Below are 72,089 nucleotides of genomic sequence, written 5' to 3' on the forward strand. Positions count from 1 at the left end.
AATTTAAATCTGGGTAACAGGGCCTTTATTGCAGCATTTAAATATTTTCAGGCTTAGGCCTACGTGCCCAGGGTGAAAATAAAATCATATTGACTTGAAATAATTGAATTGTATTTTGAAAAGAAAAGAAACATGCGGGCTGGGGCTTCAGACTCTGAGGAACATGGTTCCTCTAGTCACTCATTCCATCATCCATTAAGGAACATATATTTCTGGAACACCTGTTTTGCAAAGCCAGGCACACATCATAACTGGGTGTTAAGGGTCCAGTAATAAGATGGCACACCCTGTCTTCACAGAGCCTGTGGTCTACTGGGGAAGATCTATTAGTCCAGGTATTACAATAAATAATAATAAAGATAATCCTAGAGGATAGATAGGGTGTTTATGGCAGCACAGAGTATAGAGATCTAATCTAGCCTAGAAGTCAGGAATGAAAGAAAAGAAAAGATTGTTTCTAGAAGAGGAACTGATAAATGTTCAGGCTCAGTGACGAGATACACAGACTGGAGGAACTGAAAGTCCTGGCAGACTCAAGTGGGTATAATGGAAGAGAGAGAATGACAAGCAATGAAGGGGGAGAGACAAGTGGGGTCCAAGCCGTAGTGGGTCCAAGCACTGAAGGGTTCTACAACATGACAACCGGAGAAGGGATGAACTAATAACCAGGACTGGCTGGAGGCATCAGGAAAGACCATGTAATGCTTGGCATGTTGGCAGCAGAAGCGTAGGTGTTAAGTCTTTACTTTCAGTAGCTAAAGAGTGGTCATGAGCCTCACGCATTTCTGCAGTACTGGTTAAAGCCACATTCACCATTGTATGCCCATAAACTCTTTCTCCGTTCCAACATGGAGACTGGCAGATAGTAGCTGCTCAGTAAAGTGTTAGGAAACAGAATCCAGGGGATATATTAGTACTTGTGTGACTGCTGTACCAAATTACCACAGACTTTGTGGCGTAAAACAACAGAAATTTATTCTGTCACAGTTCTGGAGGCCAGACCTCCAAGATCAGCCCAAAATGAAGGTGGTCGCAGGGATGACCTCCCTCCTGAAGCTCTAGCGGAGAATTTACTCCTTGCTTCTTTGAGCTTCTGGAGTCTGCTGGCATTCCAATGGAGTGATTGCTCACTCCACTCTCCATTTCTGTCTTCACTTTGCCATCTTCCCTGTTAGTCTTTCTCTTATAAGGACACTTATAGGACACTTATAAGGACACTTTCTCTTATAAGACCACTTAAAGAGCCTTTAGGGCCCACCCTCATTATCCAGGATAACCTTCCCATCTTAAGACTCTTAATTTAATCACACCACCAAAGACTTTGCCATATAACATAACGTTTAAATGTTCTAGGGATTAGGAACTGATATCCTTGGAGGGCCAGTTTGCAACTTACTACAGTACTTACTCACAGTCCTTAACATCTTTAGTGCCGACAAAAAAGATAAAATAGCCTTCCATGTCACAATTGTTCTAAGATTTAAGTCTTAAACTCCAATGGAAGCAACCATTCAACCTTCCTCTAAAGATGATGCTAGCACCCTGTGTCACTGTGCTGTGACACACCATGTAGGTGTTGGAAGGGTCCTTGGGAATAAGTTATCACAAAGATGCTTGGAGTAATTTAGTGCTTACTTGTAGTGAAGTGGATCATAAGAAATGTGAAAGAAAAGCCAATGCCATTTTGCACCTCCTACAGAGATTAAATCCAAAGGAGTTTTCTCTGTGCTCTCTCTGTGGAGGACCCTGTCTTAAAGCATTTCCTCACAGTTTGATTAGGGTGGGTTAAAACTTCCAATGTAGGGTTTTTCTTTGAACCCCACACTAAATGCTGGGAATGGTTCTTTTACTCAGAACAAACAAAAACCGACCAAGATAAATATCTTCTGTATTCCAGGCACTGTTCTAGGTTCTAGCTCACAATTATTAGATCTCTTGGAGGAAGTTCTACACTAGGAATAAATAAAATAAATTCTAGGTGTTTTATGGTCCTGCAGTGTATCATTCCTACCCCAGAACATGGTCGCAGGGAAACCCTGAAGTGTTTTGGGCACTTGACATATGCTATAATACCCAATTCTCACAACTCTGTATGATAATATTATCATCAACCTTTTAACAAATAATAAATCATGGCTCAAGGGTTCAATACATTTATGAAGTCATATAGCTAACTTGGAGTGGATCTGTGATTAGAATTCAGATGAGTCTGACCCCAATGCTCATGATTATTTTCTCATAACAACCTGACTACCCAGAAATAGAATTGGAGGTTGGATGCCCTTGTGTCCAATTTTGAGTTTGCCATTATGCCATGCACCACAAGATCAATTCCTGAAAGAGGCCGTTTCAGGATAAATAGGAGAATGCATCATTTTACCACTACATTGAAGAAGTTCATTTCCTTAAGATGTAGTAGAGTCCAAATCAGCAAATAAGTTTAACTAAACTAGATCACAAGGCCATAAATATCAAGAAAATGTCTTCATGGAATATTACTCACCTTTTGAGGCGGCTGTTGTGGAGAATGGCCATGACCTTAGACAAATATCCTTAAGGACATTGGTAAGGATGACCATCTTCCTGATTTCTTTTGTTTCAGATGAGCCATGAGAAATGTGTGCCATTCTTGCCTTTTCTAAGTTTAATAAAATGGCTCACTAATATTAGCAAGCTCTGAAAACATATTTTTCTGATTTACATGGCTTTAACATGAGTCAGAAGCACAACTACGAATAGTAAAATTGTCTTATTAAGTCAATGGTAGAGTAAATGTTCTGGACATGCCAAGGACATGGCTACTGCCTTCTCTTCAACAATCCTTGGCATCCTAAGGATGTCACACAATTTCTTCCCACAGCGAGGGACAGATTCATGCTGTTACTTTTTTTTTTTTTTTTTTCAGCAATCTTGGTTGAAAGCACCAACAGTGATACAACTTGGTTCATTTTGTCATTTTTTACTCCCTTGAATTACTACATAAATATTAATAGCTAAACACATTGCAAACAGGTGGAGCTCATTCTGTCTCTGGAGCGCTGCCACCGTTATGTGATATCTCAGATGGGTGACGAGATTTTCCATGTGGGGAGGGCGGTCTGTCATTCCATGCCAACCCCATTGGACACACCCTTGGCTTGGAGTTCTTTATTTCCTGTGATATCTCTATGACAGCCTTCTTGGTCTTTTAACAGTTCATTCAGTAGAGTGGGAAGGAGTAACACACTCCACTTAAGAACCACATTCACTTCACTGTATATCTGGTTACTTTTTTTCATACAGTGGCTGCTCCCGATAAGATCATGGAAGAAAGCCCCCCAAATTTAAAGGTACCTATCAGCTATGCATGAAATATTTGTTTACCACACATCCAAAAATTGGTGTATGCTTGATGACCTATTCAAACTAAGGGAGTCACAGATTTATTATGGTAGGTAATATTATGCCAACGTCCCCTTTTTTGTCCCCTGATTTGCAAATACAAAGCTTAAACTATACACCCATTCAAAGTAAAAGTATATTATCTTACAGTTATCAATATGTAAGTGGCATGATTGTTTTCAAAGGCCTTAGGCGTGTGGGCATAATATTCGTCTACCTTTTCGTGCTGAATTATTTTCTTCATGTATGTTTACCTCCAACGCCCAGATATATTTCAAAGTGAAATTCAGAAATCCGGCTGGACATAATGTTAGACGTGATGACTAGGTTATTCCTCCTGTGCCAGTAAAATTATTCATTTAAAATATATGTTTTTTTCACAGAAAGCAAGCACATTTAGACTCGTTCTGGAATATGTTGAATGCATGTGATTGCATGTGACGTGCTCTGACTAGAAAATGCATGAGGCTCGGTGTACTTGAATTCCTCAACTGGTTTACAACAAATCCACAAATCTTGTTACAAAATTTTAAAAATTAGATTCATATGTCCAAATGGCCCATCTTTAAAACCTATGCATTTAGAAGAGTTTCTGATTAACCCCTGCAGTTAGGCAAAATTTAAATTTCATAATTTCATGGAGGAGGTTTTAGTCCAAATCAAGAAGCAAAGTTGTATTTCTCTTGTCATCTCATTGGTTATTTATTACATGTTTAAAGAAAAGCAAACTATTGAGGTAAAAGCATAGCTTTCATTTCTCCAATGTAAACATCATTGACATTAATACTTTTGGTATCTGTTTAAAAATCTGCATTAAAATTAATTAGTAGTCCTGTCAGATCTGAAATGGTCAGTTTTTAGGATCTTTTTCCTTCTCTACTTTTAGCTTAGATTCGGCTCCATCCCCATTTTCTCTGCCCGTTGAGCGTTGTCTGGGGTACAGGAGTCCTCCTCAAGATGGCTTCCAATGTGCTTCTTAGGGAGAGAGAGGCCATAACGTCCATTCATGTACATGGGAATCTATGACAATCTACCGTATGAATCCATACACTTACATAATTCAAACCATGGTAGAAGGTGTCCAGAAAATGAAAACCAACAGATTATGTGAGGATGGGAACATGGCTTCCATTTTCATCCAGCTTTGTACATGCAGACTGTTTTATTACAGGGAAGAGGAGCTCAACGTGACCTAGGACTTCTGGTCCTCAGCGGAGGCTTTCGTTTAGAGGGGTGTCTGCCCCAGAGATCTGATAATATGCCAACAGATATTCAGATGTATTTTAATTTTTTATTATTCTCATAAATACTGTTAAACTTATCCACTCCTAAACATGAGTTGAGCAATCTCAAAGAACCCTGATCTCTTAGTCATAGCTGCCTTGTGTCCTCATGGGAACCCCTGTCAGTAGGTATAACAGAGTACTGGGCTGTTCATTGGAGAGCCTGGGTACCAGCCGGATTCTCCTGCTGGTTAGCTGGTGACTCCAAATAAGTCACATTCAGGACCTCATTTTCCTCATATGTGTTTTGAAGAAGACATTGGATGGAGTTTGATGGATCCAGATTCAAATTCCTGGCCTGTCACATACTATTGTGTAGACTGGGGCAAGGTGTCTATTTTCTTGCTGCCTCAGTCTTTCCATTTGTTGGAAAATCTGTACACTGTGGAATTATTTCAATAATTAGATGAGGTAAATCAGATAAGGGCTTATCATGAGACTTGACATATGATAAACATTGCAGTTGTTATCCAGAAAGGTCAATTTAGTGATAGTTCTTAAGAATTAAAGTTTTGTTTTCCTGACTTATAGTTACCCCATCATTTTCTTTTTTCATAAGCTCAAAAAAAAGTAAATATCACTCACTTGTAGTAAGTGATTTTCTGTCCTTTTCTTCTATACCTTGATTTTGCTTCTACCATGTGCAAACCTCAAAAGGACACTTGTTAAATAAAGAAGGAGCAGGGGCATGGATGTGTAAGGAGAGCACTGAGCGAGGGGGACCATGGTATAGGCCAAATGACTGGCCAAGACGTCTGGGGAAGTTCAACTTGAAAAAGCAGTGTGACTCAAAGCAAACAAAAGGTGGTCATGAAATATTTAAAAGAAGCCTTTATGAAAGTCTCTGCTCATGTTCCCATGATGCTCAGGGGTAGGCGTGTGACAAGGTGAGTGGGGGTTACATGAGAACAGAATTTGTCTCTCTATAAGTAACATCAACTTTAATGTCAGAACTCTCCCGAAAATGAAAACATCAGATTACTTAAGGGCGCACTGTTTTTCAGTGGTAAGAGATTTCGGACTTGACATAAACCCCACCAAAATAATTTGCTATTGAAGAAAAATTTTTTCCTATATTTAAACCAAAATCTGTCTTTATATATTTTCTTTTTCACTTCCAATTTTTCACATCTATGTTTTAAATTAATGATTCAGTCAACTGTTCTTTGTAATGCCATTAATGACTTTCTAATTCCTGAAGCTAATAAGCAAACATTCAGTTCTTAAATATGTTATATCTGGTTGTCAGTGCATACTCAATAAATGTTATTGTTATAACACCATCTTATTATTATTCTTATTCAAAAATCTGAGATTTTTGTCATAACTGACCTTGATTTTTCTTGAAACTTTCTCTGATTTCTATAAATTCATTTCTGAAATCAACATTTCAAATATCTTGAGTCTTTTTTTTTTTGGTTGCTCTTAGGTTCTTTTATTTCCTTGACATTGAAATATAGGTGGCCACAGCTCTTGATTCTTCTTTTCCCTAGGTTAACTTATTCCCTAGGTTAACTTTTTCCTAGGTTAACATCTCAATAAGGGTGCACAAAGGGAAGGAAACTTTAATGCCCTAGTTGTCCATTCTATGTACTGACTTAACTTTTCTCCTGTGCATTTGGAATAATGCCAGCTATGTACCATCCTTGGGAGAATTGAGAAAGTGGTAATTGAAATCATTTGCTTTAAGATTAAATTCCTTCAGGGGTGCCTGGATGGCTCAGTTGGTTAAGTTTCTGCCTTCAGCTCAGGTCATGATCCCAGGGTCCTGGGATTGAGCCCCACATTGGGCTCCCTGCTCTGTGCAGAGCCTGCTTCTCCCTCTCCCTCTCCCTGCTGCTCCCCCTGCTTGTGCTGTCTCTCTGTGTGTCAAATAAATAAATAAAACCTTAAAAAAAAAGGGTTTAATTCCTGCATGGAATTCATACTGAAAAAGGTAACTCTCCAAGATCTCTCTGGCCCAGACCACTCAAGACACATTCCCAACATCTTACTAGCCATTACCTGGTCAAACGGGAGCCCTTCAAACCTGGTATTTTCTTCTAAAAGCTTTCTTGTCATCTTCATGCATAAAGATAAACAACTGTTCAATCACTCGCTCCAAAAGTTCAGGAGGAATCCTGGGCTCTTTTCTTCCTGAAACTTGAAGAGATTAGCTACTAAATATGTCTCAGATCAGTTGCCTTCTGTCTGTCCATTGGTTATGTTTAGTTCTTAATTACATTTTATTTGGACTATTATCAGAGAGAAGTAGCCCTATACCTATATTTCTTGCTGCATGAAATATCACCTAACCATTATCATCATTTTAACCTATCCTTCAAAACTGTCAAAATGATCTCTTCTGAACATAGATAAGATCTATATTCATTTGGTTTGATCTTGGCTCATTCATTGGCATGGAACACAGTTTTCCATTGGTCAACCCAGGTTAACTTTCCCAACCCCCTGGGACAGTCTGTCTTCTCCTCCTGCTAGACTACTTGAAATTCTTTGAAGGTACAACATTTTTTTTTCCCTTAGTTTTTATGTTTGCTATTACCCTTTCCTAAATGCCATTCACCTCTTTATCTATCTGGTGAACTTTACCCTTCCGTCGATATTTAATTTAAATTCACCATTCTCATTAAAATACTTTGATCCCCCAGTTGATTAGTATTGAGTAGAATGTCTGGAACATAAAAAAATCTTAATAAGTATTAAATTTGATATATATTATTTTTTAAATTGGGCTAAAATTGGAATATAACATATTAGTTTCAGGTGTACAACAAATACACAGTTGACCCTGGAATCTTGAACAGTGCAGGGTTAGGGGCATTGACAAAAATCTGTGTATAACATTCAGCTCCCCATAAACTGAACTACACTTGATCTTAGCCAAAGGCCAGGAAGCTATCCCCTCCGATAAAATGAACTACTAGTAACCTACTATTAACCAGAATCCTTACCAATAACTTAAGTAGTCAAACAATTAATATATATTTTGTATGTCTTAAATATTTTATACTGTATCCTTAAAATAACATAAGAATTACTTTATTTTTTTTTAAGATTTTATTTATTTATTTAACAGAGAGAAATCACAAGTAGATGGAGAGGCAGGCAGAGAGAGAGAGAGGGAAGCAGGCTCCCTGCTGAGCAGAGAGGCCAATGCGGGACTCGATCCCAGGACCCTGAGATCATGACCTGAGCCGAAGGCAGCGGCTTAACCCACTGAGCCACCCAGGCGTCCCAAGAATTACTTTAAATTAAAAAAAAAAACAGAAGGAAGAGAAAATAACTGATAATAGTATGCTGTACTTGTCAAAAAAAAAATCTTTGGATAAGTGAACATGCATGGTTCAAATCAGTGTTGTTCTAAGGTCATCTGCATCGTGAAATGATCACTACAATAAGTCTAGTAAATATTTTGTTAATAACGTGTTACATTATGATTATGGTATTGAAGATGGGATGGAGGCTCTGGATATGAAGTTGTTGCAACATAATTCTAGGTGTCTCCTAAAATTCCTTGGTTCTATGATTTATTTTCAACTGTTTAGAGTGCTGGGTGTTATAGGCAACTAATGAATCACTGAACACTGCATCAAAAACTAATGAGGCACCACTATATGTTGGCTAATTGAATTTAAATAAAAATATATCGTTAAAAAAAGACACACACACAAGAGAGAATGATATTTATTTCCTTTTTTGCTGATGTCTTTATATTCTTTGCCCCATGTTCCCACTGACCAACTGAAATGTTGAAGTTTTCCATGTTGATCTGTAAATGTGGTCCATATTTAAATAAACAAATTTATCATGATCAGAAAAAAAATATAAAAATCCTATATTAATTCAATTTCTATTTTCCTTTGGTTAATATGACAGAAACACATTAAGACCTCAACAATATTTCTCAATTGACTAGGCTTGAGTTCCTGGAATTAATATTGCAATCCTAACTCTAAGACTATAATGTCATATTGACATTTCAAAAAATACATCTTTTAGCTCGCTGGCACTTCAATGAAATTCTTTATCCATGAAGGTTCCTCATTTATTTTGTGCCTAGTATAAGGCATATTTTATAGCATTTAAACATTAAATCACATTTTATTACTTCTCCCACCTAGCCCTAGGGTCTATTTTAGGTTCGAACAATTCTAAGTCAGTGTTCTTGCCTTACCTTATGGAGGAAGAATCCTGGAAAAGAAAATCTCTATTTTTTTTTTTTTTTTTTTTTTTTTTAGTCAAAATGTGTCCTTAAATCTCTCTCTACCCCACCATAGTGCTCTGTGTTTTTACTTTTCTCTTTCCCTCTCCCTCTCTGCTGACATTAGCATAAAAATGTGCTACCCTAACTAAGCAGTCTGCTAACTGATAAGCTATCAAAAAATCATCTGTTATTTTTATAGCTCAAAGGCAGATGCCATTTCAAGAACTAGAGTTGAATGAGTAGGGTTTGTTAGTGCTTTTTAGATTCATCATTGTAAACTTGAGGTATTTTAAAATGGAATGATTGGAGGCTTGAAATATTATCCCATGAGCAATCAAGCTTTAGAATTTTGCTAGCCTTAAATTTTTGTCTGCATAAAATCATTTCATATCACATTGTATCATAAAGAATTTTGGTTGTTGTCTAATGTTTGTATGGAAAAATCTTTCCTGCATTAAATCAGACCTTTGTAATTATCCAGGAAAACTGATCAGAACATCCCCTTCTTTTCCAGCAGGGGCCCCCTTTACCATGAGATGCCGTTCAAAGGGTCTCTGAAACAGGAAACTTGTGCTTGGTAAACAACTGTCTTCTCAGGTTGCTTTTCCGAATTGCTTTGGGCATAACAAAGAGGCACTCTTTTTAGAAGCGGGTCAGTTCCTGGTCCCAGGCCTCAAGACCCCTGAGATTGCTCTTGGAGGTCTGGATGAGAAGTCCATTTGAATAAAAGAATTTATTTAAAAACCAGGCAACTTGGCCTGCCAAGATTTGTCACTGTTATAAACTGTTTTTGTGTCACAGAAGCTAGTCGCCCATTAAAATATCACCCATTTATAGAAAAAAAGCCATGATTCACAGGAAAGGAAAAAAACCACAAATGGTGGAAAGGAAGATGAACTATTTAATAACACAGATATGAGAACAGTAAACATGACAGTGGATCAAGATGTATATATGATTATGGTCTAGTATATTTTATATTGTGCAGTCATCCCGCAGTGCCCTGACAGAGTAAAATTTGAATATGTTTTAATTTCCTGATCAGTAAACAATTTGGAGCAGATGATCTCAACAGTTCTTAAAATCTAGACATCGTTGTCATCTTCAGTGTATCCTTCTTCACAAATAGCCACCAACATCTTATAGAGACGAAACGAAGTATGTGGGTGTATACTATGATTATTTTTAATTCAAATAATATTTTAAATTACACAAATGTTCAATGATCGCATGCTTGTTGTAAAACTTCAAACAATACAGAAATATATTCAATAAAAAGATATTCTTTCCCTCTCTACATTTACTCAAAAACCAAATTCTGTCAATAATCTATATGTATCCTTGAGGGTCTTCTAGCATGTGTTCATGGCATATCTGTCTATCTCTCTACCTACCTGCCCACCTATCCCTGTGAAGTTTGCAACATCATGCAGTTTTATCTCGTTTTTAGGGAAGTGTCATCTCATATACACCTAAAACTCAGGAGTCAGACGTCCTGCATGCAAAATCTTTAACCTTCCACGAGTCACTTGGCCCTCTGTGCTTCGGGTACCTCACATTTCACAGATGTATAATAATGGTCCTTACCTCAAAGAATGTTTGTAAGAAATGTCTGTGTGTGTTCCATAGTGCTGATTATTTCTCATATTGATTATACTGATGAAAAACTTTGCATTATTCCTAGCATAAAATAAATATTGTATTAGTGTTGTTATTTTTTTTACTCCAATGTCCTCTTTCTATGTAATAATATAGCTTATATCTTTCCCGATCACTGCATAAAGATCTATCATATTCATTTCAAATGCTATATAGTATTCTCGACCCTGGAAGTAATTTGTTTGACTACTTCCTTATAGATGGAACGTTCGCTCTTTTCCTTTCCTTTTTTTTTGCAATTAGCATAATGTAATGAGTATCTCTGTGTGTGTATGACTTTCTGTCTGCATTTATGTGCCTGCCTATAACATAGCTTCTTAGATATGGAATTGCTAGATCAAATAATATCAATATTAATTATTTTTTAGAAACTCCCAAATTACTCTCCAAATTGCTTTAGAAATTTGCATTTGCACCGACAGTGAGTACAAGTGTCTTTACAACCTCCCTGACATCCTTTACTACAACCCAACCATTTCTTACAACTTCTTAAAAGTACAATTTTATTTCAAATTGCATTTCTCTCAGTGGTGCATTTGGGCATTACCAGCTAAGTAGAGTGTTACGACTTCTGAATTTCATGTAATCTGAGAGGCAAAAAATAAATAAACAAATAATTTTTTTTCAATTTTGCATTTCTCTGATTAGTAGTGAGGTTGGGTATCTTTTCATGCATCGTGTTTATGTTTGGTTTTTTCTTTAAATTTATTTTTATGATCTAACACTATAGATATTAATCATTTGAATCTCATGTGAAACAATTTTTCCAATTCTTTTACCTGTTTTTTAATTTAATGTGTTTTTTAATTATAAAAGCTTTACATTTTAATGTTTTTAAAAAGACAGTATTATTTTTAAAGGCTTCTGCATTTTGTGTTCTGTTGTGAGATAACAGAAAATTTATACATTGGCCTCTGCCCCTGCTTCCCGCAGGCACAGAGCTCTTAAAACCCTTGTAAATTCCTAAGTGATAAGAGAACTAGGAGTATCTATTGTTCTAATATTTACTTTGACCCCATCCCTGACACAGGGCTCCTAAAAACCCTGTGAATTCTTAAGTGATAAGAATTATGGGAGCATCTTTTGTTCTAATGAGGTGGCAGTGGGGGTGGACTCCTGGATGGGGACTGGTCACCAGCAAGACCAAGTCATGATAGAAGCTAGAGATTTTCAGATCCGCCCCCCCCCATCCTCCAGAAAGGGGGAAGGGCTGGCAACTGAGTTAATGATTGGTCATTTAGGGGGATGCCTCTATAAAATCCCAGTAAGATGGGGTTCAGAGAGCCACTAAGTTGATAAATCCACACTGGAAAGGTGATGCATCCCAACTCCCCAGGGACAGAAGCTTCTGTACTGGGGACCCTCCCAGACCTTTCGTAATCTGTTCATAGGACCGTTCATTCATATTCTTTATCAAATTCTTTAGTAAACTGGTAACTGTGTTTCCATGAGTTCTGTGAGGGATTCTAACAAATTAATTGAATGCAAGGAGCCGAGCGGGAGGGTGTGTGGAATTGGAGTCTCCGATCTATAGCAAATTGGTCAGAAGCCCCAGCTCCGCAGTGGGGATAGGGGTTTGGGGGGCGGGTCAGCCTTGTGGGCACAAGCCCTCGCCTGAGAAATCTGACGCTATCCTCAGGTACTGCCAGAATAGAGTTAAATTACAGGACCCCCAGCTGGTGGTATTGAGAATTGCCTGATGTGGGGAAAAACCCGAACACATTTGGTGACCATCAGTGTCAGAAGTGAAGTGTTCTTGGGGTGCCTGGGTGGCTCAGTCATGAAGCATCTGCCCTTGGTTCAGGTCATGATCCCAGCGTCCTGGAATCGAGCCCGGCATCGGGCTCCCTGCTCAGTGGGAAGCCTGCTTCTCCCTCTCTGACTCCCCCTGCTTGTGTTCCCTCTCTCACTGTGTCTCTCTCTGTCAAATAAACAAAATCTTAAAAAAGAAGAAGAAGAAGAAGAAGAAGAAGAAGAAGAAGAAGAAGAAGAAGAAGAAGTAGTAGTAGTAGTAGTAGTAGTAGTAGTGGTGAAGCGTTCTCTGGGAGTAGTAAAGGAGACACACAGGAGAGAAACACAGTGGGAAGAAGTGGGTTTTTCCTTTACGCTGAATAATATAGATCAATACTCCTCTACTTTTGGTAAATTTTAAACGTGTAACCCTGGAACCCATCTGAAAGTTATGTTTCTGTATGATAAAATGTGAGGTTTTTTGGTGTGAGAGAGAAATCTGTTTTACTTCCCCCATATAAAGAGCCACACCTAATACCAGTTATTAAATAGTCTATATTTTCCTTAATTATTTAAAATGCCGTCATATCACATATCAAACTCCCATAGATGATGAGTGTACTTCTTTGCTCTCTCTTCTGTTCTATTAATGCTTACCTAGTCTTGTGCCAATACCACATGTTTTTAATTGAAATAGTTTTACAGTATATTTTAATACCTGTCAGGGCATTATTATTACCACAGGGGATTTTTTTCAATTTTTTTTCCCAAAATCCTCTTTCAAATTAACTAAGTAATCAACATATCAATTTCTGTAACACCGAATTGGAATTCTGATTGGAACTACATTAAATTTAGTGTAATTTTTTCAGTCTTCGATTCATTGAATCATTCCATTCAGGTACACATTATTCATTTCCTTCTGTTCTTCTTTCTTTTCTTTCTTTCTTTTTTTTTTTTTTTTTGTGAGAGAGAGAGAGAGCAAGCAGGTGGAAGGGGCAGAAGGAGAGAAAGAGAGACTCCCAAGCAGGCTCCACCCACAGGGTGGAGTCCCACACGGGGCTAGATCTTCTGACCCTGAGATCAGGACCTGAGCTGAAATCAGGAGTCGGGAGGCTGAACTAACTGAGCGGCCCAGGCGCCCTGTTCTCTTTCTGCCTTATTATCTTAGTTAATTTGAATTTGACTTTATCTGTCCTGGAGCATGGTGTTTATTTCTATTTCCATCTACTGTGAATTATGTCCCTCGTTACCATTTTGTAATTCTTCATGGAATAATAGCAATAATAAATTATAAACTTACCCAAAGATAGCACTTACTTTTTGCCAGGCACTTTTCCACCAGCTTTACACATATCTGTTCATTTAATCCACTCAGCAACTCCGCAGTGGTTAGTACTATTGTCTGCAATTCTAACACATGAGGAAAGGGAAGGGTTTTTGAAAAGTTGCCGAGGGTCACACAGCCGGTAAGCACTAGAGCCAAGATTCATACCCAGGTGGCTGGCCCTGGCATTATTGTCCTAAGGACTGTTGAGATATTTTATGATTATATCTCTTGGATCATGATACTTTGTGTTACAACTGAGACTGTGATTTTTTTTCCTATTAAAATTTCTAATGGCTTATTGATAACATATATAGAAAAGCTATTTTTTGGCGAGGTCTTGTGTTATAAACATATCTATTAAAGACAGTTTTAATATCAAATATGGTGCTGCTTTATGTCCAAAATTAAGCAAGTCTCAATCAGTGGGCACTTAGTTTTACTTCCAATTTGCCAGTGGAATAACTGGTCTTTTTTGGAGTTCGTCAGAAAAAATGAGAGTGGAAAGAGTCTCCTTTCTTATAGTGTCTTCCAAAAAATAATGGAATTTTTCACTCATTTATCAAACCTTTATTGAACACAAATGGAAGCTATGCTCATTGTAGCATATGGACAAGATGAATGTGAAATATGATTGCAAATTGATAGTTTGTCACTAATGAGGGTTTTTTAAAAGTCAGTATTGAAAATCATTATGCGATTTACATGAATATTTGTTGATCCTGTATTTAAATTAAAGCTTTTAAAAACATTATTATGAATAAAATTATGACATGAGATGTCACTGCATGACATCTTGTGGGGAAAGGGTCATCCATGATTTTTACTGTCCTGTCTGAATCTATTATTCTCTTTTTCTTATCCCTATGCCTGTCCCTGTTCCTAAGCTTTCATTTTACTTAGAACACTTTTCTGCCCAGTGAAAACATCACGCAAGCAACGTGACTTCCACTAAAAGTGCACAAAACAGAGGGATGATGTCACTGAGGGCAGAAAAGGAAGCCTTAGACTCTCCATCCTCACATGAAAACACCCACTTAATGATACACAGATCAACTCCCTTTGTGAGAAATCTAGGAAACAAGAGGTTCCAGCACCCCATGTGAACATGCATCCAGGTACATTGAAGCTAACGGGATATTTGTGGCCCTCATTCAGCACAGTCCCTCCCTTAGCTCTGCGTGGCTCAGTTGTGACAAAACTCCCAGCTCCCAGCTTCTCCATAGGGAGGGAAGGAGAAAACTAAAACCTAAGTGTAACACACAGACTTTTCTGGGGGCTGCCCAAGGAACCAATTTCTGTCTTGCCTCAATCTAAGCACTGACAGGAGTGGGCGCCAGGTTGGAGGCTGCTGAGACTAAAGGCAAAGATTTGTGCTGGTTGCATTACTCACCATAGTTCTTCCTGGGTCAGCACGGAACAAGTGCGAGAAAATTCCCAACGTCAGGTCGTTTCCCTGATAAACACAGATGCAAAAATCTTCAAGAAAATACCAGCAAACAGAATCCAACAGCACATTAAAAGGATCGTAAATCATCACCAAGGGGATTTATCACTACGATGCAAGGATAGTTCACCATAAGAACATCGATCCCCTGAGAAGATCTGTACACTAAAAACTATAAAACATTGATGAAAGAAATTGAGAATGTATAAGTGGAAAGTATTCTGAGTTCATGGGTTAGAAGAATTAATACTGTTCAAATGTCCATACTTTCCAAAGGGATATATATACTTTATTTTTTTTTTAAGATTTTATTTATTTACTTGACAGACAGAGATCACAAGTAGGCAGAGAGAGAGGGAAGCAGGCTCCCTGCTGAGCAGAGAGCCTGATGTGGGACTCAATCCCAGGACCCTAAGATCATGACCTGAGCCAAAGGCAGCGGCTCAACCCACTTTTTTTTTTTTTTCCTCAACCCACTTTTTTGGGGGAGGGGGATGGTTAAGGAAGCGGGAACAAGAGAATCTTAAGCAGACGCCACAGCCAGCCTGGAGCCCGATGCAGGCTCAATATCATGAAACTCCCAACTGGAAGATCATGACCTGAGCTGAAGTCAAGAATCAGATGATCAACCAACTGAGCCACCCAGGCTCCCCAGGATATAGACTTTTTTTCTTTTCTTTTTAGTTTTTTTTAATTATTATTATTTAAATTCAATTTAGTTAGCATTTAGTGTATTATTAGTTTCAGGGTAGAATTTAGTGGTTCATCAGTTGCATATACCACCCAGTGCTCCTTACATCAAGCGCCCTCCTTAATGCCCATCACCCAATTACCCCATCCCCCCACTTCCCCTCCAGCAACCCTCAGTTTGTTCCCTATAGTCTAGAGTCTCTCACAGTTTGCCTCCCTCTCTGTTGTTATCTTATTTTACTTTTCCTTCATTTCCCCTGTCTTCATCTGTTTTGTTTCTTAAATTCCATACATGAGTGAAATCATATGGTCTTTGTCTTTCTCTGACTGACTTATTTCACTTAGCTGAATATCCTCTAGTACAATCCACGTCATTGCAAATGGCAAGATTTCATTCTTCTTGATGGCTGAGTGATATTCCTGTGTGTGTGTGTATGTGTGTATCACATCTTCTTTATCAATTCGTCTGTTAATGGACATCTAGGCTCTTTCCATATTTTGACTATTGTGGACATTGCTCCTATAAACACTGGGGAGTAGTGCCTTGTCAAATCAGCATTTTTGTATCCTTTGGATAAATACTTGGTAGTGAAATCGCTGGGTCATAGGGTAGCTCTATTTTCAACTTTTTGAGGAACCTCCATACTGTTTTCCAGAGTGGCTGCACCAGTCTGCATTCCCACCAACAGTACAAGAGGGTCCCCCTGTCTCCATATCCTCCCCAACAACTATTGTTTCCTGTGTTACTAATTTTAGCCATTCTGACTGGTGTGAGGTGGTCTCTCACTGTGGTTTGATTTGTATTTCACTGATGATGAGTGATGAGAATCTTTTCATGTGTCTACTGCCATTTGTATGTCTTCTTTAGAGAAATGTCATCCATGTCTTCGTCCATTTCTTGCCTGGATTTTTTGGTTTTTGCGGTGTTGAGTTTCCAGGGATATATGCTTTAAATGCAATCCCTATCAGAATTCTAATGACATTTTTCACAGAAATAGAAAAAAATCCTAAAATCCATATGGAACCACAAAAGATCCTGAATAGCCAAAGTAATCTTAAGAAAGAAGAAAAGAGATGGAAGAATCACATTTCCTGATTTCAATTATATTATAAAACCATAGTAATCAAAACAGTATGGTATTGGTATAAAAACGTACATATAAACCAAGAGAATGCAATAGAAAGCCTAGAAATAAACTAATGTATATATGGTCAACTGATTTATGACAAAGGAGCCAAGAATATACAATGGGGAAGGAACAGTCTCTTTAGCAAATGGTTTTGGGGAAACTGAAAATCCACAGGAAAAAGAATGAACTTGGACCTTCATACTATACACAAAAATCAACCAAAAATGAATTAAAGATTTAAATGTAACAGCAAAAATATAACTCCTAGAAGAAAAATCTTGACATTGGCCTGCCTTCCATTGATTATGTATTTATTTATTTTAAGGGTTTATTTATTTGAGAGAGAGAAAATAAAAGAGAGAAAGAGAGCTTGAGCAAGGGGAGGGAGAGAGGGAGAAGCAAACTTCCCACTGAGCAGGGAGCCCGACATGGTGCTTGGTCCCAGCACCCCAAGATCATTACCTGAGCTGAAGGCAGAGGCTTAACTGACTGAGCCACCCAGGTGGACTAGCATTGATTGATACCAAAAGCTTAGACAACAAAAGCACAATAAGCAAGTAAGATTTCATCAAATTTAAAGTCGTCTGTGCAGTAAAGGAAACAATCAACAAAATGAAAATACAACCCCTGAATCGGGAGGAAATATTTGCAAACCATCTATCTGATTAGGAATCCATATCTAAAATATGTAAGAAACACCTATGACTCAATACCCAAAATACAAGTAACTCAATTTTTTTTAAATTGGCAAAGGACTTAAGTAGACATTTTTTCCAAAGAAGAGATACAAGTGTCTGGGGCACTTGGGTGGCTCCATGGATTAAGTGTCTGACTCGATCTCAGCTCAGGTCTTGATCTCACAGTTGTGAGTTTGAGCCTTGTGTTTTGGGGGGAAAAAAAAGAGAGAGATAGGGAGAGAATAATAAAGGAAGATATACAGATGGCCAACAGATGTATGAGAAGATGGACAACATCACTAATCATCAGGGAAATGCACATCAAAACCACAGGAAGAGATCATCTCATTAGGGTGTCCATTATAAAACAAAAAACAAAAATGAAGAATGTAACATTGTGTAGCCATGATGGAAAGCAGGATGGAGATTCCCTAAAAAAAAAAAAAAAAAAGAATTGCCTTATAATGCTACAACAATCCTACTTCTGGGTATTTATCCAAAGGAATTGAAAGTGGGTTCTTAAAGAAATATTTGCACTGCTATATTTATTACAGTCTAATTTGCAATATCCAAGAGGTAGAAGGAAACTAAATGTCCATTGATAGATGAATGGATAAAGAAAACACTGTATATACGGACTATAACAGCCAACTTCTAAAAAGAAGAAAATGCTGTCACAGGCTTCCACAAGGATGAACTTTAAGGATATTACACTAAGTGAAATAAACTAGTCATAGGACAAATACTGTGTGATTCCACTGATAAGAGGTATCTAAAATAGTGAATCCCAGAAGCAGAAAGTGGAATGGTGGTTTCCCGGGGCTGGAAAAAAGGGACATGAGGAATTTCTGTCCAGTAAGAATAGAGTTTCAGTCATGCAAGATGAAAAAGTTATAGAAATCTGTAGAAAAATGTGTGTATAGTTAATAATACTATACCATATACTTAAACATTTATTAAGAGGGTATATCTCGTGTTTTGTGTTTTTTTTGTTTTTTTGTTTTTTTTTATTTCCAGCATAACAGTATTCATTATTTTTGCACCACACCCCGTGCTCCATGCAAACCGTGCCCTCTATAATACCCACCACCTGGTACCCCAACCTCCCACCCCCCGTCCTTTCAAAACCCTCAGATTGTTTTTCAGTTTTTTCTACCACAATTAAAAAAAAAAAAGATGAGGGGTGCCTGGATGGCTCAATTGTTAAGCCTCTGCCTTTGGCTCAGGTCATGGTCCCAGAGTCCTGGGATCGAGCCCCACATTGGGTTCTCTGCTTGGTGGGAAGTCTGCTTCTCCCTCTCCCACTCCCCCTGCTTGGGTACCCTCTCTCACTGTATCTGTCTGTCAAATAAATTAAAATTAAAATTAAAAAATCTTTTTTTTTTTTAAAGATTTTTTATTTATTTATTTGACAGACAGAGATTACAAGGAGGCAGAGAGGCATTCAGAGAGAGGAGGAAGCAGGCTCCCTGCTGAGCAGAGAGCCCGATGCGGGGCTCGATCCCAGGACCCTGGGATCATGACCTGAGCCGAAAGCAGAGGCTTTAACCCACTGAGCCACCCAGGCGCCCCTAAAATTAAAAAATCTTTAAAAAATGAAATGCTTATGCCAATTTGCTGTTCCATATATATAACAATAGAGTTGTCTGGTTTTAGTGATTTCTTGAGAAGTGATTGGCAAACTAGTCTCATGGGCCAAATTCAGTCTGCCATCTATTTCTGTAAATGATTTTTAATTGGGACACTGCCATGCCCAATTATTTACACATTATCTGTGGTCACATTTGTGCTCCAGTGACAGAGCTGTATAGGTATGACTGAGATCCCAGGGCCCACAAAACCTAAACTATTTGCTCTCTGGCCTTTTACGAGAAAAGTTTGCCAACTTCTGCTCTAGATGGTGGGGAATTTCTTTACTTTAACGCGTCTTCCTTCGTCCCATTTAAAGCCAAACATGTGTATGTTCAATAATTGCTTGCGGGTCATGACGATATATTGCTACTGATGATAATAATATGGAAATGTAAACTCTATAATTCTTTGGACATGTAAAATTAATATGAAGAATTAGTATAGAATTTCAAAACTGGACTGAAATTCTGTCTCATCTGTTCCAATGGACAGAGGAAATGAGACACAGCAGAGCAAATTCTGATCGTTATTACCGTAATATAAACCACTCCAAAACATAGTGGCTTAAAGCAGCAACTGCTTGTTATATCTTAAGTCTCTGGCTTGATTTAGCATATCTGCTCTCTGGCTGGGATCCGGTGATGCCAGCTAGCCTTGCTCAAGCATTTACAGTGAGCTAGTGACTTGACTAGCAGCTGGCTGGTCTGGGATGGCCTCAGTTGAGTGACTTAGCTCTCTTTCAAATGCCTCTCTTGTTTCTTCAGTGAGTGGCCTGGACATACTATCAAGGTGACAGGTGGTCAGAAGGTTCATAAGACAATGGAAATGTACTTTTTTTTTTTTTTTAAGATTGTATTTAGTTATTTGAGAAAGAGAGAGGGGCGTGAGAGAGAGAAGCAGGCTACCCAATGAGCAGGAGCCAGATGTGGGGCTCAATGCCAGATCCTGGGATCATGACCTGAGCCGAAGGCAGACTCCCAACTGACTGAGGCACCCAGGTGTCCTGGAAATGTACTTTTTCAAATATTTGTTTTTATCAACTCACTGATCAATGGAAGTCCTATACCCGAGGCCAGAGTCTGTGCAGGTAAGTACAAGGAGTGTGGATATTGGAAATTATGAAAAAGTAGAACCCTTAGTATGATCAGTCACACAGATAACTTGAGCTACACCAGAGTATTTTAGAAGCTGTCATCCCTCTCCTAAGCTCTTTCTGTCACAGCAAATGATTATTACTAATGTTCTCTAATACATAAGTTAAGTGAAAACAGTCTGTTTCAGATATAAAATAGTAAACAGAATTTAAGTTTGCTGATCATAATCACACACACCATGCTTCTAACAGATACGTAAGGTGACATGCTGGGCGAGAGTGCCACTATGGCAATTGTCAGACCTGGGCAGTTCTGTTTCTTGCCGCAAGTCTCTTACTACCTCTCCCTTACCATTACTGTACTATTTTAAAAAATATTTAAAAAGTAATATTTTGTAAAAGTGAAATCATTTTTTTAAGCTTCAGATAAGGTGTTTTAATTGGCACTAAAAAGAAGAATTAATTGCTCCATATGTATTCACTGGCATTTTGTCCCTAAAAAATTTGGTATGATACTGTGGCACCTTGGTGACTCAGTTGGTTAAGGGTCTGCCTTCCTCTCAGGTCGTGATCTTGGATCTTGGGTTTGAGTGCTCCCCCCCAGCTCATGCTCTTTCACATTCTCTCAAATAAATAACATCTTGAAAAGAAAAAAGAACTGGTATGGTGCTAAAAGGATACCATTACTCAAAGAGTAAGTCTATCTTCTCAAACAATTTTTTTTAAGATTTTATTTATTTATTTGACAGAGAGAAATCACAAGTAGACGGAGAGGCAGGCAAGGGGGGCGGGAAGCAGGCTCCCTGCTGAGCAGAGAGCCCGATACGGGACTCGATCCCAGAACCCTGAGATCATGACCTGGCTTAACCCACTGAGCCACCCAGGCGCCCCAAGTCTGTCTTTTCCATGAAGGCTCAAATCTGATATAATGCTGAGGCTATTTTTCTGTTAATATGTTCAAGACTTAGTAATAAGATAAAAGATGAAGACTAAATAACTCTAAGATTCATACATTTGCTGACCTAGGTTGGAGAACCGGCAGAGAACTTGTGCAGTATGTGCTTTTATTTATATCAGTGGATCTTAACTGAGCAGTTGCTAAGTATCTAGACACACACATGCACACAATATGTCATTGATCTTTCTTGGATACTCACTGTATAATTGTTCCGTCCCTGTTTTTATTAGTGATAGCAAAGAATTCAATGGAAAGCACCAAACTTAAAAACGCCATTGGACACAGACCATTCGGATTCCATTCACAGCGGAGCCAAAACTTTGTTCTAGGAGATGGAGATGAGTAGGGTTTTAGTGCGAACAGTGTGTGAACTAGTCCAGGGCATATACTTTGGAATTAACCGGCCTGTTTTGGGATTCTAACTCCGTCACCTCCTAAGTATGTGACCTTGGACAAGTACCTAGACCTCACCACGCCTTGGTGTGAAGAACCTCCTGTGCTCTGTACGTGACCAATAGGCATTCGTTTCTAGAATAAACAGTGCAAGGATTTATTGAGCCCCTGCTTTGTGTCAGATATCATTCCATGTGTTAGGGTGCAAATAACAATGACTATTGCGAACAAATTTTAACCGATTTTTCTCAATTGTGCCAGGAAACAAAATTCCTAATCTGAAACTTCTAGAGTCAGCTATGGTTCAGAATCCAAAATTTTTAAGATCCTAAAACAGCCGTGAGGGTCTGGGGCACCCTTCCTAATCTAACACATTAACTTTTCTGTACTGAAATGTGTGACAAGGTGCGCTAAATGAGATAGTCTATACTTTCACATTAGTTCAGGCCACATGAGTTCAGGCCATCAATTGGGTCTACTGGGAATTTCAGAATTGTGACTCAGGGATTGTGTCCTACTTTAACCTATGAAGTTGGGACTGTTCTTGATTATTGCCATGGCTGGTTCAAGGAAACTGAAGTGTGATGAGGTTATATACTGTATCCAGTGTCCCTAGCTACAGTGAAGCAAACCCAGGTAAAAGGACTCCAGAACCACTCTCTGAAGCAAATGATTTCGCAATAAATAAGATCGATTAAGAGAAGCTCAAGGAACTTGGAGTCCGCAGGAACCGACAGACAAGCGGTTGACAGACACAGCGCACGGCAGGCAGAGCAGGGTTCTAGGAACCACAGGAAGGTGCGGGTGACCTGTCGGGGTGCTGGGGCGTGGCCCACAACCCCACAACATATAGGACCGCAGTGTCTCTCAAGTAAGTACGAGCCTAAAATTTAACTTAGAAGCTACGTATGGTTTCGTGCCGTATTAGGTTTGCAGCATGAGGATCTTGACTTCTGAAAGACGCTCGATTTGTCTAAAACAAAACCTGGAATTCCACTGCTAAGGAAAGGCAGCCAGAAAACCCAAGGCATTTGAGAGCAGCCAAGTTAAATATTGTATCTCTTTTTAAGAAGTTAATCCCCCTGGGTCTTTGACCTTTGTTCTTTTCTCCCAAAGGCAGCGACATATGATGTTTATCTTGCCAAAAATAGTTAAAAGTCATCTAGAAGCTCTCTGCTGAGTGGGCCAACCGGCTCTGACCTTTCTGACTAGACCAACTCCTGTTACGTTAACCTCTGACTTCAGTCGCCTTAATGGCAATATCCCCCAGCACTGTGATTTCCCTCCCACTGTGTTCTCTCAGGCAAATATTTACTACTGAGGTTTCACAATTTATTTTTCAAACAAAGTGGCAGGGACCACCCCATGCCACCACATCTTCATTTCATATTAGAACCCATCATTGCCGAGATATAATTTTACCAGAACAAATGTGCTTTAGGGACTTTTGACATGAGATGAAGGCTCGACTTCCTATCAAAACCAAACCCGGCCCTTGTCAGCCTTGAGATGGATATAAACAAGAAATGCAAGCCTGTAATTGGTGATGGAAATCAGATAAGACCTCTTTAAATACAACCATTGATACAAAAATGTGAACTCGAATTACCTTTGATTAAGTCACTTAAGAAAATAAAGCTGGGGTCGGTTGAAAGAGATTCTGAACACACTTGTGAACGGGATTCTTGCAGTTTCCAGCCTCTCAAAGGCAAGCTGAAGAAAATTAAAGTCAGAACCAAAGGCTTATGAAATGAAACAGAACTCAGAGTAGACCTCCCCACAACCTTTACCGTCTTGTAGGTCCCAATCCTGACAGAAGTCCAGTCGTGATTCCTTCGGAAGCTGCCTTGGGTTCTTTCTATGCAGCGGAAACCCTAGGACTGATGGAGTCGACATTCTTTTTTAGCTGTGAGAGGTGTAGCCCACCAGGGACAAACAACCTCTACTTTATGCGCGGCATGAATTATCCAATAGTAATCTTAATAAAACTTTTTCAACAATAGTCTTTATCCCTGATGTGTTCTCGTGCAGAGACAAAGCCTTTTCTAAACTTGGACATTTTATACTCTTCTCTAGAAGAAATAAAATTCAAAAGGATGAAGTTACTTCCTGCCCCCCCTTTTTTATGTTTTGCTTGAAGTTTTACAACTTGGTTTAAATTCACTAGGTAGAATTCCTTAAAATGAAATTTCTCATGTTATCAATGTGGAAGAAATAAGTTAAAAGGATGTATTTTTATTTGGTTCAATATATTCTATTTTCTGATGCCAAAGAGAAATTTGTGGCAGTGCTTTAATAATTATCTAAAATGCTTAAGAAAAGAGGCAGATAGAAATGTAAATAGAACCGTATTTTAAATCATTAGAGTTTATCAGTTAACAAACATGTAGGCAAATATAGGAAGAAAATAAATATACTATACGAAAACATGTTTTACGTTCTTTGGATTTTTAGCATGTGAGTATTTCTTTTCTATCATTATGTTATAAAAGCCAAATCTTATTATCTCACTTGGGCTCTATCTTAGAAAAAATGGGAACGTTCTATAATACATATGTAACCTTTCAAAGTCTGCTTCAGGCTTCATAGACAATACCACATAAAAATCTTACATATTTAAAAAAGAAAGAAAGAAAATGACAGTATCTTCTAACAGATGGCAATCTAACAAGTTGAAATTTTGATACTCTGTATTCTATTTAGAGTGTTACTTTAAAAATAGAAAAAGCTCCATTACCTACCCTCACCATTTTTAGTCTTGACTTGAAGCCTAAGTTATCTATATTTATAGTTATTATTAAAAAATAATTATATGGTGTGCTTCCATCCACCCACATATCATATTTGTGGAGTAATTTTCTATCAGGATAAAATTACGTTTCCACAAAAGAGTGAAGGGGGGAAAATGTTTGGGGGGGTGTACAACACACCGCATTCGAATGTCCTCGGAAATACATAGAAAAGCATTATGTGGGCTCATTTTTTTTTTTTATAAATAATAGTGAGCATTGGTGTAAGGAAACACATATGCAAATAAAATTAGATTCTCTAAACAATAAAGTATACTTGTTTAGACAGATCTTAATATTTATCAGGAAGAGATGAATATTCTACTTCTTGCTCTTTTTGTTTTTGTCTGTTTTTCTTTCTTTCTTTCTTTCTTTCTTTCTTTCTTTCTTTCTTTCTTTCTTTCTTTCTTTCTTCTTTTTAATCAAGGCGTTATTAAGCCAAAATATCACAACCTTCCACGTTTCTTGGGGTTGCTATTGACACCCTTGAAGGAGTACCAGGAGAAGGGATAAAAGGAGAAGACATCTAATTTAGCATTTATTGCTGAATTTAGCTTCTTCTTCTTTTTTTTTTTTCTAGCTAGCAACTTTTTTTTTTAATTTATTTATTTTCAGCATAACAGTATTCATTGTTTTTGCACCAAACCCAGTGCTCCATGCAATCTGTGCCCTCTCTAATACCCACCACCTGGTTCTTAATAGAGCTAAATAGTAACTTGACTATACTGTTACCCGCATCCTCACAGCATCCTGCTTGTGCTGAAGGACCAGTAAAGCAAAAATAATGCCATTGCTGTGCTACTTCTTTGCCACATTTTCCCTAAAAAATAGGGTGAGTTATGAATATGAGAAAGGCATCCCTTCTCTAATGTGGAGTTAAAATAAGGCGTGGAAAAAATAAATAAATACAAGTGTTATATTAAAAATTAAAGAGCATATCTCATTAAAATAGATGTGTCTCTTTATTCAAATGGTGAGTAGGTAATTTTTAAGAGAAATTTTTTTAATGGAAATAACTTTTTTTTTCCTTTTAAACAAGAACCCTGGCTGTGCTCCTAATGATCACAAAAAGATAACTCTGGAATATAAGCAGTGTCATGTGCTACTTTATCACACTTACATCTCTGCAAATTTATTGTGCATAGAAAAATAGAAAATCTCTAAGAATAGTAATATTTCCAAACCACACAGTCAAAACAAGTTTTCTCTTGTTTTGTTTTTTTTTTCCCTAAGGACTATTTACAATAGGACGATATCTTTAGAATTCTCTATTGAAATACAACTGTATGCACAACTGAACTCCATTGGTCCCTTTGTGCAGATAAAACTAAGATTCCTTTTTTCCTTTCTCTTTCTCCAAATTGTTATTGTATTTGTACTGAAGGACTAATTGTGGGAAAATTGCATTCTCTACCATAAAAAAACAAAAAGAAAATATAATAAAACAGTAATTGGTCAATGACAATTGAAGCAACAATTTTACAGTGCAAGTCAGACACTCATTGTGACTGATCTTTGCACTCTTCTCAAGGTACAGTGCATTCCATAAAACAAGTCCTACTTGATAAAGTTCTTATTTTATATCACATCCCTTTATCTTTGAGTATGCAATACTATAAATTGCATAGGCTATTAAAGTTACTTTTTTGTTCTATAGTACTGCTATCAACAAAAGTTCACTGATGGCATACGTGACAATAGATTATTCTAGAAAGAGAAGAGTAAGATGTTCATTCTGTAAGTTTCAGTATCGAGAATATTAAGGTGTGTGTGTGACCAGTAAGAAGATCTGCGTCACGGTGGAAGGGGAAAAGCAGGAAGGACTTCCTGACTAATGCACGTTTAAGCTCAGCCAACTCAGACAAAGCCAGTTCATTCAAGCCAGCATCTGGGGATTTTGACATTGAGTTTGTATCTCTAATTATTCTTCTAATTATTCTTTTTACAAGTCTTTCAGACACTATATGGGAATGGATTAGCTCTCCTTTTATTTGCAAGACCTCTCAATGAAATTTTGAATTTTACCTTGGTATCTTCTTTATTGAGTCTTCTCCTTGAGAAAGAACAGAATACACTTCTGTTAAGAGATGGGGTAGAGAATGCAATTTTCCCACAATCAGTCCTTCAGCATGAATACAATAACAATTTGGAGAAAGGGGGTTTGGGGAGATGTTCAACCCAAACACTTCTTTTAGGCTGTCAGTATTAACAGAGACAAGTAATCAGGAAATATGTAATTAGTTGACTTATTTACTTTGAGAAATTACCACAGAAGAAATTCATCTAATGGTTCAATTTTCCATGATTTTTCAGAATGAGAAACATTTAAAATAGGTCCATCTCAGGAAGAAGAGCTCTGGGAATTCATTGTCATTTCCTCTTAAATAGCATCATTTTGCACATGATAAGCATGTAATCAATTCTTACTTAATATTTTGCTGATAATAGCATTTTCATTCCCGTCGCTTAGTTTGTTCTGTGCACTTTTTAAAAAAATTTCTTTCAGTGTACCAGAATTCATTGTTTATGTACCACACCCAGTGTTCCATGAAATACGTGCCCTCCATATGTTCCGTGCACTTTTAAGAAATACAATTACTTTCACTTTGAGCCTTTGAACATTTCGTCAACAATCATGCATTGATAGGTACTGTGTGAATAATTTGGTATTAAGAAGGCAGGGTCTGTAGTTGCCTGGGTTCAAATCCTAGCTCTTCTGCCTACTAGCTGCAGGTCCTTGGATAACTTATTTAATCTCTTTGTCCTTCATTTTCATAGTACTAGTATTTATTCCATAGAAATTAAATGAGGTAGTATATACAGAGCACACAGTACAAGACACATAGTAAATACTCAGGAATAGTAGCATTTCTCATCAGGATTCAGGTTGACAACGGTGCTAGTGGGTGATCACCTGTAGATCACTGTAACAGGTTTGCTGGAAGCTATAAGGAAAAGTTAGAGCTTTTAATTTCAAACAACTCAAAGCCATGTAAGTTCTGTTGCAATCATGGGCCAACTGATAAAACAGTTGCTAAAGAATGAATAACTAGAGAGTACTTAAGGAAGCTATGTTTTAAGGGCCTGTCAACCACAAACTCTAAGCAAAGGTGAGCTATAAAAGACTTTAAAGCATACTTCATTTATGTTTTAGAACTATAATTCAGGCAGCCGTGTAAAGAACATACTGAATGGGAAATAAAGAAAAGCCCAGTTGGGTGATAGAAGAAACATACTGGAACCATCAAAGGGAGAGAGAGTGGGATCTGGTACATGTGGAAAATGTTAAAGAACAGGACAAAAGAGAAGTGACCAACTCAGTTTGAGGAGTAATTTAAAGACAGTTCTTAGATTTTTAGTTATCTGATATTGCAAAATATGAATTTCAGTTTGTACTTAGGGGTAGATGTTCAGTGTCTGTGAGAGAGATAGAAGACAGGAGTGAGGAAAAGACAGACGGACTCAAAGTATTAGGTGAGAACTCTTTGCATGTATTATCTCATTTAACCCCATTTTTGGATGATTAGATCCAAGGCGTCCAGGTCTCTAAGCTGTGGCCTTAGCTATGGTGTTCTGTGGTTCCGCAATAAACTTGAGGCAGTTGGAAAAATGAGTCTGAAGCTCAAGCAAAGAGAACTAGTAATATAAATGCCTACATAAATGTGTAAAATGACACAAAGTTTGTGGAAAAAAGAGAAAAAGAAGAAGGAGTGGAAGCCTGAGGAACAATAATCTTCTGCAGGCAGGAAAACCATAGTTGCTGACTGAATGAGAGAGAGGGAGTGGCCAGGAGAAGAGCCAGGGACCGGTGTGGACACCACAGGCAAGGAGGAGGGAGGTGGGTGAAAGGGACACATGAAAAGGAGAAGAAAACCGGCAGTTTGGGCAAGTAGTTCGTCTGTCCGACAAAGGGTCATGAGGCCCAACTGCAATAGATGGAGAATGAGGAGACGTTGAAGAAATGAACTATGAGTGTAGACAACTCTGACATGAAGTTTGGCAGAAGGAGAGGGAGGAAATGTGACAGTGGTTTGAGGGAGTCACTGAGTATCGCTCAGGAAAAACGAATTGACCTTATATATGCCAAGAATCTTCCTACTGATTGAGACATTTTATATCCCTTAATCCCCATGGCAACCTATAAAAGCAGTATTATCATCTCCATTTTACAAATGAGTAAACTGAAATTCAGTGGTAGCATTACATAATTTAACCAAGATTATTTGGTGGGAAAAGTTGGGAATCAGGGAAGTCTTTGTGGAGGAAGTGACTTTGCTTTGTTTCTCAAAGGTTAGGATTTTCAGCAAGTACACATGAAGGAGGAGGACTTCACAGGGAAGCAAGAATGTGAGAAAAAACCAGAGGGGGTGGAGGAAGGGGCTTCAGCCTAGCAATCTTGGTAGAAGGGACACAGAGACAGGTGGCACACCATGTTGAGAAGCAGACCAGTGGGCAAGGAATGTCACCATAGAAACATCTGGGCAATTTTTTTTTTTTAAAGATTTTATTTATTTATTTATTTGACAGAGAGAGAGAGAGATATCCCAAGTAGGCAGAGAGGCAGGCAGAGAGAGAGGAGGAAGCAGGCTCCCTGCTGAGCAGAAAGCCCGATGCGGGGCTCGATCCCAGGACCCCGAGATCATGACCTGAGCTGAAGGCAGAGACTTAACCCACTGAGCCACCCAGGCGCCCCGGGGCAAATTTTTTTGAGTAGAGGGAGAACAGTGGAGTTATATTTTGGAAAATAGTTTCAAATTTTCTTTATTTAAAAAATGAGTAAAGGGGCACCTGGGTGGCTCAGTGGGTTAAAACCTCTGCCTTCGGCTCAGGTCATGATTCCAGGGTCCTGGGATCGAGCCCCACATCGGGCTCTCTGCTCAGCAGGGAGCCTGCTTCCTCCTCTCTCTCTGCCTGCCTCTCTGCCTACTTGTGATCTCTGTGTGTCAAATAAATAAATAAAATCTTTTCAAAAAATAATAAATAAATAAATAAATAATGAGTAAAAAATCAAACCATTACAAATTTTAAATCTTCGATCTAAAATCATCTTTGAAACAAGAGAGCATATTAACTATAATGATATAATATTGAAAAAATAATTATGACAGTAACACTATGCATTAGGTTTAGCCATATGAAAGGATCATTTTTGTTATGTCAAAAACTGTCAACTACTGATGTCAGTTTCAGATGGTTCAACCTAAGATTTCTTACTAGTTATAATCAGGGAAAATTTCATAGTTTTAAATGCTTTTATCATTAAACAAGGAGGAATTAAAATGACTACAATTAAATTTAAGAAAAAAAATAACAAAGATAAACCTAAGAATAACAAGAAAAACCAAAAGTAGTGAATTTTTTAAAATGAGAAGGGGTAAAATTTTTAATAAAGCCAAGAATCAGTTCTCTGTCTATAAAATAGACCAACGTCTGGTGGTTCTAATGTCAGACAGTCGGGATGGAATTGCATGTTGCCATACCGATCTAAGGGACTTTGAGCAAAACTGTCTCAATGTTAGGAGATCTTTTATTATCTTTCATATATTAATACATCAGAGGAGAAAAATGTAACATCGTAATATATGCCTTAGTACTCTCATCCAAAAATGGGAAAATGATAGCATCTACATCCAAGGATTGTTAGAAGGATTAAAAAAGAAAGGTGTGTATGGTGGTTAGCCTGGCACCTGGCAAATTATATTATGATGACAGTTGCTAATGTATTTATTATAATGGGGAAAAAAAGAGGAGGATACAATCGGAGATGGGAAAATTTAAACATTCTCACTACCCATCACGTATAATTCTAAATTGATGATATTAAATTTTCAGTGAAGTGGGTATTTCCAATAAAATCAAAATCTCTGAAGCAATATAAAACTTAACTATATTAGTTATTATAGAAGGCACGTCTAAATTGGTCAGTGATTATGAAAATATTTGTCAAGCCAAAATGACTTCATCAGCAATTCTTTTTTCTAAATCTTCAAGAGACAGACTCTCACGGAACAATGAAATCCTGTTCTAGTTGAGCTGTTCGAGAACGTAAATAAAGAATAAAAGGCTTCCCACATCATTTTTAAATTTAACATAACTCTAATTTCAAATCAGAGACTGATATCATAAAAATGAAAACAATGAACCAATGTCATTTATAATAGAGGTAGAGTTCCTATGTTAAACTACAATATAAGAATACTAAAAGGAGTTATTCTAGGATTTAAAGGATGTGTTAAAATAAATCACAAACAAATAAACAAACAAAACACCACTTTCGTGCCAGGTTAGCAAAGGAGTATCCGATTTGTTAGTATTTCTGTCCCTTTCCTGCTTTTCCATGGTTATTAAAATATTTCCCTAGGCTGCATGGGAGCATCCGTGCTCCTGCCCCACTGTATTCTAATGTCATCTCCTTTCTCGTCCTTTGAGCTTTCTTTTTTTCTGGAGTTCTTTTTTATCAGTGACACACAACTGAAAAACTTTCAGCCCAGTTCAGATTAACAGCAGAAGCTTATTCAAGCAGGATGGTCCTTCCCTGCAGACGTTATGGGGCCCCAAAGCAAACCAGTCCTGGCTCAGTACCTTCTATCCTTAATATTCCACAGTAAGAGATGAGCAGAAACAAGCTGAAACACTGGAGGCAATGAAGGAGGTACCTGAGAGGACAGGTGTTTCCGTCGGGGTCCCAGCAACTCACAAATGCCGCATTTGCACTGGGTAACTGGAGGCGATATTGAGAACAGTGTACACAGGATGTACACCAGTTACAACTGCATGAGTGGGTTCAATGAAACGATCAAGGACTAAGTTAATACCACTGGTAGTAATAAGGCTCTGTACTTAAAGGGGTTAAGGAAAAGGAGTTAGATACTGTATTGGGTTAAATAGTGTCCCCTCCAAATTCATGGTCCGTCTACTGGAAATAGGGTCTTTGCAGATATAATCCAGTGAAGATGAGGTCATCGCACTAGGATTTGGATGGGGTCTACTTCAATGACCAGTGTCCTCAGAAGAAGAGGGAAATTTGGACCCAAACAACACGAAGGCAGCGTGAGGTCAAAGGCAGAGTTTGTAGCGATGCCTCTGTAGACCAAGGAATGCTGGCGACCATCAGAAGCTGGAAGAGGCCAGGAAGGGATCTAGCGAGTGTCACAGAGAGAGTGACCCCGGCAACGCTGTGACTTTTTACTTCTGGACTCCAGAACTGTATAAGAATAAGTTCTGTTGCTTTATGGCACCCAGTGTGTGGTACTTTGTTACAGCAACCTGAGCAAACGAGGAGAGATACCAAAGACAGCACGGAGGACAAACAGAATCCTCCAGATGGCAGAGGCGTGGTGACAATGAGAAATAGACAGTGTTGGCTGGAGTCTTCTTCAGCGTTAGTCGAGCCATCTGTCTCTCTCCTCCTGACTCTGAGAAACGCTGACCACTCAACTCAGGGTGACCCAGGACCTCCGGCTTCCTCGAAGGGTCTGTGCTCTGACCGTTCACCAGGCTGGGCAGTGGCTGGAGCGATGGGGTAGGAAATCAGTCCGGAGGGTGCTCCTACTTCTTCAAGGAAAAGAAGGAAGTGCCCCAGAATGCAGATGGTATGCTAGTGCTGGTAAAACAAACAAACAAAATCAACAAAACATGCTGTTCCGTAAGTGAAGGGAGAACATACCACAATGATGCTGTCTGATGGAAGAATTGTATTTGAAACATGAAAAGAAAACGGAAGCCTGGGACGTCGAGCCTGAAACAGTTAGGGTGCCCGACAGGGGTGTGCTTGGCGCCGCCCTGGCTGGCGGGCTGGCTGGCGGAGGGAATGAATGAATGAACGGACAAACGAAGGAAGGGCTTACATGAACTCTGCTCTCACCCAGTCTCGAACACTGATTCTGTGACAGATTCCTATGTAAAAAGAATTCACCTGGTTCTGTTTCCCTAATAAACGAGAGACTCTGGATCAGGCTTGCGAAGGAATTTTCTTCTCCTCTGGACTTAAAAAGAACCAGAAATTTTATTCTAGTCCAGAGCTAAAATGTCACAGAATACATTCTTTTATTCATTCAGACAATTTAACCTTTAAACTGTTTTAGTTGTTTAAATTATTTTACTTCCAAATTTTTACTTGAAAAAGGACCTTAAGTTCTTAGGGAACGTGGATATTGACTTTTCAAAAATTAATCACAATGGAGAAAGCTCATCACTTCTACTTGTTTGATTTACCAATTTCCATCAAAATGCTTTAGGAGTCCAGAACAGACACCTACTCCTGGCCTGACCTGTCTTTTGGGACCACTCAAGAGGACAGAAAAGTCTCCCTCAGGAAATACATTTCTTGGAAGAGCAACTTGTGGCACGCCCTCTGTGCCACTGTCACTGCAAGTCACCCCACTCTCATTGGCACACAGTAGGTGCCTGGCAAATAAGCATGAGTTGAGTCAGACTAATGTAATGCATGGATCTTCAGAGGAAGCTGCTTCCCTTTTACCACTGTCTCTGCTTTCAGCCTTTAAACTCAAAACTTAAAGGGCAAAACATATAAATATATGCAAAGCTACTTGTGTTTTCATTTTGCTAAAGGTATTTATATCATAAGGCATTTAGAGTCATCTGCAATGCTTTGTGAGACATTTAACTGGTACTGCCTTGGTTTCTCACTAATTAAAAATCAAGTTATTAGAATATAAATCTACTGGCAGCAGATTTAGGCAAGCGCAGCACAGACACAGTATAAAATACAGGGAGGGGTCGGTGTTAGGTTTTATGACTTTGACATGTTAAAAATGACTTCCTCGTTAAGAAAACATCTTGCCTCAAAGTGCATCAGCTAGTCTCAGGGGTCTCGGGACCCATCAAATAATTATTATGATGGCATGTTTTTAGTTTTTTAATTTTAATTTAATTTTATTTTATTTTGGTACAAAAATATATTCCATGTTTCTAAATGTCCATGGCTTAGCTAAAGGAAAAAAAAAAAAGAAAAGAAAGAAAAAGAAAAAATAAAAAAAGCTTTACCAACACAACTGTGTAAAAGTAGTGTGTGGTGAGCTGTCGGCTATATGCCTTGGATACAGACACAGATGAGCAATTAGCAGAGACACCCCCCGCCTCTCCTTCAAAGGAGGAAAGTACTGTGATCACTGGGGTGAGGTGCATGTTTCGTGGCCCTTGGAGTGAGCTGTGCAATGTGGCTTGCCAAGGAATGCTGTGTCACCAGTGGCTCCAAAAGCCCATTCACGGGCTCCTGGTACTCTCTGAGACACTAACATGAACTCGGCTAAAATCCAGGTTTATATTCATATTGAAATTTCTTTTCCAGTTCCATCCATGCCTATGCCCATAAGGGACCAAAATAAGCCAAAAATAAATCAGATCCAGAATAGCTACAGAGCAATTGCCAAAGGGTTTATAACTTTCCAAAGGTAACTTTATAGTGAGGCTCATCTCAGCCTAGGTCCTGGGGCAGTTGGGGGGATGACAGATTGCAGATCGTGGACATCAAAATACCCCCGTTCGGTGCTTTGTCTGTCTGTGTAGATGGAAGAACTACGTAGACCGATAGTGTTAGCAGGTAGCGTGTTAGAGGTTCTCGAGGGGTCATGCTCTTCAGAGTCATTCATTCAGCAGCGGTCATGTGTTTCCTGGCCATGTGTTGTGTTCTAGGGGCACCAGGAGGAGTGAGACTCCCTACCGATGACCAACTCTGTCAGAACATATCCCGTCAAGGCAGTGTGACTGACCCAATCCCGAGGCTGTTCAGGAGAGCATGACGATGCTGGGAAGAGCCTAGCTTACGCTTGGAAAGGGAACACTCAGGCTGCCTTCGAAAGGTAAGTGGGAAGTAGCAACCCAGAGGAGGACGGTCAAAGAAATCCTAGGCAGAAGATGAGCGGGCGCTGCGGTCGGGAGAGGGGAGAAAGCCCACTCTGCAGGAGAGAAGTGGGCAGTCATTCCGGCCGTGGCTGCAGGGGCCTCATGGAGAAGCGATGGCGGAGGAGGTCAGGAAAGAGGGGTGGGTGCAGGCATGGTCGTGCGTCTGAGAGAAAGCTTAGCGTCTCTCCTGGCAAGGAGATGACTGAGACTTCTTAAGTGACCAAAAACATAACCAGACACAAATTTTAGAGAAACTGCTCTTTCTATTTGTGGAGAATGGAGACGAGTGACCTCCTTGTCCATCCTTGCGCATCTTAACAAACGGGAAAATTGGCTACCGAATCTTCAAACCCCAATCCTAAGTGTCATTCTTTACTTCTCAATTGGGCTCAGTCCCCATATCCGAAATACCTACTCAATCCTTTTTCTTCGTTTCATTTTCCATCACCATCTTCCCTTACCTGGATCGTTGGAATAGTCTCCTAAGTCGCCTTTCTGGTTCAGGCTCTGCTCCCAGACAGCTTGCTCCCAGGACAGCAAGAGGGAACTAACCAAAAATTAGATTACATTTAATGATATTCTTCCCTGCTTAAAACTCTCCAGTACCGTCTTAAAGCTCCTAGAGTGAAATCCAGACTCCTTTCAGTAGCTGATGAAGTCATGTGATCTGCTACCAGCCCTACTCCCCATCTGAGCGGCTGTGACACTTTCACCTTTTCCATTCTCCGTTCATGCTGGCTTGTTCTCTATTTCAGTTTTTTGCCTCCGTCTATTTCTGGGAGACTCTCTACCCAGTTTCAGCTGGCTGGCTCCTTTTCATCTTTCAAAACTCAGCTAAATGCTACAAACTCAAAATGCCTTTCCTAAAAAAAGTATCCTCCCTTAATACCCTCCAGTCAGTAATAAAATAATTTCCTTTGTAGTACTTAAAACCATCTGCAGTGATCTAGTTTGTTTTCTTGGCTACTGTTTGTCTCTAAGCATTAGAATGAAAGCCCCTTGTCAGCAGAGATCTGGTCCTTATCCCCAGTGCCTAGGAAGCACCAGGTTCATTGTCGGTACTCAAGAAATATGTATGGATTAAATTAAGAAGTAAATGTGGCAAAAGCAACTTGGAGGGTTATGAAACAGTCCACATGGAAGACAGGAGGGTCTGGATTATGGCAGTAGGACTAAGGGTAGAGGGAAAGAAGGGGATGGGAGAGAGTTGTGGTGGATGGAACAGATAAAGCTGCGTGACCAGTTGGATATGGTGAGAAGGAGAACAAGAGGTACCCACTCAACCTGAGAATGAACCAGATGAACCAGACATAAAATGCCCTTTGGGCTCTACCAGTGTAAAGATTTGGAGCATTTCTGCTGCTAAATAAAAGTATAAACAGGCTGTGCTAGTGAATGAATGAAAGGATCATTCTAACAAAAGAGTTACTGAATTATTCATGTTACCTAGGAGAACTTACAAAATATGTATTAAAATTGCACTGAATGCTGGCTCTGTGTTGGGTAGTACAGGGGATATGGCAGAAGTAGAAGATGCTGCCCTTGCCCTTTTTTACTCAAGAATACAAAGTGAAGAATCATAAAGCCATGAGAGAGCAACGCAAGGGTGGCCCAGGTCACTAGTTTGGAAACCGAGTGATTCACCAGGGCTCCAGAAATCGCAGACCAGACCAGATAATAACACCTCAAAAGAACTTCTGGGGTAGAAAATATCATTCTGCTTTCACCTCAGATCTTTCTCTGGCCAAGAATGTTCCTAGATTAAGCAAGCTATCTTTTGGAGCTCCAAAAAAATGTTGGCACTTTGAGACTTAATTTAATAACATTCAAAGGGAGAAGAGTAGGAGTCTTTTTTTTTTTTTTTTTTTTTTTGTACAGCAAGTGGATTTAATATTTATATAAAAAGTTCCAGAGTGGCGCAGTTTGTGCCAATGCTCTCTTGTTAGCACAGGCCCAGTTTTGAACAGGACAGGTCAAGAAAAGAGGAATAGATGGAAATTGCTTTAGGAGAAATTGCCTCATAAGATGTTTATTCTCCTCTTTATCTTACTTAGTTTCTTCCTACAACACTGGAATCTCTCCCACCGTAAGTATGGTGGTACCACTATCTCTTAGAAGACAGCCCATAGCTCAGCCCAGATCTTTGCTCCACCGGGATTTGCTAGTTGATAGATGAGAGAAATCTAGGTCTTCAGCCCTAGGGAAGGCATAAGGAGGATTCTTGTTTGTTATCTGCATTTGTTTAAAATGCCTGGAGGTAGATTGAGAGAGGCAACACAATTTCTGAAGATCCCTCTGAAGTGGATGGATCTGAGTACAAAACTGTTTATTCTGTATCTTCACATCCACAGCCTGTGTTAATGCAACTGCTAACTGGAAAAATCTCTGGGTTCTTTAACGATGGAGTGGATTTGGATGAAGGCCCTCACAATGGTGCAGTCATGCCTCAGAACTTCCATATCATTCTTGCGTGTGCTACCTCATTTTTTTTTTTTTCTCCTAGCAAGCCTGTAGCAAGGTTGATCTACCAGTGATAGTGTCATTTTATAGATAAGACCTCTGGGGACTTTGCATGTCTCACAGGGAGTCATCATGAAGCTCGGGTTAGATCCTGACCCCTGGCCTCTCGGTTCCTCTCCCTTTCCATGCTAAATAACATGGGAAACATGATATGTACTATAATGATTTGTGGGTATCATCAGCTTACATTCAAAGAATGCACAGCCACTCCTAAGCCTCGATGCTCTTCTAATATCTGGAATCATAAAAGCATACCATAGCCTTACACTGACAGTCAGAATTATGAACACTTACTGTACTGATAAAAATTTATATTTACTCTGTGCACTTGGCAGTCTCAGCCATGAACACTTCTGTTACAGAGCAGTGCCAAAACACATAAAGTTTAAGGCTTGACCAAGCACTAAAGCAGAAGCTTTCACCCTTGAGAGTACTGAATAGGAGAATTAACTAAACACTTTCATGCTGTATCAAAAGCATCTCTCACCCTGCTAATTAAGATCAAATTGAAATAGTAAACACTTGCACCCATGTGTCTTCCATAGTTCGTAGGTATATTTCAAATCTGAACTTGATTAATTTCACAGTTCTTAGTGATGAAATCTTAGTGACAAAAAGGAACAAGTATCATTTAAAAACCTAGTATATAATTGATATTCAAAAGAATCACATCCATAAATCAAAAGCAGAGAAGAAAGAGTTCCACATGTCTGCAGTTTATACAGTACCAAATCCTTATGTGTGGTATCTCCTTTAATCCCAAAAACATCCCAATGAAGTTGGTATCATTGTCAGCATTTTCCAGATGAGAAAACAAAGGTTGAGGGGTATTAAGTAATTTCTGGAAAGTTGAACAAATATTTCTCCAATTCTGACTTCTGGAGAGTTGAACAAATATTTCTCCAATTCTTATTTCTCCAATTCTGATTACATAAATGATTTTTACTGTTGCCTGAGAAAACACACACAAGTTTGCTCTAAAATACCAAAAGACCTACCAGTGGTCACAAGGAAAGGCCTTGACCTTCAGGATAAAGACGCAGGAATAGGGCCCTCAAAGTAATGGGAAATCCAGAATTTGGTGGAATGAAGGTAGCAAGTAAGCAAAGGCAGTAAAGTCACTATTAACAGAAGTAGAAGCATCAGCGAGCAACCAATGAGGTTGAAGAAACCAACATTGAAACAGAGCAGGAAACTCTATACTCAGTTGGAAAATTTCACTCAAGTGGATGCGAATATTAAAACTCATGCTCTGCATCTGTGGATCTCAGACCCTCAGATTTAACATTCCCCCTTTACAACAGATAGTTTGTAAAATCCCCCATACCACCACCACCGAAAAAAAAAAAAGAAATCAGAGATAATATGAGAACTTTGAAAAATCAGTATAATGCCCTAGCTGTAGTAAGAGAATGAAATAAAGAACAATATAGAATTAAAGTCTTTTTGAATATGTAAATATCCAGTGATGCCTACTCTAGAAGACAAATCCCCACATTTCCAAACTGCCCCTGAGGGTAAGCCCCCTACGTCTTCCAGGTTAGATAGGTCCAGGGGCATTAGCATGGACTTTCATTAGATCTTGGTCTGAGCTAAAATGGGGAGGGACAGTGTTTAGGGCTTTCTGCCCCATCCCTTGATTTCCAAGGATGTTATTGATGCAGACATAAGGTTCAAGTGGAAAGCAGCGGGAGATGTTTTGAAGGTGGATTTCTCTAGTGGGAAAAGTCACACAGTTCAGAAGTTAAAGGGAGAGTGGCAAACGGACTCAAAGTTGCCCAACCCCTCATCTTTAGGGGAACATGGGAGATTTTTCTCAGAAGGCTGGAGGAGGAGGTCTCCACAGGGTCTCTCGGCATCCTTCCCCGCTGAAAGCAGCATATCTGGATTCAGGGGGCAGTTCAGCACCCTCATGATGCAAAGGGGCGTCTGTCCATGATCCCACTCTGGACCTCACCGTGAATCCCCTTCCGAACTGCACTATGTTTTTCCTTCACTGTAAAAAGCAGTTGTGATTAATCCTCCTTACGCTGAACAGTGTAAACAGTAAAGCAAACTACTTCCCCAACCGTTGCACACTCTTGATAATACGCTAAAGCATAGGATTTTGTAACTCTTAAATCACCTTCTCTTTGACGGCTCGGATATATATCTAACTGAAGCCTGTCAAATTCCTTCTCGAAGCTGGCACCATGTCAATGACCTCCTGGCAATGGTCTCCGAGGGGTGAAGTGTTCAATGGAAGGAAGTAGTTCCTTTTATTGGTTCTAAATTTACTAGCCTTTAGCTTCATTGAATTAAGTTATGGCACAGGGCGAACATTATAGTTAGAACTGACATTTATAAACTGCATTCCATCCATTAATCCTGAAATGCTATGCAAACTGATTAACAAAATTAAATGTACAGATGTGTGCTCCTTCAGGCTTCCTGACAACTCTCCAGATACTTACAGGTCTTTCGCGGTGTGAGGGGCGCACAGATTGCCCCCGTTGCGGCCATTCCAACCCCAACCTTCCCGGGGGCCAGAACAGGTCTTTAGATGCAGTGTCCTGTGAGCTTCTGATTCTTCCCCTGACTTGGGCAGAAGGAAGCATTTGGCACAGCATGGGGTGGCTGGCCAGGGGTTCTGTGGGTCTCCACAGTTCTCTACTTCACGTGCACCTCCTTTCTTCTTTTTTCTTTTCTTTTCTCTTCTTTTTTCTTTCCTTTTCTTTTCCTTTTTTCTTTTCTTTCCTCTCCCTTTTCCTTTTCTTTCCTTCTTTTTCCTTTCTCTTTTCTTCATTTCTTTCCCTCTCTCTTCCCTTTCGCCTCACCTTGCCTTCCTTCCTCCTTCCTTCCTCCATCCATTCACCCATCCCCCCTTCTTCTTTCCTTCCTCTTTCTTCCCTCTCTGAGAGGCAGTATGGTATGCAGGAATGGCCAACGAGGCCAGTGCAACGACCCATGTTTGTAACTAGGCTCTGACAGTCACACCCTGTGTCATCTCAGATGAATCACTTAACTACCCTTAAGTTTTGTCAGCTGTAAAATACTTGAGTTGCATGACTGCTCAAGTTCCTCCAGTGACTTTTTAAAGCTCTATACTTTTTTACTTTTTATACGACACTTTTTCTCAGATTGGGTGGCTTTTATTAAATATGCCTCTCACAAATTAACCCTGGTTTGGCTTTACTGCAAATAAAATCCTAAACTTAACAATATATGTGGGCACATGGTTGGCTCAGTCAGTTAAGCATCTGCCTTTAGCTCAGGTCAAGATCCAGGTCAAGATCTCAGGTCAAGATACGGGGCTCGATACCGGGATTGAGCCCCATAACAGGGTCCCTGCTCATCAGGGAGCCTGCTTCCTGCATATATATATATATATATATGTGTGTGTGTGTGTGTGTGTGTGTGTGTGTGTGTGTGTGTGTGTTCTACAACCAGGGAAGAATTGAAAGCCTTCCACTTATGTATCAATATGTGCAAAAGCAGGCAAGCTGCAAAGTTCCACTTGGGCTGTATAAATGAGAATGTGGACCAGGTTCGAGGATCTATAGAAGGATGTCAACCTCTCCACAATAATATATTGTGGTATAAAAAAAATTGTAGTACAGTTTGGGTTTTTTCCGCCTTTAGTGAGCTATAATTGGCATATGACACTGTGTAAGTTTAAGGGTTACAGTGTGGTTATTTGATACCCTTATGTATTGCAAAATATGATTTCATATTATGATTTCACTTATATCTTAACTTAGCTGATACTTGCATTAGGCCATATAATTACCATTTCTTTTTTGTGGTGAGAATATTTGAAGTCTACTCTCTTAACAATGTTCAATTACATAATACAATATTCTTAATTATAATCACTATACTTTATGTTAGTTCCCCAAACTTACTCGTCTTACAGCTGAAAGTTTGTAATCTGACCAGCGTCTCACCTTCCCTCCCCGCAACCCCAGCCCCAATCAGCACCATTTTAGTCTTTGTTTTTATGCGTTAGACTTTTTTAGATCCCACATGTGATACCATGCAGTATTTGTCTTTTCTCTGCCTGGCTTATTTTATTTAGCATAATGTACTCCAGGTTTATACATGTTGTTGCAAATAACAGAAGCTCTTTTCTTATGATTGAATAATATTCCACTTTTATAGCTACATATCTGTATCTCTATACATCTTCTTTATGTATTCGTCTGTTGATGGACACTTGGGTTGCTTCCATATCTTGGCTATTATAAATAATGCTGTAGTGAACATGGGAGTGCAGAATTCTCCCTGAGATCCTGTTTTTGTTTCCTTTGGACATATACCCAGAAGTAGGGTTGGTGGATCATATGGTAGTTCTATTTTTATTTTTTTGAAGAACTCGCATGCTGTTTTCCACAGTGACTGCATCAGTTTACCCTCCCACCAACGGGACACGAGGGTTCCCTTTCCTCCACATCCCTGCCAGCCCCTGATATCTTTTTGTTGACAGACATCCCACAGGCATGAGGTGATCTTTCATTCTGGCTTTGATTTCCGTTTCCCTGATGATTAGTGATGTTGATGAGCCTTTCATTCACCTGCTGGCCATTTGTAGATCTTCCCTGCAAAATGTCTATTTAGTTCCTCTGCCCATTTTTCAATTGGATTGGTTGGGGGTTTTGCTAATGAGCCATATGAGTTCTTTATATGTTTTGGATATTAACCCTTTATTAGAGAAGAATGTTCATTTTAGTTCTGACTCAAGGTGGTCAATTAGGTAGCAAGTTATTTGATGACAATCTTGGCAGAGAGTCAATGAAAAATGACTCTTTATTTATATTTATTTATTTATTTATTTATTTATTTATTTATTTTATTATGTTCAGTTAGCCAGCATATAGTCCTGTTATGCTCAGTGGGCCAGCATGTAGATGTAGTGTTCAGCGATTCATTAGCTGCATGTAACACCCAGTGCTCATCACAACATGCCCTCCCTAATACCCATCACCCAGTTAGACACACATAAGGGAGGAGGAGTTTTGTTCACCAGACAGAGAACACTGCTGGGCTCTGCCAGAGCCAATGAGCTAAATGATGAGTTACGCCATGCATCAGACCCCAGGTCCAAATGTCAGCAAGGCAAACACTAGTGGACAAAGAGCATTGCCCTCCTGACCATTGGAGGTATAAGATATCATGAGTGAAGTCCTTCAACTCTGTTGTTATAAAATTGGATAAGCTACACATAGACTCAGACTTTAGGAAGGAAACATTAGACAGGGGCTACCTGAGAGATTGCACATGTTTACATGAAAGTCTGATGTCTAAATTGACTATTTAAATAATTGGATCTGATCAGACTTTAAACCATATTTGACTTTTTTTTTTTTTTTTCCTGCTAACCAATATGTGGGAGTTTGGGATGGGGGTGGTGGTAATTGGCAGAGGACAACTAGATTAAATTTAGACAGAATTAAAAGTACTCTCCTTTCTCTAACAATCCAAATTGTAGAGTGAGTTAAATTTTGTGACTCCATTAAAAAATAAATGGGGAAAGGCAAGATAATCCTAGTATACAGTTCTCATGAAACATTCTCAGATGTCAGGGGAAAAAAGAGAAGGAAGACAGAACTTTGGTGGGTGGAAATGTGCAAATACACCATTAATTTTAGTGTAGGCTGAGTCCTAAAATCTAGAATAACAGCAATTATTATTTAAATTAATTCATTCATTTAGTTAATGTAGTTTTTAATGGCTACCATGTGTCAGGCACTATGTTAGGCCCTGGGGATGCAATAATGAGCAAAAGGCATGGTCCCTGCCTTCATGGAAATTAGAGTTTTGTGGGAGAGGCGGATAATAGCCAACGGTCACACAAATGAATGTGAAACTACCGCAGTGATAAAGTGCTTCAAAGGGCAACAGTGAACTCCGCAATAAAGAGCTATGAGAAGGCACAATGAAGAAGCTGCCTAGGGAAGGGAATAAGCTGTGAAGAGAGGGCAGGGCTAAACTCTTTAGGAGAGCCTTTAAGGCAGGGCTGGGGGTGATGAGCCCAGGGGCGTGGCCAGGGCAGAGGAAGCCTTGCACGCAGGGGGCGTGGCCTGGGCAGGAGGGGCCTGTGCTTAAGGGATCTGCTGCTGATGGAGAACAGCCACAGTGGGGAGGTGAGAGGGAGGTGGGAGGGAGGTGAGGGGGAGAGAGAAGAGAGGTGGGGGGATGGTTGGGGAGGGGTGAAGCTGGAGTGGGTCTCTCTGCAGGGAACTGGTTTTTATCCTAAGTGGAATATTAAGCCATGAAATGTTTTACAGGTGTGTTTGTGTATCTTGAGAAGACGTATGTATCCTTTCGACTTTTTTTTTTTTTTTTTTAAAAAGATTTTATTTATTTATTTGACAGAGAGAGATCACAAGTAGGCATAGAGGCAGGCAGAGAGAGAGAGAGAGGAGGCTCCCTGCTGAGCAGAGAGCCCGATGCAGGACTCGATCCCAAGACCCTGGGATCATGACCTAAGCCGAAGGCAGCGGCTTTAACCCACTGAGCCACCCAGGCGCCCCTATCCTTTCGACTTCTAAAACCAACTCCAACCGCACACATTTTGGTTTTAGCGACATGTTTACAGGTAAATTGTGTCTCTCTGAAGTTCTATGCTCATTACTATTAATTACGCAAAAACTGCCATCCAGCATCCCTGAGCAAGGAAGGCATTTATGAATTCTCTGAGAATGTATTTGTATATGGAATGCGTGCACCTCCCATCATGCGGTTATTTCTCCTGAAGTTTTAATGGTCATACTGATTTTATTGCAACCGACAGCTTTTCTGTTTAGTAACGGGCTTGAGCAAGAGCCTGGATCGCCAGTCTAGAGAATTCTGTAGGTTTCCTGAATATGTCACCCTTATTTAATTGGGCATATATTAAACACTGTTCTGTGTGTGTTGGTGGTGTTAGATTAAGAAGGAGACAAAGATCATTGAGCAATAACATAATCTCTTTCCCATCAATCTGAACCACATAGAAAAGCCTCACTTACATTTTGAGGAGTTCCATTGGCACTAAGCAATATGCATATCATTTATTACTAAAAATATTACTAAAGCTCTTTTAATTATGGTGATTTGAGGGGGGCAGGAAATTAACCCTTAAAGGCAACTTCAGTTCTAAACACTGTGTGTGTGGGAGTGTGTAATGTCCTTATTGCTTTACCTAAATTATAAAAAGAATACATATTTGTTAAGTTATTCACACATTACATAAAGGAATAAGCAAAACAAACCCCAAAATGTCCCCTCTAATGATGGGGCCCGGGAGAAGGAGAGGCACAGGCTAGGAATGCCGGCTGCTCATAGCAATTGTTATGGTTACCAAACCACAGTACTTCATTAATGTACCTTTTGACATGGATACATTAAAGTGATAACATCAAAAGAGCCAAATATAAGTTGCTTGGTCAAAAGGTTTTCCTTTAAGATAATGGAAAAATATATCCAATGATAAATTCTTTTCCTACTTTCTTAAAAAAGTGTTTTCCCTTCTGTTCTATTTCCTTTTTTTTTTTTTTAATGTTTTCTTTGTCATTTTATACTGTTCTGTCTTCCTCAAAATAGAAGACTTAGAAACCTAAAGCAGTTCTGTCCCTGGATCAATAATCTGAATGCTGGTTCCTGTTTTATAGGGGGTGAAGTTTTCTGATTTCTTCACTACCCAACTCAAGAAGTTTGGAGGGTTTGTTCTCCCCAAATTGGGTTTTAGAGGGCAAGCTCTACTTGGGGTAGCAGAGAAGACTGTACTCTGTGAGATACATAGACATCTCTCTACCACCTTCTTTATGTGGTCACTACACACCCACTACTGATTTTCTTCAACCATGGAAAAAAATTATGAGCCATTATACATGGCTAACCAAGTTTATCTGCTGTTGGTGGTGCCCGCGTCCCTATCAATTATATTTATTTCTTGGGCAACTTATGTGTCTTGCTTTGAATAGGAGGGAAAAAAATCTAAAAAATTGCAACAAATAAAAACTAAGCAGGTGTTTCGTTGTTTTATTTTGGTGTGATTTTAAATCTAGCAGACTACATATGCGGCTATATGCTGAGATTAATTATAACTCTTTTAAAGATACTTATTTGCAAATGTCAGCATAAATATAAAGGTCTCTAGTGGTTTTGATAGCAAATTAAATATGAAATAAGGGAAAGCGTTATGATCTATAGTACCATTAAGTTTTTTATTGTCCAGGTTAGGTAGGTACTCATGGACGGCAGTAATCTTAACCTCTTTCAAACAAATAAATGTAATTCTCTAATAATTATAACAAGGTAGCAGCATATCCAGGGCCAACCTTAGACAGAACAAGTACCCCCTTTCATCTCCATTTCAGACAGTTGTAATACTCCTGCCACATTCAGATGCCAGCCCTAACACAGAGTTTACTCTTGTCTTCTGTCAGGTTGTGGTAGGGAGAAGTTAAGCTGGCTGTGTCTTGGATTGGCCGTATCTTTCCTATGCCTCACCTTTCTGCTGGTACCAGATACTGCTGGCTCCCTGACCCTGGAGAGGGAAGCACATGACTCCGGCTAGCCACGCTCTCTGCTTCAGTTATCTACTCCTACATATCAAACCACTCTATAACTTACAGACTTGAAACATACTGCAAGTTCTGCATTTTGGTCTGGGGACAGCTTGTCTCTGCTCCAAGTCGTATAGATCGAGTTGACTGGGTCATCCATGCAGCAGCAGGAAGCTGGGAGCTTAACAAAGGATGAAAAATCACAAAATGGCTCTAGTCGCATACCTGGTGCTTTAGCTGGGATGGCTGGAGAGGCCAGTGTGCCGTGATTTTCCTCTAAATGCTAGCTTTCTCATTATTTGCTACTCTCCCAAGCTTCTTTACATGGTAGCGAGCTTCCAAGAAGGTGAAAGCAGAAAGTGCCAAACCTCTTCAGACGTAGACAAGCAGATGGCACAGCATCATTTTTGCAAGACACACTGTCACTGTAGGTTCAAGTGGATGGCAAATAGGTGTCTCTCCAGACGAGGGGGGTGCCATGGAGAGAGGAAGAGCGTGTTGGGAGCCATGTTTGTAAACACTCTGCCACGGTGTCTTTCCCTAGATAGCTGGCTGCCCTGCTCTTCCCACCCAGGGGGACACCTAACGTGAATTAGGCCAAAGTAGCTCCCTAGACTTCCAAACTGAAACTGAGATGGAGGAAATAGAGCAAAAAAGCAAAAAAACAAGAGCATACCTTTTTCCTCTCAGGTGATTGATCTGGAAGACCACTGTTCTAACGACCATCTCCGGTGCGTAGGAAAGCCCGTGACAGGAAAGGACAATTAACCCTGGGGACAGAGGTAGAGAGTAGGAGGGGGAGGAGAGGGAGGGAAGTAGAGGGAGAAAGAGAGAGAGAGAGAGAGAGAGAAGGAAGAGGGGAGGGTGGAAGAGAGAAATGGAGAAGGGGAGGGGCGAGAGAGAGGGGAAGTCAATGGATGAATGAGAAGTGAATTCCTGCATCTGGTGCCCCAGACCAGCTTATTTTGCTTAAATTAAACTGAAATAGGCTTTTGTTATTTTCAGTCCAGAGATTAAAAAAGAAAATTCTTCCACTCCTAAAGACATCATCTAGAAAAATTAGGCATAAGGCAAAATATGTGTTTTTAGAAAGGTGGGGAGGGGAAAGTAGGAATTAGGGGAAGTTTGAAAAGTATTAGTTCAAGTCAAGCCCCGTAAGAAAATCATTCTGTGGCTTTTTCATACTGATGTGACTTTTGCAAAGCAGAGTCCACCACTCTGAATTATACGTGCTTCTTTGCTCTCTAAAACTAAAGTGGAAAGATGGAAATGTTTAATGGTGCTCTCACAGACTCACTTAGCGTTTGGAACTTTTAACCACGTATACTTTGTTTTCAGATAAAGTTATTTATAAAGTATGCCCTCAAATGGGGTAAGAAAGAAAATCCACACACCAACACCGTATATTTGTCTGACACTCCAAAAATTAAAAGTGTTTCTAGTATTTTATAGACTTATTTTACTAAATAATACTCTAGGCACTCTTTTATAGTGAGGTGAATGATGGCTATGAGACAATAGAGAAAACATATATTGGTCTCTGTCCTGGTTCCTGGCACAGAGGTTCTAAAACCTTTGGAATTTCCTAAGTGATAAGAGTACAGGAGCATCTTTTGTTTTAACATTTGATCTTTATTTTGGGTTCCTATGCCTCTTGGAATGTCCTCAGTGATGAGAGCATCCTTTGTTCGAGGTGACTCTAGGTAGGCTCCTGGATGGGGACTGGTCACATCCATACGTAGTCCTTGAGGGGACCAGATCATTCCTAACTGAATCTATGCATGTGGCAAGAGAGGATACCTCCTGACGTAACCAGACATGTGTTCATTTTTAAATAAAACAAGAAGTCCGATAGTAACAAGTCCATATTGCTGAAACTAGTTTAGAATGTCATGAAGGACCCAGGTCATCATAGTGTATAGCATTTATCTTCGATTTTTGCAAGGTGGGTCTTCTCTTCTAGTACTGGGTTTGCATTCCATACAAGAAGAAAGGGAAAGAGGGAAGACATCGAAGATCATTATAATAATGGCCCTCAGTGTGCTGCACTGTGCTTTTCCTATGCCCCTTCAAGTATGACATCCCTCTTCCCATAAGAAGGTGAGAGTCCTTTTCTTGAGTCTGGACTGGACTTGTGATTTGCTTTTCACAAGGGAATGTGGAAGAAGTGACATTATATGAGTTCTAGAGCAAAGGGCTCAAGAGAACTTTCAGCCTCTTGTTCTAGTCCTTGAGAACTTTAAGAAACCATGCTGTAAAAAATCCAATAAAGTCTACCTAAGGATAGGAGGTCTCAAGAGATCTCAGGGTCTCAGCCAACAGCTAGCACCACCTTCCAGATGTGTGAGTGAAGCCCGTTTGGACCCTCCAGACCAGCCTTGCTCTCAGATAATTTCAGCTGCATGATGAACTCAGGAAAGACCAGGAGGAGAATTGCCCACATTGTCAAGGGACAGAACTATGAACACTAATAAAGTGTAAGTTATTGTTGGTTTGGGTCAGTGAGTTTTGGGGTGGCCTGTTTTGGGATGGCAACAGATAAATACTATCCTGGATTATGGAACCGTTCGTTCCTAAGTAAAAAAAAAACAAAAACAAAATCTGGGCCTTAATGAAGGTACATTCCCTGAGCCGTGGTAACTGAGAACATGTGCATGGCTGAATTTTGGAATTGCTATAGACCATCGATGGGAGGAGACACTGGAAGTTGGAAGATGGGTGAGTATATCTGCATAGCGGGGACATGCATCACCACGACCAGAGGACAGCTTTGCTAGGTTGTTATAAATGGTCACAAATGAACCAAACCTCCCTGAATCCACAGGTCGTCCTTCCCCCTACTTCTTGCCTCTGGGCCGCTTAGACCAAGGAATATGGCAGAAGTGCCAGTTCCAGATCCAAAGCTCAGGAGGCTTCGCAGATGCCACTTCGGCTCTCTTGCTTCCCTGAAACGCCAGCTTCGGAGTCTGGATAAGTCACCGTGAGGATGAGGGGCCCGATGGAGAGGGGAACTCTGGAGAATGAACAAGCTCAAGGGCGAAGAGAGAAGCTCAGCCAGGGCCCTTCCACCCCACGAGATGTCTTATACACCAAAGGCAAAGATGATGAAACTCTACCCAGTAAGTCTTCCCATATCTTAGCTGGAAGTAAGTGACACAGGTACCCTCAGGGGCCAGCCTGGAGAGAGGAAGTATTTGAATTTTTCAGTCTCAAGGGGAAAACACAAAGGATGGGGGAGCTAAGGATGTTTTCTGGGTAATCAGCCCCAAATACACACCACGCTGCTGTATCACCTGTGACTAAGAAAGTGAGTGCCTGTCACGTAATAGGTTTTCAACAGATGTGAGTAAGATTCAGTGTAAGCAGCTTCCAGCAGTCAGCTTGCCTCACAGGCATTTTTCAGAAGGACCTTGTAAGAACACAACCTCCAGCCACTGTCTACCACCCACGTCTCTTGCAGCAGAGTCTGAAAGATTTGTTGACCTTGTGGAGAGTGTATTATTTATATCACCTTTCCATGGGAAGGAGTGGGACATGTTCCTCCCACCCAGAGCTAAGTGAAAGGGACCATCGTTAAAGATTGGGGGTTCCCTCAAGGAGAGCCTGGTACCACATTCCCTGGTGAAATGCTTTCAGACTTGCAGACGTCCTGGGCCACTCCAGAACCACATGCACAGAGGGTAGGAGACACATGTGGCCCTAGCACTCCCAGCATGGAGAAGAAGGATGTTTGATACACATTTCTGTGCTTTAAAATACAGTGCATGAATAGAAAATTAGAGGTATAGTAAAAATAGAGGTAAAAATATATAGTAAAAATAGAGGTATAGAGGTCGGTTAAGTGTCTGCCTTCCACTGAGGTCATGATCTTGGGGTCCTGGGATCGAGCCCCATGAGCGGCTTCCTACTTCAGTGGAGAATCTGTTTCTCCCTCTCCCTCTGTTCTTCCCCACCCCCACCCCTGTGCTCACGTAAGCACGCTTTCTCTCATAAAATCTTTAAAAAAGAGAGAGAGGGAGAGACATCAGGGTGCAGAGTTCCCCAGGGGAGGCAGGTGAGAAGGCAAATGACTCCGCGTCTCAGTCCTCTACCTCTTTCAGGGAGCCCCAGAGCTTGAGGGGCCCAGGCTTTACCGGCAGCAGCGTGGCTGAAGAGGGGGCGGGTGTGGGCCTCCAGCACCAGGCAGAGCAGGGAGGAAGCTGTGTGAAGGCTGGGCACACCTGCAGATGGCAAAACGGGCCTGTCCTCTTAATGGAGCTGGGGAGAGAAATGCTCCGGAAGTGAAGGGAGAGAGCTCCGGGGTCTGGGTTTGAGAATGGAAAGCCGAAGGAGAAACAAGTCTCCAGAATGTGTAACATCGTGGTCTGTACCTGCTTCCACATGGTCCACCTCAGGCCCCAGTGTGAGTTGAATATAGCACTATGAGATTTAAGTTTTAAAATCACCAGGAATGAGTTTTATATGCTGACATGTATACTATTTTGATACACCAGAATTTTTTTTCTTTTTACTAGAACGGTTTTGTTTTATTTATTTTATTTTATTTTATTTTATTAACTTATTTAAGAGAGAGAGAGAGTGCACAACCAGGGAGAGGGGCAGAGGGAGAGGGAGAAGCAGGCTCCCCACTGAGCAAGGAGCCTGATTGGGGCTCGATCCCAGGACCCTGAACGACTGAGCCCCCCAGGCACTCTCCAGAATGGTTTTATATGCAAACCTTGGTTAGTCTTCACAGCAACCTTATGCAGTAAATATTATTAAATCCCTTTGACGGTTTAGGAAAGCGAGGTACAGAGAGGTGAGCGGAATGAACAGAGTGAGGTACCAAAGTTGAACTATAAGTTCACAATCATCATTGCCTGAATTCTTAAGTCCTGAACCACAGCGGTGTGTTCTGAGTTCTGCTCGTTGGTTTTGTTACTAATATTGCATTTGAACTTACTTGGCCTTTTTCTCACAAAAGATTTCATTTCACTTTCCACGTCATTCTCTAAAGCCTTGAGAGAGCTCTCATTTCTCTGACAGGGCAGGAGCCCACCGAGGCCACAAGTGGTGGCTGAGGCCACATTGGAACCCAAGATGCCAGACTCCTGAGGCTTCTTTATTCCAGTTTTGTCACAGTTTTGCCTCTTTTAGTTCTCCTTCTCAGCCAGTCATTTCTACCAGTCTTTGTTGCAAATAAGAGACGGGTTTGTGAGTACCAGCTCCGGTAGTCCCATGATTCCTGTAGTTCCCCTTTAGTTTTAACTTTTCAGACTCCTAAGACAAAGGCCAGTCTTCTTTCTGCAAGACTTTTAAGTAAACTTTTTCTTAGATCACCTATTTCACATAAAAATAGTCCTGAAGAAGCCTAGAAGGTCAGCTCACCTGGTCCCTGACTCCTTTCTGGACCATTCGAGAGACGGAAAAACTGAAGGCCAGGAAGGAGAATGACTGTACACTTACCTTTAGAAATACATTTCTGAAACACTTCTCACAGAGAGCCCGAGTGTAGCTTTTGATGTCCTTTCCCTGTATCCTGTCATCACCAAAACTCGGGAGTGGAAGAAGCCTAGAAGCAGGTAGAAAGTGCACAAACTGCTCATGTTTCATTTTGTTTCAAAGAGCATTTCATTGAAACGATTAAATCACTTTCCTAAAGAAATGACAGGATGCGTCATCTGTCGAGGAGGAAGTGTGTTTTGGTTGCCACTTCAGAACTTCTGTCAAGATTGTCCAAGGCATGTGTTCCGAGAGGAAGATGCACTTCCTAGGTCACCGAGCGTTTGCCGCCGAACATATGCTACCTCACAATGGCTTACACCCCGGCTTCTTATTGCACAGCGATCTGAATCTTTTATGGCTCTTCTGAATGGTAAGATAATTGATGATAGAACCCTGGAAGAAAGAACCGATGGCTTATTTTGTGGGTGGCATTTATCAGACTGCCAGTTAAATGCTTGTCACGGGGTAAAGGAACAATATTGATAGCCGTAGCAGGACACCCAGTACGAGTCCACGGGAGCAGGCCTGGGGATCCACACCTTCTAGAATGACTCGCTGCTCTTTCTTGTCAGCTGAAAGCCCGCAAGCGTTGACATTAGTAACCAAGATCAGGGTCGCCTCTCTCATTTCAAGTTTATTGGGAAAAGAAAGAATCGGTGTTTGTTTTACAGATCCGTTGGACTAAGTGCCTAGCTGAAAGAGTCATTTTGGGGAGGAGGCAGCATGTAAAAATTTTACAGCTTTGAGATATTTATGTGCAAAGTACAGGAGAGAACTATTCGCTAATCCCGTTAAAAGGGTTTTAAAGGGCTTCTCATCCAAGGTATTATCTCTTTGCCGGAAATGGGTTAATTCCCCTTTTCCGGGCTCCCATGGTGCTCTGGGCTCAACTCAGATTCAGACTCCAGCTCCCTTGTCCTTTGATTTTGCACGCCCTCCTCAAGAGGTGATGAACTCAACGGCTTCAGGAGCCAGGCCTGTCTTGTTATGTCTGTAACTGCCAAAGCCGCGCATTGGGCTCGACACAGTCGGAGTCCGTAAATATTCGATGATTCACTGATAGTTGCCTAAAAGGGAGTTTTCCAAGATACACAGGCAGCTCGTTGATATTTACCATGCGCCTTTGGTAAAATCTGCCTCAGCATCTTCCAACAGTCGAAAGTAGTTAAATTCTTTTTTAGTGCAGCCATAGTAATACTAAATCAAAGGCCTATTCAGTGGATGAAAAAAAAAAAAAATTGTTCCATTTCTTCAAAGAAGAGAATGCTGTGAGAACTCTAAATTCTTCTGCAATGATGAGCTTGGTGTTAGAACTAACGGGTAGGTAAATGAAACTGGAAACAGAAAACGGTGTTCCGTGACACCAGATGATGGACTTTTTCTTATTTTTTTAAAATCATCTGGCCTGGCGTTTTGACAATATTCATATATCATGACATATTCATGATATCAGACTAAAATATATATAACATATAAATATATATAATACATACATATAATAAAATCAGACTAAAACGGATTTTATTATAAAGCCTATACATATCTACAGAGTTGAGGACCCCGTTCTCTTATCTCTGGTTGTATTCATACTTCAATGGGCTACTTTCTGTTGATACTTTTGCAAACGTTGCGCTCTCTCTAGAAAGTTGGACGGTGACTCGAGTTTTTACTGCTCTTCAATGCCAGGCACATAAATAGGCTTAAAATTACAGTTTGCTTAAAGAACCTTTTAAAATAATCTATAGATAGAAGTAATCCGGTAATGATATCCTTAGACACAGCAGCGTGGCCACTCGCTCTGGCAGCCTTTAGATCACGTTCTGTGGGGCGAGGCTCTCATGAATGCCTAATATGGTCCTGAAAGCTGGGACTGTGGTGGGTTTAATAAGTCCCAGCCTTTTCACAGAAACCAGATTCAAAGACAGTGTCACGATTTCTGGAGCAGCAACTGAGAGTCACTTAATATTAGGGAGAACCGATTCCAGGGCACCGACTTCATTCCCTGAAATCAACTCACAATTTTTAGTTTGCTTATTCTTTCCCAGGCCACTCACCCTAAATTACAGAGCTTTCATTTCTCTGGCAACCGCTAAAAAAATGACATCAAACCAGGCAGCGGTCATTCAGCTTATACCTTCAGCGTGTTCTTACCAACTGTATTTGAAAAGGCGGCCCTGCGTCCCCAGTGCTGTAATGCTAAATCCTGAACCCTTGACTGTGACGGTTCGCATGATTTTCACTATCAAAGATGTTCACTCTTTCAAAGATGCAACATCACTTTCCAGATTTTTTAACATATCAGATATTGATGGTCTTGGCCTCACACCACGTGGCCCGTTATTCCACCAGGTTGAGCGATGAGGAAGAGGGATCTATGTTATTCATTATTTTAAAACCATTACAAAAGTGATGCTCACCAAAGGTAAACTGGCCTTTTAAATCATGAAAACATTAAAATTGTTCTACTGTTCAGCAATGTGTGTTGTTGAATACTCATATGTGCCAGAACTGCTCACTTATATTTGCAATAACTTCCTGAGATAGTACTACTCTAGTCTCTACCTTACAGATGGGGAAACTGGGGCCGAGAGAGGAAGTGTCACGCTTAAACGCCTACAAAGTGGCAAAGTGATCAGCATTTAAGCATAGCCAGTCTGATGTCAGGAATTAACTGCTCGGCTGCAGTTAATAGAGTGTGGATTATACCGACATCAGGGGAGACGCATTTGCTTTGAACCCTGTGAGAAACACCTACCCATTCCAGCTTCAAAATAAGTTATTGAGATCTCGGGAAGATAGTATAAAACAGTGAAGGCACAGGTGGAAAATTGAGGACAGGGTGTTTTGAAATATCCATAGACAGTATTTTATGGCTGCCCTCAAAGTTGCGAGTCAGAACCCAACCTTGACCTAGTTTAACACACAGACACACCAAGTAAGAAACACGAATGTATGTCATTTCAAATTTGGAGCCGTCAGTGTCAGAGGAACAGAATAAGCGATGTGTGACATTTGGTGTGTATTGGCAGGGGAGGGACAGACAGGTGACTGTTAAGGTCGAGGGATGTGAACCCAGAAGACTAAATATTTAAGCAAAGACAGGTGTCTGGGTTAAGCACCGATACTTTCTACAGGCCGGATTTGCGAGACGCAGAAGCTACACAGGTGCTAAAGATGCTCTGTAGAAAAGGAAAAGGAAAGCACATGGGGGGTTGGGAGGATTAGCCTTGTTAACGCTGAACACTGGTTTTTGGTCGCTTTCTAGCCCTGGAGCTGCAGTGATAGGGTGGAAGCACTCAAGGACGGTAAATCAACACTGCACTTCCCAGGTACTCACTCCAGTTCAGTCTCCGTGTCCTACCCCGTTCAGCCTCCTGCCCATTTCTGGAGGCCGGTGTTTCCAGCCTGAACTCACCCTCCTGGGGACGGTCTCCCCTCCTGCTTTTGTAGGGCTTCATCTTCCTCTTCTCTGCTCAACCTGAAATTTATTTTTACAACCAGAATCCCATCTTTTCTGTAGAGTACTTACACACTGGTGCCACTGACACAAGTCCACTTCCCAGTCCCTAGGAACCCTTTCATTCTGTAGTGGCTCCTTAGTGAAATGCTCGTCACGCTTCTCCCCTTGCGTGTGTGTGTGTGTGTGTGTGTGTCCACGCACATCTGCACACACTCTTAGAAGTCTTTGCTTGATCTCAAGGTCATGGTTGGTCCTCATCGTTACTGGACTTCTCAAATTAAACACATCCAAGGCCTCCACGTTTCACGTAATCCTCAGGGCCCTGACCACGCTGCCTGAGCTTTCCCCTGGCTTCTGGTCAAACCACTTGCTGAACGTTAACGAGAGCTCTCGCTGACAGCCTTATTGTCAGAGCAAGTGCTTTTCCCTCTCCCATTTCCCAGAGCCTGTAACATAGGTGTAAGATGTTGCTATTAACCATTCTCTCTTCTTCCAAAATCTCTTCTGATGTATTTTCCTGATGACTCCTTTGACTAATTTATTTGTTAGTTACCTATCTGATCACCCACTCCTCTCCTGAGCCAACTCATTCAAGGCCCATGTGGCGCAATGATAGCTAAGAAATGCAAATGCAGACATGAAAGTTGGCCCCGCCGGTCAGTAGGAAACAAAAAGCAAAATAACTAGAGAGGAGTTTGATAAAGGTGTCACCGAGCCATGCACATTTCCCGCAAAGAGAGTGAAAACAGAGGTCTCTGATCCCCGTAGAGACGTAAGGGAAGGCTTCTAAGAGGAGGAGATGCTGGGGCTGCCCTGATGGCCAGGCTTTACGCAGTCCGTCGGGAAAGGAAGGACGAGGTTGTGTGGCCATGGGAGAAGGTGGCAAGTCTCACCGGGAGGCTGACCCAGAGCCTGGCTGGGTGATGGTCACAGTAGACGGAACGGGCTGGGTATATGAAGTCAGCAAAAAGAGCAGGCTAACGAGTTTGAAAATCATCCTGGTGCTTTAAAGAGTTTTGGCCAGTGGAGGTGACATGATCCATTTGCGGTTTAAAAATATTGTTCTGGCATCAACGTGAGGAATAAATTGGAGGGGCCAAGACTTCCTTCATGTAGCCTCTTCCCTCTCCCTGGTTCCGGAGATCCTCAAGGCCTGTGCTGTTATTTCACAGTCTCTTCCTGGAACAATGTGTCCACTCCTATCATCAATTATCCTAATAACCAAGTGACTCTTAAATATTATTTTCTGTCTCTGACCTCGCTTCTTACTAAGGTCCATTCTACTTCTGTGTGTTTTCAGTAATTTCCTCTGCAACAGTGCAGTCTTCCGGGCTTCACAGCAACGGGGTTTCCCGGTGGCGACACCTCTTGGATGGCCTCCTTTCTCCCCTTGCCCTGACCTAAAGCCACAGGCTGGATGACTCTCTATGTTCCATTGACTTTGGCATTTCTTTTCTTTCCTTTCCATTCCCACTCTTGCCAATATTGCCCAGATCTATTTTGTTGTTATCAGATTACTGATCAAGACTCTTCTACCTCGGTTGTTCGTTTGGGGGACACATGTACGAGTATTGTACCATGGAAACAGCATGCACACAAAACGTAGAAAGCACTCTATACTGTAGAAACCATAAAATGGGCATTCATATTTCTCCCACCAAGATTAATGCTTAGGACATTATTAATAAATTAGAAACCTTCTGTGGACCCCGCTTCAGTCTCATCTCCCTCCACCACCCAGAAGCAAACATTATCCTGAATCTCAGGCCTATCAGACCTTTCCATTTCTTCATATTTTCAAAAACCGATGTTTAATACATTCTTTATTTTTTTAAAAACTGTATTCATCAAGGAGTTCACTTAATGTTACATTTTTGAGATTAATCTAAGCTGATGCATGTGTAGAGCAATAGTTTGTTTATCTTCACTACTAATAATATTCCATCATTCTTTCTCTATTCTGCTGGTTATTATTTTATATATAGATATAATATATATTTTTATATTTTATATACACATCATTAACTACTTATTCATTTTATTATATATTAATATTTAGAGACCCTCATACAAGTTTTGTGGTGTACGTGTACAAGCATTTCTTTGGGAAATAGAAAATGCTAGATTGTGACTTATGTGTGTTCAGCTTGAGTGATTTATACCCATTAGTTTTTTAAATTGGGTATATCAATTTATACTCCATCAAAGTTTTTCTTGTTCTATATTCTTGACAATTTATATTGTCCAATTAAAATATTTTTTTGCCCATCTGATAAATGTTCTAATTTATATTTGTCTAATTGCTAATTAAATTAAGAATTTTTCATAAATTTATTGGCCTTTTGAGCTGCTTTTTCTATGAAATTCTTGCTTAATGTTCCAGTCTTTCTTTTTGTTCTTTGTCTTTCTTTTATTAATTCCTAGAAGTTCTTTATATATTGTGGGTTATAACACTTTGTATTTTATGTATAATTAAATTCTATTTTCCTTATTTTTATTATGGGTTTTTTCCACAAAGAACATGTGCTACCTATAAACTTAAAAATTTGCAAATGATGGTACAAGTTGGAAATTTTTCATGTATAAATACATTAGTACCACACCTTGGTTCTCAGCACTGATATACCCAGGACAAGAAAAGGGACTACAATCTGAGTACATTGCACAGATACCAGTAAATAAGCACGTTATCAAGTTCTACATTTTTAAGTCTAAATCTAGAGATTAATTTCTTTTTTCTTTTTTGAGGCCCTAAAAATATATAAAGGCATTTTAATAATAAAGCTAGTTAGAAAATTGCTCTACCAAATATTAATCCCATTTATGATATCCCTGAGTGGCAAGGTCTTGTAACCAGCCCCAGGGATATACACTTTATTACCAGATATTATACATCTTTTCTTATGCCTTAAAATTAATAAGTTATTTTTACATTGTTATATGCATATTTTTAATATAATTCTATTTTTAATTTTTTTAGCCACACCCGAAGTGGTGTGCCAGGCTGGTTTTCTCCTGCTTGCAAAAGCCAGTCGTGCACATCATTTTCGAATTCCATATTCAGTTATGTTATGTCACGTTGGCAAATCAAAATCATCAATGGTGGGAGTGTTTACACCATGGAAAATACACCATGGGAAAAAAAAAAAAAACTAAAATGCTTCAATTCAGAGATTTTTTTGCTCAGATGGTTAGTTTTTTAAATTTATGACCACACCACTGCCCACCTTCCATTCCTGAGAAATCACCCTTGGTTACCAATGACCATAAAGTTGCCAAATCCAATAGGCATTAACTGAGTTTTTTGGCCTCATTCATATGTGATACAGCTTATCACTTCTTTCTTCTTGAAAGGCTTTCTTCAGCTGGACTCCAAGAATCTTTTCCCCCTTGGTTCTCCAGTCACTTTCCTGACCACTCTTTCTTGGTCCCCAGACCTCTTTTCTTTTTCTTTCTCCAGCTTCTAAGTGCTGGATACTGCAAGGCTCAGTCCTCAGTACTCTTCTATTGTCCATCTGTACTCACTCCCTAGGGGCGCTAACACATGCCCATATCTTTTTTTTTTTTTTTTTTTTAATTTTGGATATCAGGAAATTTCTTTTTTTTATTAATTTTTTTATAAACATATAATGTATTTTTATCCCCAGGGGTACAGGTCTGTGAATCGTCAGGTTTACACACTTCACAGCACTCACCATAGCACATACCCTCCCCAATGTGCATAACCCCACCACCTTCTCCCAACCCCCCTCCCCCCAGCACCCCTCAGTTTGTTTTGTGAGATTAAGAGTCTCTTATGGTTTGTCTCCCTCCTGATTCCATCTTCTTTCATTTATTATTTTCCTACCCCCTTAACTCCCCATGTTGCATCACCACTTTCTCATATCAGGGAGATCATATGAGAGTTGTCTTTCTCTGCTTGACTTATTTCACTGAGCATAATACCCTCTAGTTCCATCCACATCGTCACAAATGGCAAGATTTCATTTCTTTTGATGGCTGCACAGTATTCCATTGTGTATATATACCACATCTTCTTTATCCATTCATCTGTTGATGGACATCTAGGTTCTTTCCATAGTTTAGCTATTGTGGACATTGTTGCTATAAACATTAGGGTGTCCCTTCGGATCACTACGTTTGTATCTTTAGGGTAAATACCCAGTAGTGCAATTGCTAGGTCATAAGGTCGCTCTATTTTCAGCTTTTTGAGGAATCTCCATGCTGTTTTCCAGAGTGGTTGCACCAGCTTGCATTCCCACCAACAGTGTAGGAGGGTTCCCCTTTCTCCCCATCCTCACCAGCATCTGTCATTTCCTGACTTTTTAATTTTAGCCATTCTCACTATTGTAAGGTGGTATTTCATTGTGGTTTTGATTTTTATTTCCAGAGTGATGTGGAGCATTTTTTCATGTGTCTGTTGACCATCTGGATGTCTTCTTTGCAGAAATATCTGTTCATGTCCTCTGCCCATTTCTTGATTGGATTATTTGTTCTTTGGGTGTTGAGTTTACTGAGCCCTTTATAGATTTTGTATACTAACCCTTTATCTGAAATGCCATTTGCAAATATCTTCTCCCATTCTGTCAGTTGTCTTTTGGTTTTGTTAACTGTTTCCTTTGCTGTGCAAAAGCTTTTGATCTTGATAAAATCCTGATAGTTCATTTTTGTCCTTTCTTCCCTTGCCTTTGGCAATGTTCCTAGGAAGAAGTTGCTGCCCATGCCCATGTCTTTAAATACCTTCCGTAGACTGACTACTCTCAAATGAGCATTTCCAGGCTTAACAGTTCCTCTAATTAACAGACTCATCTATCAGATTCCAGCTTGTCATCACCTCATGAAGGCCTAACAGGTAATTCAAACTTAACACGTCTGAAGCCCAGACTTTGATTACTCTTTCTAAATCTGTCTTCCAGTTGTCCCCATCTCAGCATAATACAATTGTATTCCGTCAGTTACTCATGCCAGAAACCTTCAGGTTCTTTTTTTTTTTTTTTTTTTGAAATTAAAAACCTTTTTATTTATTTTTTTTATTGACATACCATGCATTAGTTGTTTCAGGATTACAGGTCTGTGACTCATCAATTACAGTCATTCTTGACTCCTCTTTTCTCTCATTCCCCACCTGGGTCCAGGCCACCATCCTATGCCTCTGGATTACTGGCTCCTGGCTTCCACAATCGTCCCTATATGGTCTGTGCTCCATACGATACAGAATACAGTGCATACAAGAGACAGAATCATATTTTGGAATCACAAGTCAGATTTTTTCATATCTCTGCTGAATACTTCAGTTGTTTCCATCTGACCCTAGTACAATCTAAAGTCCTCATCACCGCCTACAGATCCCCTCTCTAATCTGACTGTCCACTACCCCTTCAACACAATTTTCTACCTTTCTACCTGGCACCTCACCCCACTGTGGCCATGTATGCAATTTTTCAAACAATCCAAGTCCATTTGTGCCACAGAACCTTTGCATGTAGCTATTCTCTCTGTCAGAAGTGCTCTTTCTTCTCAAACCCTCAAGACTCACTCCCTCAAGGGACATTTTATCAAAGAGGTCAGGGTGACCATTATTTCTTCATTCTCTACTATCTCCTCCCCCACCTTACTGTTTAATCAACGTGCTTCTCACAACTTAGCTCATTGTTTGTGTGCTTTTTTTTTTTTTTTCCTATTATATATCTCCCTGGTAGTACCTGGCCTAGGTAAGAACAGAAGTCCTGTTTTTTTACTGCTATATCCCAATAACGTAGAAAAAAGTTTTCTCTATAGTAGGTACTTTTAAATTTTTTTAATAGAATATATGTGTAATGGGTACTTTTATTTTTAAGTAAAAACAATTTTTAAATAACATTTTGTTTTACATTAGTTTTTACGTGTTAGGATAATTACAAGAAAAAAGTGTTTAATGCCATGCTCTCATTAGGTCTCTTGTGCGCATTTAATAAAGAGGATATTGAGTATGGAAAGGAGGTTTTGTGTAGGGAGAAGTGATCTGCCCACTTGCTAAGGTATCTGACACAGAAAATCAGGTACAAAAAATAAAGTAATAAAACCTACACGGATACCATGGGTATTTTGCCCACTTAATTGTAAAGTAGATAATCCTGGATAACTGCCATTTTTCTAGGTGGAAAAAAGTGGTCTGATGGGGCACATACTGGCTTTAATCTTGCTATTCACACTGATTACAAAAGTTTGCTCTTCAGCAGAGAGAGTACCATATAGACATCCCATCAGTTCTGTGAAGAATTTCTGAAATCCTCTACTTGATATCTTCCTGCCAAATTCCTGCTGACTGCAAATGAGCACAAAATGTCAGCTTTTGTTATTTGAAGCACTAATGATGGATTTGAAATATTATTCTAACTTTGATTTCAGGATTCACCATTAAAATTTAACCGATACAGTATCCTAAGTTCTGTTAACAGAAGAATCAGATTTTAATAGGGAGCATGCTCAAACCTAAGTAGACCAATTTGGGAGAAATTATTTTGAAAGTTTTTTTTCAGATTCTACTCAAATTTTAAAAATTATGTCTGCCTCAAACATGTCGAATTTCTTGAGGAACAAGGGGTGTGATCCCATTACTAAGGAATATTCTTTTTTCTCTTTTGTGAGTTAAATCTTACTCAGCTGAAGTGATCACAATCAATCAAATGTTTAACGATAAATCTTTTAAATAAAATTTGAAAGTTATAAGACCAAATAATTATTTGAAACTATTCTTAATTTTCAACAAGTACTACCTTTATGAGAATGTGATACTTACAAAGAAAATTTAAAAAAAGATTATTATAATGCCCTTTCTTTCTTCAGTTCATTCATTTGTTTGAACTCTGGTTTTAACACCTCTGCATGTTCACTGTGCCTTGTTAAATTTTATGTCTTACTCATTTCTAGAACAAAGAAAAACTGAACCGAGAGGTGAAGTGGTATCTGTGACTGATCTCAAAACAAAAGTGTATTCTCCAAAACCCCGGCCCAGTTTTAAAAATACCAGAGTTGTTCTTGGAAACCTTGCAAAATCTGATAGCATTCCCCCAAAAAACAATTAAAAAGACTGGTACATTCGTAAGTCTTTATGCAAGATAATCTAAAAGTTATGAAGTAATACCTCTATTCTTATATGAATTACTCATTAGGTTGGTTGTAACACATTTCCATCTGTCATGTTTGTAACTTTCTTTTTATTAAGACTTCATGTTTTTAGAGCAATTTCAGGTTCACAGCAAAATTGAAAGGAATGTACAGAGATTTCAACCCCTGCCACCAGATTGGTACATTTGTTACAATTGATGAACCCACACTGACATATAGACTCAAAGTCTATAGTTTACTTTAGTGTTCATCCTTGTTGCACATTCTGTGGGTTTTGCAAACGTTTAATGATAAATGTATAACCCATCATTATGGTATCAGACAGAGTATTTTCCCTGCCCTAAAAATCCCCTGTGTTCCACTCAACCAACTGGTTGGTTCTACTCAACCAACCCCTGACCTCTCTACTCTCTCCAGTCATGCCTTTTCCAGAATACCGTATTGTTGGAATCATGTAGTATGTAGCCTTTCAGATTGGCTTCTCTCACTTAATACTGGACATTTAAGGTTCCTCCATGTCTTCCCACTGCTTGATAACTCATTTATTTTTAGTGATGAATAATATTCCACTACACGATGTACCGCAGTTTTTAGTCATTCACTTGCCGAAGAATATCTTAGGTCCTTCCAAGTTTGAATGATTATGAATAAAGGTGCTATAAATAGCCACGTGCATGTTTTTATGTGGACCTAAGTCTTCAGCTCCTTTGGGTAAAAGCCAAGGAATGCAATTGCTGGGTTACATAGTAAGAGTATGTTTAGATTTGTAAGAAACTGGCAAACTATAATCCAAAGAGGCTGTGCCATTTTACATTCCCACCCGCAGTGAATGAGTTTCTGTTGCTCCAAGTCTTCATTCACATTTGGTGTTGTCAGTGTTCCAGATTGTGGCCATTCTAATAGGTGTCTAATGGTATCCCATTGTTTTAATATCTAATGTAGAGCATTTTCTCATATGCTGATTTTCTGCTTGTATACATTTTTTGGTGAAGTGTCTGTTGAGGTCTTTGGCCCATTTTAAAAATTGGGTTGTTTTCTCACTGTGGAGTTTTAAGAGTTTGTCAGACATTTTGGATAAGAGTCCTTTATCAGATGTTCCTTTTGCAAATATTTTCTCCCAGTCTGTGCTTTGTCTTCTCATTCTCTTGGCATTGTCTATGACAGAGCAGAAGCTTTTAATTTAAATGAATCCAGCTTATCAATTATTTCCTTCATGGATCATGCCTGTGGTATTAGATCTAAAAAGTGATCACCATACCCAAGGGCATCTGGGTCTATTCCTATTTTATTCTAGGAATTTTATAGTTTTCCACTTTACACTTAGGTCTGTGATCTATTCTGAGTTAATTTTTGTGAAGACTGTAAGGTCTGGGTCAAGATTCAATTTTTAACATGGAGGTACCCAGTTGTTCCAGAGCCCTTTGTTGAAAAGGTTATCGTTGCTCTATTGTATTGTCTTTGCTTCTTTATCAATAACCAGTTACCTATATGTTGGTCTATATCCAGGCTCTTCATTCTGTTTCACTGATCTATTTGTTTTCTCCGCCAGCCCCAATACCACAGTCTTGATTACTATAGCTTTAGAGTAAGTCTTAATATCAGGTAGTATGAGTCCTCTAACTTTGTTCTTCTCTTTCAATATTTTGTTGCTTGTTTTGGTCTTTTGCCTCTCACTTAAGGACTTTATTATTCTAATATTGGCAAATTGTTTGGAAAATAATTCTGGTTGGTTTTTTAAGACAACTACATGGAATGTTAAAAAAGGAAGATTCCCCAAGTCAGTAGCATCATCCATGGCAGGAAAAGAGTAAGGCATGCAGGTGATTTTTCCTGTTACAGAGTCAGGATCCAAATGGAGCCAAATCAATATTTTTTATAACATTTCACTTAATCATATTGGAATAATAAAAAGGAAAAACATAGAGAATTTGTTTTAAAATAGGTACCTTTTAATTCTTAGAATAAGTGTTTTGATATAAGAGCTACAACGGAGACTAAAAACTAGAAAAATCTGAATCTTGATACTAAGTGCTAATAAATAATCCTTGCAAAGTAGATAACTTATCAAGAAAATTTTCACATTCTAAATTCCCTTCTCTGATATAGTAATTATTACACATTTTATATTAACATATTTACATAAATGTTAATATACATTATATACTAAATATACAACTTCTTTATTTGTATATACATATAATAATACCTACTACACTCTACCTGATGGTGGTGATCTGAAAACCACATAGTGCCTGCCCTTAAGGGTTCATAGTCTAGTAAGAGGGGAGGGATAAGCACAGAGTTATTTCCCAGGTCCGCTGGGTATTATTATATGGTCCAAAAAACAAAAACAAAAACAAAAACAAAAAAACCCAGAAGTGGTTGCTTTTCATTCTGGTCCACCAGCTAGATTCCTTGAACTGTGTCCTCCTTGAGGCCCTTTATCACAAAGGCTCCAAATAAGAGATTGGAGACTTAGAGCTGTGAGTCTCTTACATGAATATTCCCGTGATTCCGAGGCTTCCAGATAAGGATACCAGATAAAATATAAGATAAACAGTTAATTGTACATTTCAGACAAATGGATACTTTTTTAGTGTATGTATGTCCCATGCAGTTTGCACTTTAAAAATTATTGTTTATCTGAAATTCAAATTCCATTTTTATTTGATAAATCTGGCAATCTACTACAGATATTTGTGGTAAAGGACCCTGACCAATCCCTCCCAATGTATGAAACTAGTTATCTAGTTATGTATGAAATGAACTATAATTATGTGCGTGCGTGTGTGTGTGTGTGTGTGTGTGTGTGTGTGATCAGATATACATCACCTGAGTATCTCCTACCCCATCCCACCTCACTGCTATGTACCCTCAGTTTTTATCAAAATATCCAGTGATATAGTTTTATTTAACTCAATCTCTATTATAGCTTTCCTTTTCCCAGGACTTCATCATTAATTTAAGAAATTGGGTCAGGTGATAACCCACGTTTCCACCAATCCACCAGTTGGATTCCTTCCCATCCAGGGCCACAGGGCCACCAACCGATGGTTTCTCATTTCCAACACAATTTATCACTGATGGCAAGTTGGTTCCACCAAATGCTGTTGCCCCTCAAAGTGAATTCCTCTCTCACTGATAGTGCTCAGGATTTGAGGAATAATGTTTGCCAACCAACTTTTGCCATTTCCTAGGTCAGAAGCTACAATTAGGGTATAACAGAATGGTGAATCTGATGGAAGTACGTGTGCACATAAAATAGTTGATAGGGCCGTTAATGGGGGTGGTACTAGTGAACTGAGGATAAAGGACAAATAAGAGAGGAAAGAATTTTCTAAGCCAAGAAAGCATCTGTAAAGATATAATGGCCGTAAGAGCACAGAATAGTGTAGAATGGCATGTTGCTGAATACTGCTAGCTTAGGAGTCATGTGGGACAGCCAGTAGGACCTTAAGTACAGGTTAGATCCTGAAGAATTTTCCTTGATTATTTTAAAGAGTTTGGGCTATCTTGGAGGGAGAAAGGAATCATTAAGAACTTTAAGAAGCAAGGGGCACCTGAGTGGCTCACTTGGTTAAGCCTCTGTCTTCAGCTCGGTTCGTGATCCCAGGGTCCTGGGATTGAGCCCCATGTCAGGCTCTCTGCTCAGCAGGGAGCCTGCTTCCTCCACTCTCTCTCTGCCTGCTTGTTATCTCTCTCTCTCTCTCTCTCTCTCTCTCTGTAAAATAAATAATTAAAATATATTTTTTTAAAAGAGTTTTAAGAAGCAAGCTGCAAGTCAGAGTCTTAGACTAGATTCCTTTGAAACCAGAGCCCAAGGTAAGGACTTGTGTGTTAGTAGTTTTTTGGGGAAGTGATCCAAAGAAGTAGGAGTGAGGAACAGAGAGAGCTAGATAGGGAAGGCAGAAAAACCAATCAAAGAGCAGATTGGGGACATGGCTGCTGTAGACACAGGGGCTTGATTCCATCAGTATTGCCAAGGAGGGTGCAAAATGTATTGGGAAAGACAGAAGCCTAGGACACGAATCAAATGGTTTCCATCCCCCACTAGTTGAGGGTTGCCGGGGAATGGGTGTTGATAACTCTTGTAGACCTCAAGGTCTAGCAGATGCACAAGTCAAATAGGTTCCAGTGCCTTTCCTGACTTGGCAGGCAGAAAGCAGAAATGGTGCACATGCTTTAGGTGGGACACTGTGCAGAAATCTAAAATAATGGCTAAAATTAGAAATAGCCCAGGGGATAAGAAGCCAGGCACCAAGAGTGTCTGCTACAATCAGAGAGCCATCTACAATTTACATTGTAAATATAATTTGCTAAATTATAATCTAATCATAGCAATTAAGAGAGAATCATTCACAAGAAACCCAAGAGTAGAAGAAAATAGTAATTGATGCATGGATGTTATGATTTAATATTTAGAATTAGTCTTTCTGTCCTCTAGGAACCTGTTACCTAAAAGCCATGGTACTACTAATGTCTTCTGAAAACATAAAACTGGTCAAAAGATGTAGCGAGGAAATAGAAAAATTTAAATCTCTATGAAAAACAAGTTTGTTTTTTTAAAAATAAGAAGAATAACATGTTTCTTAGTGTGACTTATATGTAGTTTCAAAATTTCAAATAACTATTCATTCACATATAAATTGCCTCAAACTGAACTTGCTGAGTTGGTGAAAAAGAGAAGAGATGAGGCATGGGAGGTATTATTTCTTGAGTATCCAGTATGAGAGGTTTTTCCTTTGGGTCATTTCTATGTATTTCACAGTCACCCCCCCCCCCCCGAGAAGTATATATTATTCTTCCCCTTTAATGTAAGGAATCTGAGAATTAGGGAGGTTAAAAGGCTTGTTCAAAGTTACATAGCTAGTAAATGGTAAGACCTAGACTCAAATCCCTATCTTTCTCATACTCCGTTCCATTTTGTTGTCTTAAGAGTTCATTGTTTTGCAAGGTAAAACATTGAAATACTTAAAATTGTAAAAAAAAATATATATATATATATATATATATATGTGTGTGTGTGTGTGTGTGTATATATATGGTTATATTACAAGTACTAGAACATATATTACAGCATTGTATGTTTGTAAAATATAAGCTTTGATATTTTTATAACACAATAATATCTATGATAGAATATATTCAGACCACATGAAAGAAATCTCTGAGTCTGTTAAAATGTGAAGAATGTTCTTTTGGCCATGGGCGAGAGTTTAGCAATAATACAAGTGTATCGGGGTGTTTAGTAAAGAGAGAAAAAAATGTTTTCTGTGGTCATGTTTTCCAACTTTAAGTATATTTGCCTATCATTTTATTATAAACAGGGTATATTTATATAGCCTAAAGAAATAGGAACCAGACTCCTTGTTTTCAAGATGCCAAAAAAAAAAAAAAAATCTTCTAGGATGATAAGCAATAACAGAGAAGAGTGAATCAAAAATATCAAGCTTCTATCTGATTCCTGACCAAGATTTTAATTTTATTGCACAAATATGCCATGACAACAGATATATACAGTAGTACCACCCACCCAAACCTGATGCAGGGAAGGGTCTGCCAGCATTCCCATTATAATCCTTCAGAGGAATTCTGATATTTTAATACACATGAAATTGGCTTCTAGGTTCTCAGCAAGATGTGTTTTGTTAAATTAAAAAAAAAAAGGGTTTTAAAAAAGAGACCTAAATAGTGTCAGCTGGCTTTGTTTAGAAGGCGTGTAGCATGCAAATCCTGGCAAACCATTCGATCTTATGATGTCAGTGGAATGCCTGTGCTCGGCCTGGTGACCCTGAAGCAGATCCAGAGGACAATGCCAAAGGAGAGATGTTTATTTACTGGGTGGTGAAAAAAGGTGCAGTATCCAAATTCTTCAGATGATTACAGAAACTACATATGTCATAAATAGACACATCTTCATTTAAATCACTCTGCTTTTCATTTTAGAAAGTGAAGAACTGTCATCAACAAGGGTGAGAGTTTCATAATGGTCGAAGTGGAAGGTCTGGAGCCTGATGGCCTGGTTTGTGAATCCCTGGTCCATTTAATTCTTAGCCACGGGGCCATGGGCAAGTTACTGAACCTCTTACTGCCTCCACTTCCCTCTCTATAAAATGAGACTAAGAATAGTGCTTATCTTACCATTTGGGGGTTTAATGACTTAATGCAGGCATACCTTGGAGATATGTCGGACTCAATTCCAGACCACCACAATAAAGAAAATCTCTCAATAAAGCCAGTCAAACGATTTTGTTTTGTTTTGTTTTCCAGTGCATATGAAAGTTCTATTTAAACTAAACCATCATCTCTTAAGTGTGTCCACAGCATCATATCTAAAAAATATTGATACCTCAATTTAAAAATATGGCTAAACTTTGCTAACTATCATCCGAACTCTCAGTGAATCACAGCATTTTTGCTGGTGGTGGGTCTTGCCTTGATGTTGGTGGCTGCTGACTGATCAGCAGGGTGGTTGCTGAAGGGTGGGGTGGCTCTGGCAATTTCTTAAAATAAGACCATGAAGTTTGCCACATCCATTGATTCTTCCTTTCATGAACAGTTTCTCTGTGGGATATGATGCTGTGTGATAGCATTTTACCCCCAGTGGAACTTCTTTCAGAATTGGAGTTGATCATCTCAAGTCCTGCAGTAGCTTTATCAACTAGATTTATGCAGTATTCTAAATTCTGTGTTTTCATTTCAACAATCTTCATAGCGTCTTCACCAAGAATAGCTTATGTTACCAACCTGGGCCCTTGGCTTGGGGGGTGGGGGGGTCCCTGATCAATAAAAACTGACAAGAATCCAAAGGGGAGTTTTCAGACAAGGCTTTACTGGGCTTATGCTTGAGCATGAGGGACAACACAGAGGAAAGAATCCTCAGGCTGACCCCCTGGAGAGGTCAGAGTGAGTTTTTAAAAGGCTTGGGGTGGGGGGGAAGGGTGACATTTAAGCATGGAGACGTGGGCTGTCCCTTGCATTTGTATACTTTCATACTTTGCCATACTGTTGCCATGTTAAATCTCTACCGCTGGGGTGATTTTTAGTGTTTTAATGAGGGAAACGTAGCTCCAACGAACTCCTGGTAATCACTGCACATATTCTAATGCCAGGGTTGGGACTCTGTCCTGGTGCAGACTGGTTTGTTCTTTTCACTAGTTCTTTTAAATTTCATTAGTTCTTTTGGTCTTCATTAGTTCTTTTGGTCGGCTAACTTCCTATAAGTGGACATCGTGTTTTCTGCATTCCTGTAGGGTATATTACTCAAGAGACTCAGACTTAAGAGCTTTCTTTTAGGGCTTTTTCTTTTTATGGAATAGTTGCACCACATTAGGGTTTGGGGAGGGGCCCTGGGTCCTGTCTCTATTCTATCTCAATCCCATCTCAGGAAAAGACTTCCTTTGCTCATCTATAAGAAGCAACTCATCATCTGTTCAAATTTTATGAGATTGCAGCAATTCAGTCCCATCTTCAAGCTCCATTTCTAATTCTAGTTCTCTTGCTATTTCTACCACATTGGCAATTATTTCCTTCACTGAAGACTTGAAACCCTCAAAGTCATCCATGAGGGTTGGAATCAACTTCCTTCAAGCTCTTCTTAGTATTGGTATCTTGATTCCTTCCCATGGCTCCCAAATGTTCTTAATGGCATCTAGAATGGCGAATTCTTTCCAAAAAGTTTTCGATTTACTTTGCTCAGATCCATTAGATGAATCACTGTCTATGGCAACTATAGCCTTATGAAACATATTTCTTAAATAATAAGACGTATAAGTTGAAATGGCTTCTTGATCCATGGGCTGCAGAATCGTTGCTGTGTTAGCCAGCATGAAAATAACATGAACCTCATGGTACGTCTCCATCAGAGCTCTTGGGAGACCATGTACATTATCAATGAGCAGTAATATTTTAAAAAGAGGCTTTTTTTTTCTGAACAGTGGGTCTCAACAGTGGGCTTCAAATATTCAGCAAATATTTAACCATTATAAAACCATGTTATAGTTATGCTGTCATCTAGGATTTTTTGTTCCATTAACAGAGAACAGGCTTAACATCATTCTTAAGGGTCTCAGGATTTTCAAAACAGTCAACAAGCATTGGATTCCACTTAAAATCCACTTAAAGTTAGGGACATTGGCCTCTGACAAGAGTCAACCTGTGATTTGAAGTATTAAAGCGAGGCATTGACTTCTGTCTGGCTGTGAGAAACCTGAAGGGCACCTTTTTTTCAGCAGGAGATTATTTCATATCCACTGTGAATGTGTTGTTTATGTAGTCACCTTCATTAATGATCTTTGCTGGATCTTCTGGAGAACTTGCTGCAGCTTCTACATCACACCTGCTGCTTCATCTTGCACTTCCGCGTGCTATAGATGGTTTCTTTCCCAAAACCTCATGAACCAGCTTCCTCACCTCTCTTAGCCTTCATAGAACTGAAGAGAGTTAGGTTCTTGCTCTGGGTTAGGCTTTGGTTTAAGGAAATGTTGTGGCTGGTTTGATCTTCCAACCACTAAAACTTCCTCCATATCAGCAATAAGCCTTTTTCACTTTCTTATTATTCATGTGTTCACTGGAGTAGTACTTCTAATTTCTTTCCAGAAATTTTCCTTTGCATTCACAACCTGCTAACTATTTGGCACAAGAGGCTTGGCTTTTGGCTTTCTTGGCTTTTGACATGCCTTCTTCACTAAGTTTAATCATGTCTAGCTTTGGATTTAAAGTGAGAGACATGTGACTCTTCCTCTTACTTGAACAATTAGAGGCCATTGTAGGATTTTATTAATGAGTCTAATTTTAATATTGTTGTGTCTCAGGGAATATGGAGGCCCAAGGAGAGGGGGAGGGACAGCAGATCTTCCAGTCGGTGGACCACTCAGAAGCCACACACTTACCAATTAAGTTTGTGTCTTGCATGAGCATGCTTCATGGTGCCCCTGAACAATGACAATAGCAGCATCAAAGATCGCTCTTCACAGATCCTGAGAATAAATACAATAATAATGAAAAAGTTTGAAATATTTTGAGAGTTACTGAAATGTGACAGAGACACAAGTGAGCAAGTGCTATTGGGAAAATGGCACAAATAGTATTGCTAGATGCACGGTGCTACAAAGCTTCCATTTGTAAAAAATGCAGTATCTGCAAAGCTCAATAAAGTGCAATAAAACGAGGTATGCTTGTGCAAGTAAGTGCTTATAACAAACAGCAGACACTCATTAAATGTTGAAAACTAAGTAAAAATCCATTATGTTTACATATATTCCAAATAAGTAAATCTACTCTCAAACTGTGCAGGAAGGAATAAGTATGAAATTTGTTTGTGCGTATGTGTGTGTGCGTGTGTGTGTGTAAGATATTTTTTTTTCTCTCTAATATATAGATGCTGTGTGGGGGGCCTGGGTGGTTCAGTGGGTTTAAGCCTCTGTCTTTGGGTCAGGTCATGATCTCAGGGTCCTGGAATCGAGCCCCACATCAGGCTCTCTGCTCGGCGGGGAGCCTGCTTCCTCGTTTCTCACTGCCCGCCTCTCTGCCTACTTGTGGTCTCTGTCTGTCAAATGAATACATAAAAATCTTTAAAAAAATAAAACAAAATAAAATATAGATGATGTGGAAATTGTCAAGCTATAAATTAAAATTTCTTTATAGAGATAATAATAAAATAATACATATATTTCTTAGAGTTTTTAATATCAGCAGTGAGAGAAATCTACATGCCAAAATGTATGCAGATTCTCGGGGTGAAGGTGAGGTCAAACGTACAAACAAACTTTGATGTATAGGGTCAGGACTACTTTACTCATTAGACATTATGATCCATGAGTAGATTAGTAGTGTCCTATAGAAATATAAGGCTAAGCACATATGGAATGTTAAATTTTCTATTTTTTTAAAGATTTTATTTATTTATTTGAGACCACAAGTAGGCAGAGAGGCGGGCAGTGAGAAATGAGGAAGCAGGCTCCCCACCGAGCAGAGAGCCTGATGTGGGCCTCCATCCCAGGACTCTGGGATCATGACCTGAGTGGAAGGCAAAGGCTTTAACCCACTGAGCCACTCAGGTGCCCCAGAATGTTAAATTTTCTAGTGGGCACACCTAAAATGTTTTTTTAAAGTTGAAATTAATTTTATTAATATATATTATGATAATATATCAAAAATATTTCACTAGGTAATAAGTATTAAAGTTAATGAGAAATTTTATTACTTTTATATACTAAGTCATTGAGACCCAGTATACCTCAATGGCAACATACCTCAATTCACACTAGCCATATTTCAGATGGCTCAATAGGCATACATGGCTAGTGGCTACTACACTGGAAAATATGGCTCTAAAACCTTAAGAAAAATTGGTTCTGCAATATTAAAATAATAGGAAATTTTAACTTAATAAACATTTATTAAATCTTAAAAACATAAAACCTGCCAAAGTTATTCATATTTAAATTGAATCTCTTTATTAAAATATCATGACATTTGGAATAAATTTGTAGGCTCATGTCTTATGACTCAGGTCACAAGAATCCTGAGTGTATGCATGATGATTTTGGAGACATCATAGCCTACTATAAATTAAGCATGACTCAGAACCTAAATAATCTCAAAAAATAAAAATATCTTTCAAAAGTTTGCTAAGTGTTTCAATTATCATAGAATTAGAACCATTTTAACATGTTTGATATGGTATAGAACAGGGATTCAAAATGTCTTTACATGTCTTCAAAATGGCCTG

General features: G+C 39.5%; 1 long non-coding RNA gene across 1 annotated transcript; it reads right to left on the minus strand.

Annotated features, from left to right (window-relative positions):
* Positions 1-9,835: 9,835 nt before the first annotated feature.
* Positions 9,836-51,020, minus strand: LOC116597400. The gene is made up of 4 exons (XR_004288586.1): positions 50,752-51,020; positions 14,979-15,041; positions 13,579-13,671; positions 9,836-10,007 (listed from the first exon to the last, which is right to left on the minus strand). It is a non-coding gene; the product is annotated as an uncharacterized LOC116597400 (long non-coding RNA).
* Between the last annotated feature and the right edge of the window lie 21,069 nt (positions 51,021-72,089).

This window comes from Mustela erminea, chromosome 8 (genome assembly GCF_009829155.1).
Source record: "Mustela erminea isolate mMusErm1 chromosome 8, mMusErm1.Pri, whole genome shotgun sequence".
NCBI classification, from domain to species: Eukaryota; Metazoa; Chordata; class Mammalia; order Carnivora; family Mustelidae; genus Mustela; species Mustela erminea.